Source organism: Sphaerodactylus townsendi, linkage group LG07 (assembly GCF_021028975.2).
Source record: "Sphaerodactylus townsendi isolate TG3544 linkage group LG07, MPM_Stown_v2.3, whole genome shotgun sequence".
Lineage (NCBI taxonomy): Eukaryota > Metazoa > Chordata > Lepidosauria > Squamata > Sphaerodactylidae > Sphaerodactylus > Sphaerodactylus townsendi.
Window position 1 is genome coordinate 26,486,375 of NC_059431.1, and position 71,631 is coordinate 26,558,005.

The 71,631-nt window shown below is 45.2% G+C and overlaps 1 protein-coding gene across 3 annotated transcripts; it reads left to right on the forward strand.

Moving 5' to 3' along the window:
• The first annotated feature begins 30,191 nt into the window (after window positions 1-30,191).
• Window positions 30,192-53,587, forward strand: ISL1 (ISL LIM homeobox 1). 3 transcript variants are annotated; one of them, XR_007245128.1, is made up of 7 exons: window positions 30,192-30,591; window positions 31,700-31,889; window positions 35,831-36,090; window positions 40,601-40,887; window positions 43,898-44,065; window positions 45,706-45,827; window positions 52,342-52,555. XR_007245128.1 is itself a non-coding variant. In XM_048504197.1 (6 exons), exons 1-6 carry the CDS (start codon window positions 30,564-30,566, stop codon window positions 52,456-52,458), a joined length of 1,050 nt encoding a protein of 349 aa, XP_048360154.1. In that variant the 5' UTR covers window positions 30,192-30,563; the 3' UTR covers window positions 52,459-53,587. The 3 variants fall into 3 exon arrangements, 2 of the variants coding, with proteins under 2 accessions (XP_048360154.1, XP_048360155.1); XM_048504197.1 differs by lacking the exon at window positions 45,706-45,827 and having other exon boundaries at window positions 52,342-53,587; XM_048504198.1 differs by lacking the exon at window positions 45,706-45,827 and having other exon boundaries at window positions 40,604-40,887; window positions 52,342-53,587.
• The last annotated feature ends 18,044 nt before the right edge of the window (window positions 53,588-71,631 follow it).

Here is a 71,631-nt window from a genome sequence, read left to right on the forward strand (position 1 = left end):
AAGCAGGCTTCATGTGGAGGACTGGAGAATCAAACCCGATACTCCAGATTAAAGTTCTATGCATTACATCAGACTGCATTCCATGGCAGCCCTAGGAATTGACAATAAGAGAGGCAGCTGAGAAGGAGACCACCAACTAAAATTTCAGCAGGAGACCATTATACATTTGTACTGACATTCAATAGGACACCATGGCCAATGTAAGCAATTGGAAGAGTTGATGAGCTGACAGGCCAAATCAGTTTTGGATCTGGAGTGGATCTAAAAATTTTGCCCCAAGTGCAAAGTGCTGCCATGTCTGTGTTTCAGAGCACAGAAAACACTCTCTTGAGCTCAGAGGTATGCTGCATAGTGCTTTTAGCCTCAGCAGGTCCTTTCCGAGGGGCATCACAGCCCAATCTCTTGGAATCCACCATTATCTCTTCTCACAACCCAGAAAATCTGACTCACAGAAGGATGACTCACTGTGCAGTTACTCAGTTATTTTGAGAGATGCTACAGCATTAAGATTGTGAGTTGGGAAGTCCCGAATTCAAATGTCATTTCAGTCATTCTCAGGTGGTGGCTTTAGTGATTCACCACTGTCTGATTCTCAGGGCTCCTCCTTCTCCTCCCCCCAAAAATTGGTAATGTGGAAACAGGAATTCTGATTTATCTCCCAAGCTGTTGCACAATTTCTGAGATAATATACATGGCTACTTGGCAAATAAATACAAATATTACTCTCGCACTTATTTTTTTCTCCTTTCAAACATTCTACACTATGTATACTTTATGTGACAGTGATACAATCTCAGTTTTTTTCATAATTGTTGTCTTTTTGGAAGCTTTTAAAAGACAGCATTGTTAAAAATCTAAACACCTTTTCTTTTTTTAAAAAAATGATTTAAATGTCACTGTGCACTCATGCCGTACAGCTGGAAATAATAACTGTCTTCAATTACCTCATCTTCAATGCTTGCCAAAAAGTACATGCAATAACATGTTTAATTCATCATGTTTTGTTTGTACATTAATAAAAGGAAATTGCACAGACAGGAACTGCAAAGTGCTGCATCGCTCGAATAATGACTGCGCAACAGAGTTCCAGCGTTGGAGTTTCGTTGCTGCTTCCCAAAATACACAGTCTAAAAGTTAACAGACTGAATAATCACTGTTTGGCGGTCAGTGTTAGAGGATTAGCTTTGCAATATTGATGGCAAGACTCAATCACTTGAACATCTCCATTGGTTGCCATTGAATCCAACAAGATATACCCCTAGGGATAAAGATGCTTCTTGGGTGAATGGATACGTGCATTCCTTGAATAGAAATTTATTTATAGAAAAATGATTCCTCTTCTCCACATCTGGCTTCCAGAATATTATAAAACCAAGCCACATTATTATTATTACTATCGTTGTCATCATCATCATTATAATCATCATCACAATTATTATTAAATGTTGTTTGATATCACAGCTGCCAGTTTTTTAGCTGGTTGCTGGCCTTTCATTACAATTTGAGCCTCTATTATTGTTGTTGTTGTTGTTGTTGTTGTTGTTGTTGTTGTTGTTGTTGTTGTTGCTGTTGCTGTTGCTGTTGTAGATTTCACAGCTGCCAGATCTTTAGCTGGTTGTTGGCCTTCATTACAATTCGAGCCTCACCCAGAGGCCTAGGAAGTTGTAATGCATTGGCGTAGTATTCGTGCGGATCCCAGCAGGGCTGCCTTCTGAATTTGACAGATGTTAATTTTGTCAATTCGAAGATGTTTCAAGTGCTGCCCTAGTGTTTTTGGGATGGCGCCCAGCGTGCCAATTACCACTGGGACAACCTCAGCTGGTTTATTATTATTATCATCATCATCATCATCATCATCATCATCATCATCATCATCATCATCATCATCATCATCATCATCATTGTAGATTTCACAGCTGCCAGATCTTTAGCTGGTTGTTGGCATTCATTACAATTCGAGCCTCACTCAGGGGCCTATGAAGTTGTAATGTATTGGCGTAGTATTCATGCGGATCCCAGCAGGGCTGCCTTCTGAATTTGACAGATGTCAATTTTGTCAATTCGAAGATGTTTCAAGTGCTGCCCTAGTGTTTTCGGGATGGCGCCCAGCATGCCCATTACCACTGGAACGACCTCAGCTGGTTTGTGCCATAGACGCTGAAGTTCGATTTTCAAATCGTGGTATCTAGTGACCTTCTCGTGTTCTTTTTCAATGACCCTGCTGTCACTGGGTACTGCAATGTCGATGATGCTCACCTTCTTGTCCTCAATCACAGTGATGTCTGGTGTATTGTGTTTCAACACTTTGTCCATTTGGATTCAAAAGTCCCACAAAATCTTGACCTTCTCATTTTCCATTACTTCCTCTGGACAATGTTCCCACCAGTTCTTAGCTGTTCTTATATTGTAATTCTTGCATAAATTCTCGTGGATCATCTTGGCCACTGAGTTGTGCCTCTGTTTGTACTCAATCTTTCTGCCTGAGCAGTCTTTTTGCAGAAGCTGAGGACATGATCTACAATTTTGTCAGCTTCTTTGCACAATCTGCATTTCACATCATCCGAGGATTTTTCGATTCTGGCCTTGATTTAATTTGTTTTAATGGCTTGTTCTTGAGCTGCTAAAATCAGGAATTCGGTTTCCTTTTTCAGACTTCCAGTTGTTAACCACAGCCAGGTCTTTTCATTGTCCACCTTGTCCTTGATCTTCTCCAGAAATTGGTTGTGCAGAGCTTTGTTGTGCCAGCTTTTGGTCCAAATTTTAATCACATTTTTTCATATTTTTTCTGTATTCTTGTTTGATTTTCACCTCAATCAATGCCTGTTCTTGACTTTTATCATGTAATCAACCAGCGCATATTTCTCCTCTTCCACTGTTTGCTTTACTTGCAGTAAACTTCTGCCACCAGATCAGAAGAAAAAGGAGGAGGAGGAGGAGGAGGAGGAGGAGGAGGAGGAGGAGGAGAAGAAGAAGAAGAAGAAGAAGAAGAAGAAGAAGAAGAAGAAGAAGAAGAAGAAGAAGAAGAAGAAGAAGAAGAAGAAGAAGAATTTATATCCCCCCTTTCTCTCCTGAAAGGAGACTCAAAGGGGCTGATGATCTCCTTTCCCTTCCCCCCCCCCCCCACAACAAACACTTTGTGAGGCAGGTGGGGCTGAGAGCTTCGTAGAGCTGTGACTAGCCAAGGTCACCCAGCTGGCTTGTGTTGAAGTGCACAGGCTAATCTGAATTCCTCAGATAAACCTCCACAGCTCAAGTGGCAGAGTGGGGAATCAAACCCGGTTCCTCCAGATTAGAGTGCATCTGCTCTTAACCCCTATGCCGCTTATGGAAACCCCATCGGGCTTTCAAGGCAAGGGATGTTGGGAGGTGGCCTGTCTCTGAGTGGTCTGAGAGAATTCTGACAGAACTGTGACTGGTCTAAGGTCGTCCAACAGGTGTCATGTGAAAAATTCATTTAAAAATATGGTTGACATTTTGGGGTACATTGTTTGATTTGACTTTACAGATAGAGACTTTACAGTGCTATCTGTGGGTCAGTTTCCACAAGATGGAGTTTATGGGGTGAGAGAACCTCTCCCCAATCTGGAACTCTGTCACAGTCACAGTCATTCATTACTTTTGAATATGGTGGTTCCATTTAGCAATCAGGGCTAATATTAATTGATATTCCCACCCTCCATTAATGTGTTCAGTGTCCTTATATGAAGAATGTTTTATTCTCTGGATCGATTCACACATTACAAACCTCTTGTGGCTGCCAACAGGTTTTCATAAAAGGAGTGTCCTGCTGGGACTGTGTGGTGGGCAAATTACTGCTGCTTACTTCTAGGGGGATGGCCCAGTGCATCCACACATCACACACACACACACACACACCGCCCAGATGTGCTACTGCCTGCTAGCCGAAGACTGAACATCCTAGCCGAAGAATGAAATAGCAGCAGTGGCGTAGGAGGTTAAGAGCTCGTGTATCTAATCTGGAGGAACCGGGTTTGATTCCCCGCTCTGCCGCCTGAGTTGTGGAGGCTTATCTGGGGAATTCAGATTAGCCTGTGCACTCCCACACATGCCAGCTGGGTGACCTTGGGTTAGTCACAGCTTCTCGGAGCTCTCTCAGCCCCACCCACCTCACAGGGTGTTTGTTGTGAGGGGGGAAGGGCAAGGAGATTGTAAGCCCCTTTGAGTCTCCTACAGAAGAGAAAGGGGGGATATAAATCCAAACTCTTCTTCTTCTTCTCATTCACTGCTGTTATGGGATATTGCATGTTTCTACATTCTGGAACATCTAATATCTTGTGATTTTTGTTTATAGCTTGGGGTTTTTTTTATACTGTGGTTTCTGATTGTAAGCTGTCTTGAGCAAGACTCTGAAGAGATAGCACAGAAATATTCCAAATACATAAAAAAATAAAATCTCAGGTAAAGAAAAGATAAATAGGAGTGCTTGTGTCTTATTGTGCAATTCAGTCTGTCACATCACTAACCCCCCCCACACACAAAAAAGGGTTTCTATGAGGAGATTCTGTGTTAATGCCAGTGTTTGTGCCTTGAATTTCATGTGACTAATGTGAAGGTCATACTGCTTAACTGTTGCAAATTTTTGCCTACAAAACCTTTGACATAGTAAAATGAAATATAAACCCACAACGCTCTAAAATTCCTTCAGTCAGTGGATCGTGTTTCATGCTACATGAAGTTTCACATCTTGAAAGCATGTCATTCCCAAACCAATTGTTAGCCAAGAGGGAAGGGAAGGGAGAAAGTGGCAGAAAATTGAATAATCGATTATAAAGACACTTGTAAAAGCACTGCTTGATGTGCAGTTATGCAGGGTCTAAGTCAGCAGCACGTATGATGCTTTCAGAAAGAAACTGGCCAACGTTTTGATTGGATACAGGATACCTTAAAATCCCTTGAAATCCGATTGCACATAAATCCTGGTGTCTTTTGTTGTAAAGCTCTGAAGTACAGCATTTGATATCAGTTGTTTGATACTAAAACTGATTCATTCATTTACAATATTTATACCTCAAACGAATCATTGTTATTACCGAATTGGTACAAACAAAAAATATAACGTGAAATTGCATAAAAGCGAATAATAAACGCCAGCGTAAAAATCAACAATAAAAACAACCAATTGGAAGTATTTCTAAAAATAACATTGAATCAATAACAGTCAACTGAATATAAACTGGGGAAAGGATTGGAAAAAGAAGAGAGGTCTTGTTAAACTGCTGCTGCTTCTGAACAAGAAATTGCTATAAAGAATTCTTGTAATTATAGTTTGGTGAGGGTGCTGAGAAATCACTGTGACCTGAAACAGTTATAGAGAGGAGATCTGGATTGGGTCACCCCTGGAGAGGCAGACGGGGTTAACTCTTCCCCCCACACATACACACCATGCTGTTTTTCCATACAAATCCTCTCCACCCCCCACCCGCAGTTGCCGTCAGCCATGGTAAGAAGAAAATACTAATGGCATCTCTTTGGAGCAAATGACAACTTTCTGGAACCATTATTTCGGGAAAGCATCCCTGATCAAAATCCCTCTTCAAGGCTGTTGCAGTCATGTAATGTGTGGTTGCACCTCTGAATTCAGCCTCCACAGAATCTGAGTCTTCCTTAATAACTTCCTATAGTACATGTGGCCAGCATTCCAAAAGCTATTTTCGATTGACTTAAAATGACCCAGGAGGCTTAAAATGACCCAGGAGATTTTAATCTTTTTTCCTGTAATCCCACTCTCCCATGTCATACCATTAAAAGATGCTCTTTGCAAATCCCATTCTTTTGAAAAAATATTTTTTCCATGCAGCATGGAGGGATGGGTTCCTCCTGAAACATGTCAAAAGCACCCTTGGCCATGTGGAGCTAACTATAATTCCCAGCAGATCCTCATGCTGCAATCAAAACAAACTCTTCCTGTGCTCTTCTTGCTCTTCAAAAAGCTGTTTTAAGACAATAGGGCCATTTCATTGGCTATCCTAGATCTCTTCTAAACAGGGGAGCTACATCCAAATACGTTATTGTGATAGTGGCAACGAAGCTTTGGTCATAAATACAGCAGACAATAACAAGGACCATGAAAAAAAAGGAATCCTTCACTTTTCTGATTGGATAGGTAGGTGAACAAGGGGAGATCGGAAGTGTGGATGTGTACACACGGGCATGATTTTTGAATCTCTCTTTAGTTTCTGCTCTTCCATTACTTGCCCTGTCTCATCAGAGCCATCATAATATTCCCCCACACAATGAATAGATCAGATGATCAAATCTCTCTTGTCTTAACAGCTCTGGTTGTTTGGCTGAACTCTCTCTCTCTCTCTCTCTCTCTCTCTCTTTCTCTCTCTCTCGGGAAGAATTCAGTAGAAAGAAGGACACACAAACCTGAAAAAGGATTTCTTTGTGAGGGGAAAGGGAAAACTGGTTTTTTTCTGGACTAACTTCTGGGCTGGAGAGAAGCATATGTGACTTAATGGGTGGAGTCAGTGAGTTCAGTACCTCCTGTAAAAGTGGGACTACAGTGGAAAATATCATATACAGTCCAGGAACAGGCATAAATGAAGAGGCATTGGGAGGAAATAGGAAGCCAAAGTCCCGTTCTGGATTGGAATACCACAGACATCATATAATCCTGGTGGATGCTTGTAGTCAATCAAGAAAACTCAGATATTGTCTCCAATCTCCCTGTATGCCCTTGTAACTAAAATGTTTTCTACCTTGTAACAGTGAAACTAATAAAGGTTGTCATTGCAATAACAAAAGAAGCCAGAACAAAGTGAAAAAAATCCCTTATAAACTGTTTAGATGAGGAATTTGTTTCATTTTCACATTAAATATGACCCTTATGAAACACCCCATTTTTGTAATTGGCCCTTTCCACACAAACATTTTAAAATATTTTGAGACAGGAACTAAAATGCTTCCTCTGACAAGTTCCACATTGTTTTGTTTCCCCTTTGGTTCTGAAAACATTTTATTTCCTGCTCCAAAACGTTTTCAGTGAACTCCCTGTAAAAACGTCTCTTCAAGTTGAAACATTTTCAAAATGGCTTCAGTGGGCTGGCTCTGTTGCCCAGGATTTCCTCCTCAGTTCAATTTTGTGAGTTCACCTTCTACGTTCCCCTTTGCCAGTGTCTCCTCATTTCTGTGAGTTTCTCCTAATTTGTGATTTGGGGGGCGGGGGGGGGGAATCATCGAGGCATTGTTATGGAGAATCACAGCATGAAGCTGTAAAGCCTGGAAACATCAATTTTTCAACTTTCAAAAAAGGGGAAAAAACATAATGGGGGGCCAGGAATTGTTTCAACATCATGCTAAAGGGGAGGGGAACTGAAAACATTTTTGAAACAATTTAGGAGATTTGTGCAGTAAGGGCCATTATTGTCATTGATTATGAAAGAAACATTCAAAACGACCACACTTTCACTTAGGTCTGCATCCGATATTTGTTCCTTTAGTATAACACAGGAGGCAAATTGGATCAAAGAAGGTCATCTGTTCTGCTACAGACCACATCAGAACAATACCCACCATCAATGGTAGTCTTTTTCACTTTCTCCAATACTGTTTAAATATCAAAGATCTTTTTGTACTCACCTGCCTTGGGTTGATTGTGTTTGATTACATTTTTGTTCTGCTCCTCTATTGGGGATGCCAACCTCAGAATAACAGCTCATCTCCAGGTTAGAGAGGTCAGTTGTCCTCAGTGATGTGGTCCCAATGGGGCGGGGGGGGGCGTGACAGCCTGGGCGCAGGGGTGCGGCCAGGGCATTCCAGGGCGTTCCAGGGCAGGCAGTGCTGCGGCAAAGGCGCAGGGCACGCGCGTGCCCTGGATGCAGTTCCCCCTTGCTCCACCCCTGGTTGCCCTGGATAACATGGATGCTTTGGAGGGTGGACTCTGTGACATTGTACCCCATTGAGGTCCCAGTCTTCCCCAGGCTCCAAGAGTTTCCCCATATGGATCTGAAAACCCTACCCCCCACCCCCACCAAGAACCAGGGAAGACCTGATAACCTACCATTCTTAATATGGGTTGTTTTTCTTGTTATTAGTGGTTTTGCACAAATTTCAGTTGGGAAAACTGAGGAACAAGTATTATTATAAACAAATAAAAAGTGGTGTGGATTTTATTCTTCCATTCCAGACTGCACATACTTCTCTTTTTAATAGTATGAGATAATGGTGAAACAGTATCATATTGAACTATAAGCATATAAATGACATATTTCTTTTTTACAGTCCCAACTCTGCTTTAGCACAGCTTTTAGAAATCATATTTGGAAAGAAATTATTGCTTCGTTTTGCTATTAGCGGTTGTGAGGGTTATGCCATTAATTTTTGCAAAAACAAGTGGATAGCAGTCTGCATCTGTAAATACATTTGATTTTTTTCATTTTTATTTCAAAATTCAGCAGCAGCATTTTAGTAAAGTACCACTAGAATTTATTTTGTTTTCTTTCAAGACCAGGGGCTTAGTACCACTGGGCCAACAAAAATAGTGTCTGCTAAATGTTATATTGAACATGTTCTCTGTCAAAGGCCGAGTGGATTAAAACACATTGATGCAGTCTGAAACACCCACAGTCTATTGAAAATAAAAGTAGCTTGAAAGCCAATATTCTAAAGATGGCAGTTTAACACACAGCTTATATATATATACACCCGCCTTCCCCATAATCAAGGAGAGAATGAAGCAAGTCATTTTGGGTTCCCATTGTGGGGAAGATGTATAATGAAGTAAATAAATTAAACTAAGTATTTTACTTTGGTTTCAGTATGAAGTGGGAAGTACATGGAAATATTCTTGATAGTAAACGTTTACGTTGGGTATGACACATAAGTTCCCTTCTGTTCTCATTCTTTCTATGATTCCTTCTGTTAATGGAAAGTCTTTTTCTTCTTGAAGAAGATTTGGCGGGGGGGGGGGGGCAGGATTGGATAAACAAAAGGAGTCTTCCATGAGCAAAAGGAATCTTCCATGAGTTGAAGGAGACTTCTGGGAGCTTTCCAGAAGAAAATTTCTGTGGGTCAGGGGAGTCCTTCATATGTGAAAGGTGTCTTCTGTGATCAGGAAATATCCATGAGCAGAAAGAATGTTCCATGAATGGAAATAATTCTCTATGAATGGAAGGAACTTTTTCTTGAGAGCCAGAAAGGTGTGGTGGTTGAGAGTGGTGGATTCTAATCTGGAGATCCCGGTTTGATTCCCTACTCCACCACATGAGTGAATCAAGTTTGTTTTCCCACTCCTATACATGAAGCCTGCTGGATGACCTCAGGCTAGTCACAGTTCTTTCAGAACTCTCTCAGCCACATTTACCTCACAATGTGTCTATTGTGCAGAGGAAGAGAAGTTTGTCAGCCACTTTGAGACTTGTTACAATTGAGAAAAGTGAGGCATAAATCCAAACTCTTCTTCTTCCTCTTCCTCCGCCTCTTCTTCTTCCTGAGCAGAAGAATTATTTTGACTCCAATTTGCTGATTTCACCCACATTACACAACAACAAACAGTCAACTTGTTCTTTCAGTTACACTATCACAGATGTTAGGGATAGCTAACTTAGCAGCCCCTGAACTTCATCTGTCAGATATAAATGTTCCAGCCTGAGATACAGTACAGGTGGCACATTCCAAACAGATACAGAGATGCAATGCAGTTTCAATTATTTAAGGAGCTACAACTTAATTATTTCCAAATGGTATCCAAAGAAGAGCTGAGGCTGCTTGTATCACTTACCTGAGCTCTTAGAGAGGTAGCAAGGAATATTTGGCTGCTCACACAGTGCCCTTAGCACTGACATTTCTTTGCCCATAAAATGTTGCAGCCTTTCCCATACTTGATGCCTACGAGATATTCCATTCCTTGGATAGTGTTCTAAATAATGAATTTATCTTGTCCAAAAGAATAAACATTAATTATTGCTTACAGACATGCTGAAATGCTTAGCAGTTGGTTCGCACCAATGGTGAACAGAACCTGATTTTTTAAAAATACAGTGCCAACACTTCACATTGTCATTTAATTAAATGATCTGTCCTAAATACAAAGACTTTCCACTTCTTCAAAAAAAGGGGGGGGGGATTTATTTTCTATATCCTCACTTATTTTCATCCTAATATAATAGTATTCTATTTCTATTACAATTGAGTTTACACCCTGCTGTCTAATGCATAAAGCCTGTGGTTAACAAATTATCTTGAACATTTTGTCAGGTAGATGATAAATGGTTTCCAAGTGTTAAGATGCCCATCTGGATCTTGTCCTCTTATTCTGTTTGCTAATTTGTCCATTTCAGCTAAATCTATCAATTTCTCCATTCATTCTTCTTTTGTTGGTAGTTTGGTAGTTGTTGGTAGTTTGTTGGTAGTTTTCCTGTTTTGAGCAATCACCAATCTTGCTTCTGAAATCATGTACATCATATGACTTCATGATTTCTAAACATTATCTATCATACGCAACAGAAACAGTTCTGGTTTTAAAGCTATGTTACGTTTAAGAATCTTCTTTATTTCTTCTATATATCTTTCTACACGACCACCATACATTAAAAAATGAACCAATTGCCTGGGAACATTTCCAAAGTTTAGGAGAGGTTCCTTTCCTTTTTTTGTTTTTTTTTGTTTTTGCTAATTTGTTTGGTGTAATAGGAGTTCTATAAAAGTTTTAATAAAAATTCTCTCTTAAATTTGTAGCTAACGTAAATTTGATACTTTTAGTCCACTTTCTTTCTCTGACCTTTAACAAAATATTTTGTCCCAGGTTCTTGGCCCATTTAATCATATTGTTTTTAATCACTTCCGTTTCTGTTTCTAATTTTAATAATCGGTTATAACTGTTAGAAATTAAGTTATTTTCTAAACTTTCAAAATGCTCTTTTCTTAAATCCATTCCAAATCTCTTTGAATGTATAAAAACCAATTACATTTTCTTCCTTCTTTCTGTATTTCTTTTTATGTTGAACATTGATAGTTAAGTCTATCTATTTATTAGAATTTGGTGTATTCCTTCCTAACTTTAAAGTAGAGCACAATTATCTGTTTGCACGCACATGTTATTGTGCAGGCTGAATATGTTCTACAAACCTCTACTCTACCTTCCTTGTTTCCCTGTCATTCAGAATTTATCTAAATATTCCTTAGTGACAGCATTGGCACCTGATCAGAAAAACAAGTGTGAGTCTGTGCAGCACCTTTAGGACCAGCAAAGTTTTATTCTTGGTGTACACTTTCATATGATGCACCCTTCTTCATATACCTGATCAGTTTATTTCATTTTCATTTTCATTTTAACCTTTAATGGCATACAGATCAGTTTATTTATTAAAGTATTTATTCAAAGCATTCAAAACACTTTTATACCCACCTTAGGACCTCCAAAGTGTTGAACAATCAAAAATATTAAAATGAATTTCTGAAGTGCATAGTCTAAAAACAATTTTTTAAAAAATAGCTAAACAGAAATACATATCAATTAAGCAAAGCACACAAAAGACGTACACAGTACAGAAATCAGTGAGGGAATGCCAAATAAAATGGATCCGTATTCACCTGCTCATGGAAGACAGTGATAGAGGAAATCAGATGAATCTCCCTGGAGAGGGAATCACACAGTTTTTGGTGCCACCGCTGAGAAAGCCCTTTCTTAGGTAGCTAGCCAACGGACAGCCCCATCCAAAGGGCTGGGTCCAAGTGAGGGATTGTACAGTTTCTGAAGGCTGAACATTTCCTCAGTGTATTCCAGCATGGTATAATGGTTAAGAATAGTGGACTAATCTGGTGAACCAGGTTTGTTTCCCCAGTCTTCCACATGAAGCCTGCTGGACGACTTTGGTCTCAGTTTCTTGGACCTCTCACAGCCTCAAAAGGTACCTATTGTGTGAACAGGAAGGGAAAGTGATTGTAAGCTGCTTTGAGACTCCTTAGGTTGAGAAAAGTGTGGTACAAGTCCAAATTCTTCTTTCTCCTCTGAATTTCACTCTGGCTTCTACAAGACAGCTCCGAAAGCACTGAATTTACAGACTGCTGGTCTCTTTTTTTAAGAACTGTTCTACCTTGATGAAAGGGCATGTTTTGAAATAAAAGCATAATCCTGTGACAATTCTTTCCAGCTCTACTCGAAAATAAAGCCAAAGTACAATAGAAAATGATTTGGTGTGCAGCTGAATGTATAATTTGCAAGTAAGTCTTTCAACAACATTGTAAATTGCAAACACAGAGGAAACTTTTATATGACCAGAGGTATTGTATGTGTTTATTTTTTGAATCCCTAGAACCCTAAATTGAAATGGGTTTGGGCCAAGCTGCCAACCAAAAGCAATGCTGAAGGTACAAGACAGAACCAAGTGTTTCTTGCCAGTGGGAAAAAATATAAAGAATTTTAATTTCAACTTAATTAGACTTTCCATTTGAGCATTAAACATTTGCCAGTCACTACGGAGCACACAAACAGTGTGTTCTTGGCAGGAAATGAGTTCACTTGAATCCTGCTGTTTTTTAGCTGAAAGTAAACATTTGCTAAGAAAAGCTCTGTGGATGTAAATGAAAATGAAGAAGTTCTTAAACACATATGCAAGTAAAGTGATTAAGATTCTCTATCCATATCTATCACTGTATGATTAAAACAATGTATGAATTGATTTCCTGAAAAATAAAGCGCTGGCTCTCAGAATCAGGCACATTGTTTGATTTCTTAGTGATTTATTATTCAAGCTATGATAACCAATAAGGAGCAAATCAATATATTGAATCCTCAGCATTGCCAAATCTGGGGATACTTAAAATGAAACAAGACAGATCTTTGTGCAAACCTGGAAAAAAACCAGATTATGCACACACAAAAAGCTTTTAAGAAAATATATTGTAGGTTTAACAAACCCCACCCCCCTCCAATAATAGAAGCAGCACTTACAAGTTTAAGAAATTAAATGGCCACTGAGGAGATTGCTAAGCAACCACAACATACTGACAGCCTTCAAGTCTTGGCTTATGTCAGTAACTGGCAGGTGGAGGGGCCAGGGCCCTTTCCTGAGCTATTTTGATGAGTGGCCTTTGATGAAGGACTTATCAGGGCAAGGCCAGGCAGCAATATAACTTGCATGATTGACCTGGGCCCTGCTGCTTGGTGCAGTTAGACTAGGATCTAGGAGACCCAGGTTTGAATCCCCCCCCTTTCTACACCTGTAAAAGAAGTCATGAGCAGAAAAAAAATATTTCCAAATGCTTAACAATAAAAAAAATAACATTATAAAACCATTCAGAAAAAAGTCATTAAAATTATATTGGTGTTAATGTTCTCACATGCACAAAACCTGTTCATGGGTTAATGGTTTATGTAGTTCTTAGGGAAGAAGTGCACATCTTTCATTCACAAGGTAATCCCCCCCCCAATGGCGTAGTGGTTAAGAGCAGGTGCATTCTAATCTAGAGAAACTGGGTTTGATTCCCCACTCAAGGAGGAGGAGGAGGAGTTTGGATTTATATCCCCCTTTCTCTCCTGTAGAAGAGCTCAAAAGGGCCTGCAAACTCTTTTCCCTTCCTCTCCCCACAACAGACACCTTGTGAAGTAAGTGGGGCAAAGAGAGTCCTGAACGAATGCAGCCCGAGGTCATACAGTCTGGAAACCACACAACGCCCCAGTTCTGAATGACTAGCCCGAGGTCACCCAGCAGGAAAATAGGAGTGCTGAGCAAATCTACCCGATAAGACTCCACCACTCAGAGAACTGTGACTGGCCCAAGGTCACCCAGCAGGCTTCATGTGTAGGAATGGGTAATCAAACCCACTTCTCCAGAATAGAGTTTGCACTCTACTTGTATGTTAGCACAGTTGTTTTTTCTTTGCCCAGTGTTCAAACAGCCAAGTTGATTCATAAGCTAGTTGAGCGTATCATGCAGCTCCTAAAGCACAGTTTGTAAATGAATTGATATACCTAAAGGTCCACAAATAAGACTACCAGAATGAAGAATAGCTTAAAGCAGCTTTAGTATAAGCAGCAACTAAAGCACCTCTTACAGCAGCATTCAATCCTCTCTCTAAAAACAAAGGTCATGTGACTTTAGAACAACTCTACAAATAAGCAGTCCTTCAACACTGCAAAAGGGGATGCCTTTAAGTTGTAGATTCTGTCATTAATCTAATGACAATGGCGGCCGACAACACTTCTGTGAAGCAGTTGGATTTAGGTCAATGTGACTGATGCATTGATCTTGTGACATTGTCATTAAGCCCCATTCAGTCATTCTTTTTTTTAAATATTGGGATCTTTTGGACCCCGCGCAGAATTTCAAACAGCAGCGCCAACTCCTTTTGATATGAATATTAAAAATCCTTCCTGCAGATGGGAACCTGCCAGTCATTAGTCTAACAATATTATCCTCAACTGTGAGGGGCTGCCCAGAAGATGGCATCATGCAGCTTGTGCGGAGTGCAGCAGTCCATCTCTTGATTGGGGTGAACCGCTGGGAATTCCCCCCCCCCCTTCAAACTTAGAGCTGCACTGACTTCTTGCTCTGCTCTGGATACAGCTCAGTTGACCGGTTTTCACCTATAATTCACTTGGGCTCAACATCCTTTCTTCCTTATGTCCTTTGAGTCTTCTGACCTAGTGTCCTATTAAGTACGTCTTCTGTGACTGCCAGGTTGAGACATCAAGGACATACAGATCATCCTGAGATAAACTGGGAAGATAAAACCAACCTTGGAAAAAGCACTATAATGGCCCTTAACTGAAGGGTGGAGCCTATTAGGTAAAAGGACGTAGAATACCAAAGGCAGTGAGTACAACTGGATACAAATACAGGGAGCCTAGATTTTTCCTAATGGTTTGGATATGCCTCCAATTTTTTAATGTAAATACAGGGAGCCTGGATTTTTCCTAATGGTTTGGATATACCTCCAATATTTTTTAATACAAGTACAGGGAGCCTGGATTTTTCCTAATGGATTGGACATATCTCCAAATCAAAATAACAAATTAAGATAAAGTTTTTTGAAAACTGGGGAAACAAAGTGTGTCAAGGAACAAATGGAATTTTGGGTTTATTACTCTAACAGGAAAAGAACTAGGTGTTAGGGTCCACAAAAGAGTTTGTGGTTAAGAGCATAGTCAGAGCTCTAGCTAAAATTCTAGAAGACTAGCATTTGTTAAATTTATATCTTTTGTACCTTCCTCCAAGGAGATCAAAGCAATCTTTTGCACTCTGAGGTGAATATCAAACTGCAAGCTAGTGAATTACTGAAGACTACCCAGCTAGTTTACGGATGAGCAAAGATTTGAACTTTTGCTGACAGTTCAGTCTTGCAATACAGTACAAATCTAAAGGGAAGTCTGTTCCTCTTCACAACAGGCAGAATAGATGAAGTGATACTATTATGTTAGAGGAAGGCGGCTGTTTGTTTGTCTCAAGATGTGTCCCAGATCTTCAGTCTTTGCAAATTGTCTTCCAGAAATCCTGATTACACTTACACCATAGTATCATTGGGGAGGGGGACAGATGTCCCACACCCCATAAATCTATTTGGGGACTGAATGGGCTTCATGTCATAGCTTCAGGTTGCAAATCAAAATACTGTGCTGAAAGTGAAACCATATATTTAATTTCACAATAGCTTTCATAAAATCTCAAATGCATGGAGAAAAGGGATACCATTTATCATGGTACTTGTAACCCTTGTCCTAATCATTTGAAAGGCTGCACACTGCTGTGGTCATTTCAGGTACTTACACTGGACTGCAAATCGGTCCCTTTTAGAGTCCTTCCCATCAACATCATCCGTGAAGGACATTACTGACCAGAATATTCTGTGGCTCAGCTCCTTCTTCCATTTATCACTTCAGTCCATTTCCCCTCACCCTCGTTCCATTCACCCTTTCCTTGGCTTCCTGCTCACTCTTCACCTTCTCTCCTTCACTTTACCCATAGTTTCCTTCACTCTCATCCCTTCGGTAAATCAGTCATTGTGACCTGCGGTTCATTACAGTGTTGTGTTCAGATTGCTAACCAGCTATGGTCCTGTCTAGCTGACTCTTGGGAAGGTGTAATCTGCCAATATAATCAGCCACACTGAAGAGCTCCCACTATGAAAAACAATATTTAATTGGCAACTGCAGAAGGAGGAGAATTTGAATAAATACCGTGACACTGAATGGATGGAGGAGCAAGTCCTTGATCTTGGAATTTGTACTTTTGCTGTTGGATCAAATAACATTTAGGAGGGATTTTTACATTGGAAAAAGGTGCCCACACCTTTTCCCAACGTAAAAAGCCCTCCTTAATGTTATTATCACCCCATCTAGTAGTGCAGTCTGAATCCAAATCAAGACACTTTCCTCTGGTTGCTATTTGACAAAGATTAAAACAGATGGAAGATCCAATAAGAAATCTTTAGAATCTTTTATAGTTTCGCTCTAAGAGTTATTATATGGCATTGAGAGGCTGTGATGGATCTAGCAGCAGGCAGAGACAGGAGAGCCAGAATGTAAAGCACAGAGCCTGAGTGAAAGAGTGACAGACTGGGAGTAGGTGGAGTTTTAGAAGCACTTGGGGTTAAACTCTAGCTCTTTCCTCACAGACACTTTAAAATGTTTTGAGGCAGGAAATAAAATGTTTCCTTCGTGGAGTGCTGCATTATTTTGTACCCCAAAATGTTTTATTTGCAGCCTCAAAATGTTTTAAATGAATGCCCTTTTAAAGCAATTCTTTAGCTGAAATGTTTTCAAAATGGCTTCATTTTCCCTGTGTGGTCTCTTTAAGACATTTCCCGAGCCTCTCTTCCTTCCCTGAACTTGCCCCTCACCTGTTTTTCCTGCAGAGTTTTCCTGTTTTTCCTGGAGGTTTCTTTATTTAAGGGGTCTGATAATTGAAGATGGACTGCAGAAGATGCAGAGAATTTCAGCACTCCGTTGAGAAGCGAAGGAGGAGGAGGAGGAGGAGGAGGAGGAGAAGGAGAAGGAGAAGGAGAAGGAGAAGGAGAAGAAGAAGAAGAAGAAGAAGAAGAAGAAGAAGAAGAAGAAGAAGAAGAAGAAGAAGAAGAAGAAGAAGAAGAAGAAGAAGAAGAAGAAGAAGAAGAAGAAGAAGAAGAAGAAGAAGAAGAAGAAGAAGAGTTGGATTTATATTCCCCCCTTTCTCTCCTGTCAGGAGACTCAAATGGGCTGACAATCTCCTTTCCCTTCCCCCCCCCCACAACAAACAGCTGTGAGGTAGGTGGGGCTGAGAGAGCTCGGGTAGGTGGGGCTGAGAGAGCTGTGACTAGCCCAAGGTCACTCAGTTGGCATGTTCTAGAGTGCACAGGCTAATTTGAATTTCCCAGATAAACCTCCACAGCTCAAGCGGCAGAGCTGGGAATCAAACCCGGTTCCTCCAGATTAGAGAGCACCTGCTCTTAACCAATATGCCACTGCTGCTCTGTGCAATGTTTTCAAACAGAAAAAGAGAAAAAAAGACAGAAATCACAAAATGGTGGCCAGAAATCATTTGTGGAGGGGCGACTGAAGACATAAATTAGGAGGAATGAAAACATTTTACAAATATTTTTTTTTTGGGGGGGGGGGGGTTGTGCAGAAAGGACCAGAGTTCCAGAGAGAGCAGACATTTTTAATGTCTGAGAGAACTACGCTTTCTGCCCCTCTTCTATGACTTCCACAAACACCCTGCACTTTTTCTGCTCTCTTTTCTAAGCCCTGTTTTTTTTCTCTCTCCTTTCCAATTTCTCCTCTGTTTTTCTCTGTCATTACAGCACTTCAACTAAGAACAAGGGAGGACTCACATCATGAAAGGTAATATCAAGTGGCTATGAGTTGACCATCAGATTTGAAACTCCTGTGAATTTTTGGACAAATTGGAAGAACTGCTGTTTTCATTTTGTTTTTCCAGCAGAGCTACATGAACCATGCTGGAAACTGAGACCATACAGATGTCAAGTTGGGTGCTGTGTGGTTTCCGGGCCGTATGGCCGTGTTCTAGCAGCATTCTCTCCTGACGTTTCACCTGCATCTGTGGCTGGCATCTTCAGAGGATCTGAATGTCAGTTGCTTCCAATTATGGCAACTGTCCTTAAGGAGTATTCAGAAATCTTCAGTTTGTGTTGTCTCATATAGTACAGCCACAGTTTGACAAATATATAACAGTACGTGGACTGCAGAACTGTACAAACCTTTGCATACCTCATGAATCTTTGCCCATGCCAGATAAATGGGCACATGAGTTCTAAAAATTGGTTATGCAATGTGCGCCTAATTAGTCCCATACTCAGAACAGAGTTATTTTAGTATTAGAGCTCCCTTAACTCCCCTGCCTCATTGATTCAACACACTTCTCATCTTGGTATATTTTTAGTCATATCCGCTTGAATGGGACTGGCATCCAGAGAATTCGTAGAATTATAATTCACAATTATGAAACCTTTTCAGGTTCATGAATTTCATTTTGTAAAGTTCATTGATTGCATTTGGATATACATAGAAAACACGAGAATTACTTGATGCACAGATAAAGAAAAGTCAAGTGTACATTGCACGTGGATTGTACTTCAGTCATAAACAGGGCTTATGGGTCACCCTAGCCTACATGCTGTGCTGCATGTCTGTTAATCATTCCATGTTTGTGCATCAAGTCCTTACATTGAATTAAAATTATACGGGTGGATACAGCCATTTCAGCCCCTTCTTGCCATTCCCAGTCGGACCTGTGCTGACAAAGTTCATATTCAAAGTAGCACATCAACATGAACCTGAACCCGTGTATCACCACATGGGCCTTCTGTATGTAAGTAGGAGTAAGACACTCAAGCCAATTGCTGTCAAATCTACTTTATTAACACTCATGATTACTGTAGCTCTGTGCAGGAATTACCAATTTGGGTTCTGTTTGAAGAAGCATACTTTTCCAGAGTAGCCCTTAGTACTCTCCAAGGCGAAGCAGCTGCCTTAAGTTACAACTCTGGAAAACAGATGGGTCTGTCCTGTACCATAAGGACAACCCCATAAGCAGATTCTCTTATGCAAGCCCCTTTGAAATGAGTTGGAGCAGGGGAGGAATACCTCTTGGCCTCATTCTTAAGACACTGTTTTTTTTAGCTCTGGCAGCTAGCAAATGTCAGAAGCCAGAGGAGTAGATGAACGATCTTTCCAGCACTGAAGGCAGAGTATAATTCCCTTGACCCTTGCATGGTTAAGAATATTAGAAATAATTGGTTGGAGTTGCAAAATAATTGCTGAAACATTAGGCAAAACTTTTAAAAATATGAACTGTGCTTGATTTGTTCAGTTTCTTTATTTAGAATTAATATGTTGCTCCTCCCCTTTCATGTACTTTCATTAAAACATTAAAATATTTAAAAGAGTTTCCAGTAAATTACATTTGTAATGTATAATGTATACCATGCATACAAGTTGTGAAATTCAGTTTTCTTGGTGTGAAATTTAAATTGTGGGTTACAAAATTATTTTTAATGGGTGGTGCAGCATTGGAGGGGGGGTGCAAGCACACATACATGTCCAGGTGTGTGTATATGTGTGCGTGCACTAGCACAAGGGCATGTGTGTTTGTGCTTATGTAACATTCTGCAGGATTTGTTTTGTATACCAGCCTTTTGGGGGGAAGGGTGACATATCAATAAGAAATGGGAACATAACATCCACTGGAGTTCGAACTGATAGCTTTTCCATCATAGGAAGAAAATAGAAACCCTGTGGTTTGACTTTTATTACTGTTCAATTATTTAAGCCTTTTGGCAAAGCATTATGCTCAAAGTTCTTCCAGTGCAGATGGGCCATTACAAAAAGTTTGTTTATTTTTAGACTTCCTGGACATTCTCTGCAAGGGCTGAAGCTGAGAGAAACTTTGCCTTCTGTGGAGAAATGTGTTTTACTTTGGAAATCTGGACAGTACAAAATCTTCACCTTGAGTTTCAAAAAGTTTCTATCTCCCTTAGCAGAGGACAGGTTGGAGGGAAGGGGGGAGGTCAACCGCTCTCCAGATTCACCCTGTCATCCACACTTTACCCCCCAGCAAGCTAGGTACTCATTTTACTTAACTTGAAAGCAGGGGCTGAGCAAGGGGGAAATACTCGAGCTATGTGCTTTTGTCTGAGATGCTTCACCAAAAGTTGAATTCATTTTTTTTCTAAACTGGTGGGCCTGTGAGAAATGGTGGTACAGAGTGGTAAGCTGTAGTATTGCAATCAAAGTTCTGCTCAAGACATGAGTTTGATCCTGACAGAAGATGGCTTCAAGTTGCTAGCTGAAAGTTGACTCCATCTTCCATCCTTCAGAGATTGGAAAAACAAGTACTCAGCTTGCTGGGTAAAATTTAGGTGACTGGGGAAGGCAATTGCAAACCACCCCGTAAACACAGTTTGCCTAGTAAATGTGACGAGACGTCACCCCATGGTGGGCCTGCATAATGGGTCAGTAATGGCCTGGTGTGTGCACAGGGGACTACCCTTACCTTTATTTGAGAGATAAGGGTGCAACTGGACACAGCAATCACTCTTGTTCATGCTTACTTTTTTCCTTCATGATGTCAAACAGGTTTTGGTACTATCTAATAAAAGACGCTACCTCCTTACACTTATTTTAATATCGCTCATGAATATGTCAATGAGTGGGTCACAAGGCTGATGACCAATCAACTAAAAATGTTGAAATCATTCAGGGGTTTCAGTAAAATGTGAAAGACCCTTGGGAGCTTTCTACTTATTTGCAACCCTGGGATAACACGCCCAAAAGGAAGTAATCTCTCCCTAGCTCCAGATATGGATACAGACGCATTATCTATCTCCTAGCAGGAGAATCACGTTGGCACTTCCTGAAACATGCAGTGCCATTCACATTGGGAAAGATGCATGACCTACAATGCAATCACCTTTAAACTAGCAGAGCTTTGGGAAAAATTGGCTCTCACTTGTATGTGATGATCCTGCCATGGATGGTGCTAATAGCACATACAAAATCTGTTGACAGAACCACCTTTTTTAAAAAGTGCTGTGTTGAAGAGAATGTGTGAGTGGGGTCCCTTTGTCTCCTGTAGTAAACAGACCAATAAAGGTATACACATCTTTACTATATGAAATATGGAATCAAAGAACTAGTACTCCTCACTGATTCCATTTTGTTGTGAGTCAACTGTAAAATAGGCAGAATTCAGGTCCCTCCTCCCCTCGTGATGCATAGCTCAGCTAGCCCTCAGCCTCAGCCATGGCCTGAAGTTGGGTAAGCAAGAAAGAGAATAGCCTCAGAGCTAAGCATTTCCTTGTGGGAAAGAGCTTCCCATATCCCAATGCCTCTCTTGACCCTTTGCAGTGCCCTTCCCATTTGCTTCATGACAACCAAATATATTCACCTCAGTCACAGATGGGGGTGTGTGGGGAGAGAATGCAATGAAATGGAAATGTTTCTTCAATATAGCTGTCTTCTTTCTTGTTCCTGTATAGAGTTTCCAATGCTTTTTATTTTGCTGCACAACAAAAGGGGAAAGTTGAAAGCAATGACTAAACCAAACAGTCATCTCTCACTCACCCGTTGGGTTGTGACCTAACATTCGATGAGTCCTTTTGACTGATAAAATATTTGTTTTAATTTCCACACATGGCACCATTTTCTTTAGAGTGCTGAGAAGCAAAGGGGGGGAAAGGGAGTACAAGAACTTGGATGGCCCAGATGCATACTGGGAGGAATGAAGAATGGAGTCAGCAGAATGAGGACTCAGAGCAGACTGTACCATTTCATGACTGTAAGGGAGAAAATGTCATTTCTGAAATAACTCCCTAGAAAGTAAGATTATGAGGTAGAAAGATGCAAGCCCATTGGCTCCTTGCTGTTAGTGCTCTCTACCTGGAGTTCTTTTTTCTGTGTAGAGCAGTGATGGCGAACCTTTTCGAGACTGAGTGCCCAAATTGCAACCCAAAACCCACTTATTTATCACAAAGTGCCGATGGGGCAATTGAATCTGAATAACCCCCTCAAGCAGGGGCTAGCCTGCTGTAGCCTCCAGCAAGTCCCACATGCGCTGCTCTGCACCTCTCTAGCATCTCTGCCACCTCCCCCCCCCCCCCCGGGCAGCAGCCACCTAAAGCACAGGCACCAGGCCCTCCAGCCTCCTTGCTCGCTGAGGTACACACACATCAAGTCCAGCGGCCCAGGCCAGCCTAGATGTGGGGGGGGGGGATTTCCCCCTCCAAAAAATGACAAACTCTGTGCGCGCGTGCCCACAAAGAGGGCTCTGAGTGCCACCTCTGGCACCCGTGCCACCACTGGTGTAGAGGAACGTAAAATGTGTGATTTTGTTAACTGAAGTTACACTGTTCAACCACTATGCCTTCTGCCACTTGTGTAGACCACACCACATGGATGTCAAGAAGGATGAAATGTGTACAAATTTAAACACAATAATCACAATAGTCATAACACCTATCAATTTGTCTCCAAAAGAAATGGGAGGGGGCTTCTATGGAATACAGTATGCAATATATGTTGTATTCCATACAAGATCCCTCACACTTTATTCGTTTTGGGGGGGGGGGGGGGGGCCAGTTGCTATGAGGTTTCCATGAATTGTGTATCCTCCCAGATCACTGTGATCACCAAACATCCTTAAGGTTTGTGTTTTTTGTCCTATTTGCATTGAAAACAGGAGAGTGGATCCATCTGTTTGCTGGCCCATGAGTTCAGATACGTAAGAGTTCAACTCTCTGGGACGATCTCTAGGAGGGACTATTATTTCACATACATTTTCACTGTAAAGCAGACTGGTACTCAAGAAGAATGAAGGGAAGCCATATAAGAGAACAACCAGTTGCAACCCACCTAAGAGTGACACAAACACTGTGAAGGGTTTTACTGTTTGTTGCATTTTTATCCTACACTTCCTCAAAAGAGCTCTGTGGCTTTCCCTCATAAGGTCAGGACGAAAGAGCACGGCTGCCTCAGGGCCATCAGGACTGGGGACTTGAAATTTGGTCTCCTAGTCCAGTGGTGGCGAACCTTTGGCACTCCAGAGGTTATGGACTACAATTCCCATCAGCCCCTGCCAGCCCCTGCCAAATTGGTCATGCTGGCAGGGGCTGATAACTGGAACAAGTCCTACCAGTCCCTAGTCTGACAATGTGACTTCTACTCCTTCCTGGCTCACAAATGCAGGTGTCTCCAGAACAGCCCTGGTAGGAGCAGACCAAAGGTCCACCTGGTCACACGAACAGTTTTCTGTAGGGTCATTATTTGATTTCTATCCAGGGTGCTGATTTTTAATGTACCTGTTCATGATTTAGATGTTGTAGTTTTAATATTCCTGAACTGTTGTTATCATGTCGTGTTTGTTGTGAGCCACACTGAGCTCTGATAGACAGGGGAAGGGTGGGATATGAATGTAAACAAGAAATGACACATAGTTTCCCACAGTGGTTAATATGAGGGGGGAGGCTGTGGCTCAGTGAGGGGTCCCAGGTTCCATCTTTGGCATCTCCAGTTGAAGGACCAGGTTGTAGCGAAAGACCCTGAAGAGCTGCTGCCAGTCTGAGTAGACAATACTGACCTTGGTGATCTGAAGCACAGGTGTCAAACTTGCGTCCCTCCAGATGTTATGGACTACAGTTCCCATCATCCCCTGCCAGCATGATGCTGGCAGGGGATGATATGGAGGGACGCAAGTTTGACACCTGTGTGTGTGTGTGTGTGTGTGTGTGTGTGTGTGTGTGTGTGTGTGTGTGTGTGTGTGTGTGTGTGTGTGTGTGTGTGTGTTCCTGTGTTTGACTGTTCTGGGACAGCCCTGTCATGAGCAAGTGTTCTCCTGTAGTGTTGCCTTTTTCCAGCAACTGTGGACTAACCCATGGAGCTACCTTATACTGAGTGAGGCCATTGGTCTGCCACGGTCTTCATTGTCTACTCTGGCTGGCAGCAGTTCTCTGAGGTCTCAGGTGGGGTTCTTTCGAAATAACCACTTTTTTTGCCATCAACTCGCAAGCTGGCTTATGTCAACCCCATAGAGCTTTCAAGGCAAGAGACTTTTGGAGGTGGTCTGCTATTGCCTGCCTCCATGTCACGGCCCTGGTATTCCTTGGAGATCTTCTCCCATCCAAATACTTTCCAGAGTTGAGGCTGAGAGTGTGTGACTGGCCCAAAGTCACCCAGCAAGTTTCCATGGCAGAGTGGGATTCGAACATGGGTTTCCCAAGTCCTAGTCCCACACCTTAACCACTACACCACGCTGGCTCTCTAAGTACCCACTGCCTCCTCCTTTTAAAACTGAAAATGCTGGCAACTGAACATGAGAGGACCATCTGTATGAAAAGCAGATACTCCAACACTGAGCCACTACTTCTTATCTTATAATTATGCCTTCAGAAGAGATGTCTGAATCAGGTGAAGGAGGTTCTTGGGGGATAGGAACAAGCAAGTGCAAGTCTGGAATACTAGAGGGTCGTCCCATACAGAGTGCTGCGTGCAAGGGTTACAGTCACTGCCTTGCTTCCTCCCCCCACCCCACCCCACCCCACCCTATTTCTCAGTTATTCCAGGAGCATCAAAGAGCCCATTTTAGCTACAGTTTTTGCCCCGCAGTGAGTGCTGAGCTAGATGTCAGGCCCTTCAGAGCTAGTCCCACAGCGAGGCTAGAGGCTATATAACATGCGTGCATACTGTTCACATCAGCACCAATGTACCCAAGTTGACTCAAAATTCAGTCCAATTGGATTCAGTGGGGCTTGTGGCCAGATGCCCTTTCTTAGGAGTCAGTCCGATTGACCTCGAAGGGACTTGATTCGGAGTAATCGTGAAGTCCATGGGGTTGCAGAAATTTGCCGGCATTCTAACTAGCCCAGCCTCTCGGGATGCGGGCAGGTGAGAGGTCACACACCTGGGAGACTGGAGCCCCAGCGTTTCCTGCACTCCCACGACCAACCGGTGTCCACGTGGAGACGTTCTAGCAATTCTGGTAAACGTTGCACCCCTTGCGAAAATCTTTCTGGGGGCTTCCGTTGGCAATACCAGGCTGGGCGCAGACTCGATAGCAACCTTCTGTACTAAGGGCAGGGCAGGGCAGGGCAGGCCTCCCAGAACTGTAGCACCAGGGGCGCATAATGTCCTAAGATGTCTTGCAAGACGGTGAAACAAAGAAATAATAGAATAACGGAGTCTGGATGGGAATTTAGGAAGGAAGGAAGGAAGGAAGGAAAGGAGGGAGGGAGGGAGGAAGAAAGGAAGGAAGGAAGGAAGGAAGGAAGGAAGGAAGGAAGGAAGGAAGGAAGGAAGGAAGGAAGGAAGGAAGGAAGGAAGGAAGGAAGGAAGGAAGGAAGGAAGGAAGGAAGGATTCTGTTGCATTTGGTCCCCCGACGAACTCTTCCCAATTAAATACATTCAAATAACATACCTCGCAAGTAAAACTTAACCATCATGTTATTTTTAAAAAGAACAAAAAGAGAAAGAAAGCCCCCCTCCCCTTTCCTGTGCTCCCATCGGAAACTTGTTCACATGGAAGTGAATTCCTGCCGCTCAGCTGAGGATTCCAGACTTATTTTAAAGGCAACTTAGATTTAGGAAGCGCAGACTTCAGATTGTGGTCGATAATGAGCCAGAGGGTCACCTTTTGAAATGAAATAAGCGTTGATGCTTTGGTTTTACCAAACATTAACCAGGAGTTAAAGACAGTCTCTGGAAAGTCCCCTTTCTTCAGAATTGCTTCCATTTCTTTTGTTTCGCGTTCCAGATACTCTTGCTGGCCTTTCTACTCTCAGGATATAAAAGTTTTCTCCCCATCAGCCGGTGCACTGCAGTCGATTTCAGCGGCACTTGGTCCCTAAATATTCTGTGTATATTATATAATATTTCCATGTATATTTTTCCAACAGCCGTAATAACAGCCATCCTATTCGTAGGTCTAACTGTCAACAGTTAGGGATGCTTCTCCAAGTTGCTGCAGTCTTCAGGTAGAGAGAAAGAGACGGTGGGCTCCAAAGGGTTAATCTCCCCGGTCTCCCCTCCCCCACCCCCACCCCCCATCGCAGAGAATCGCACCAAGCCCGCCCCGCGCCGCCACCGCACATCGACACCGGGAGTGAGCCAAGCCATTGGTTCATTTTCTGCAACGGGATAAAGCCGCAATGTTCCATTCTCTTTACTCCGGAGTAGCTGGGTGGGCTTCAGTGGGACTACTTCGGAGTAAACGGCTCTTCTCCTCCCGAGTCTAGCAATCTATGATTTGTCCTCTTTTGAAAGAAAGAAAGAAAGAAAGAAAGAAAGAAAGAAAGAAAGAAAGAAAGAAAGAAAGAAAGAAAGAAAGAAAGAAAGAAAAGAAAGAAAGAAAGAAAGAAAGAAAGAAAGAAAGAAAGAAAGAAATTGTTTCCACCGTGTGTCCAAAATGTACACCTTAATCTTTCTCCCGATGTCTTCTACCCTTTGGCTCCGAATTCATTTTTACCTGATTCGCTCCCGCGGCCGTCTCCTGTTCCAACTCCCGTTTCGACGGCACCTCCTGGCTGGCAGACGGACAAATCGGTAGCGATGAAGGGAACCCAAATCCCACCCTTGAGCCGAGCCCTCCTTCTTCTTCCTCGCCCTGGTTTGGTGGGGCGGGGACAGGTTCTCGCACATCAAGCTTAAATTTTATTCCCCTCTCCCAGAAGTATTTAAACAAAAAATGAAAGGTTGGAGGGTGGCGGGGGTGGGGGGTGACGGGGAGGCGAATTAGAAGCAGACACTGTAATTTCCGAACAACGGGATAGGCTGGGAAAATCAGTAATAGTCTCCTACTTTGTGTACTCTGTTCGAGGTTGGTTAAGCCAAAAAGAATGCAGACATTTGTGTGTGTGTGTGGGGGGGGTGTAGCTCGCAAGGGACCTGCAGAGCAATGGCCCATCTATTCAAATCTTGAACCCCCGCCGTTTTTTATGCTGCGATTGGGCGTCTTATAAAAGTTATACGAGTTTCCCCCTTTCTTTTGCTGCTTATAAAACCCGCTCATTCATGTGGCCCACGAGGGAACCTCATTAGTCTAGGGCGCTTAATTATGTTTGTAGAAATGGAAAAATTAAAGGTCTCCAGAACGGGGCTGGAGGTGGGGGGGTGGGGGCGTCTTTTGACACCACACCGAGAGGCGAGCGTTCCGCTTTTGGACACAAGGGGTCGCTGTTGTGAACGAGTGGCTGCTGTCGCCTCCGCTTCGCAGCCTAGCAGAACAAATCTGCCTTTTTTTAAAAAAAAAAGAGAGAGAGAAAGAGAGGGGGGGGATATATACGTAGGATATATGCATCGAGTATACGCCAAATGAATTATTATATACAGGGCAACCCCATCTTAAAGGGAGGATTTCCAGACTATTAGCATCAGTCGGTCTGCCGCTATTGGTTTCAGTGGCACGGAACTTCATGGTCCCTAAATATTCTGCGTATGTCACTCTACCGTTCTGAATAATATAGTTATTAGATGTTCTATAAAAGCATTAGGATTTGGTAAATAGGAGGACAAACGGACAGACAGACGGACAATACATTACCGATCTGGGAACAGAAGTCTGGAAGGAAGGAGAGATTTGTTGAAAAGTGGAGGATCAGACTGCATCATGTCAGGCACATTTGCATCCAGAGAGCTGAAAGAATGCTAATTTTTTTTTCCGCCTGCGAAATTATGCAATATTTAAATCGATGGTATCTTGACCCAATTACGTCTTCTCGGTGGGACTGCAGGGGAGAAAGCCAAACGCAACAACGGGAAGAAAAACCCTTCTTTCAGCTCTATCCGACAGGCGTAACGTTCCCCCAGCATCCAGTCGTTTTGGTTATGGAATTTCTCTTTGTACGTCTTATTAGTCAAGGGGCGATAAGCAATTTGTGGGGGGATGCATTGCTGGGTTACGCTCTCACAGTCAAAACAACCTCTCTCTTTCTCTCACTGGTCTATTCCCCCACCCACCCCCCAGCTGATATAGGATTGCTATCATCAGCAATTATTCGTGGTAATCACTTATAGATTTACAGATCTAAACACTACAGGGGAGTTTCTTTCTTTCTTTCTTTCTTTCTTTCTTTCTTTCTTTCTTTCTTTCTAGATCTGGTGAAATTCAGAATGATCCCTTCACAATTGCCCGTTGCTACCATATAAGCAGCAGCGTGAAATATACCAGCCCGGTTTGTTTACACCGTCCACATTGCCTCCTGACCTTATCTCTGGGTCCTTCCAAGATAGTCAACGGACTTATCTCTGACAGGAACGTTAAATTCCTTATTTTATTATAAGTAAACTGAAGGGCGTATTGACTTCTCCTTCTTGTACTGCGCAAATGAAAACAACTTTTTTTAAAAAAAAGTCTAAGGGTATTTCCCCTTTAGTTCGGGAGTACCCGAAACTAACAGCGGAACTTCAAAGCAATAACTCCACGTTTTCACATTTTGTTATATAAAGGGGGGAGGGTCTGATAAATATGCTTTGGGTCGCTTTTCACAAATGTTTAAAGAAACACAGAAATCCCCTCCACACCTGGATGTCTCCAGTATGATTTCTTTCAGAGGGTCGCCGTGTGAGTCTGCAGTGGAAGAGTTAGATTTTGAGTTCCAGGGTGTAAACTTTCGGAAGTCAAAACTCCATCTTTCAGACATAGGATGGTTTGTTTTCCTTAGAGGCGATCTGGAGCATCAGTTTATTGCAAGACATCACCCACCGAGCAGATATTCTGAACAAGCCCGGCGGACAAGAATCGCTCCTGAGCGGGAGAATTTCTCACACTGGATGGTCCTGTCGTTTCCTCTTTTTGAGATGTATCAGATAAAGGGCCGGTATTGTCTTACGATTCTAAAATGCAAGGCGGTGTCATGGAAGAGAATGGGACCTTCTGTCTAAACTTCGCTTATAGACTCAGCTGTGTGCATTATAGCCGTATCGTCCTGACGCTAGAGAAAGTTGTAAACAATTCGAGCCAGACCGAGACACGAATAGTCCCTGGAATTGCCAACCAGACAAATGAGCAAGACCCAGGTCCGTCCAAGTTCTACATCTTGTTGAAGTAGGATTGTATACTGCCTCTAAAGAAATACTGTACGTGCAGTTCAATGCATGTGAGAGTTAGTAGTAGTCTGATAAGACGATGTAAAATTTGACTTAGTTTTAAACCCATCTAGTTTGATTCCGGTGACTGGGGTATCTGAATGTTCCAGGCCTTCCAGCGCTTCTCCTGAGCGAGCAAAGTTATAGAGGCTGAATGGAGGGGCGATCTTTTCATGGCGGGGTCGTCCTAATAGCAGAAGTACCCGTAGAAACCCCCACACCGTAATCATTCCAAGAGGTCTGAGGGGTTGAAAAACATACCACTGAGTTCCAACCCACTGGTTTCTAAGCAAGTCCCTCCAGTTTCTGTAGGACATTCTTAGGGGAACGCGGTTACAGATCTAAACACTGCAGGGGCTATAGACTATCGCTGGTGGCTAAACTCATGTTTTCCTGACCATCAGTGAAAAAAAATATTAAAGATGGGGGGTGGGGTGGAAGTCCCTGATAGACAGCAGCCGTCTGAATATTTCTGGCAACTGGGAGACTCCCTAACGCTTACAAAAATCATCTCGAATAATTAAAAAAGAAAAGTACAGCGGGTAAATATCCAAGCGGCTAAGCCTTTATTGCCCCCTTTTCGGAGCATAATACAGATTGCATTTCTCTTAATCCCTCCCCCCCCCCTTCTCGGTTCTCCTCCCCTCCCTTCCCTTCCCCTCCCCTCCCCGGCGATGTGAAGAGTCGCCTGATCCATTTCTCCAGGTCGTGGCTGGGAGGGAGATTTCGGGGGGGGGGGGTTGAGTGAGGAGGGGAAGAAACCCTCGAAGGATGTCTCCCTTTTCGGGGGGCGGGGGGGGGGAGGAGGAGGAGAAGCAGAGAGAAAACGAGAATGCTACCCAACGGCAGCCTGCCGTCTAATCCAATGAAGAGGGGCGGAGCATTGGAGCCCAGGGTGCCAGGTGGGGGCCAAAAAATGGCCAAGATCGGAGCGGGGGGGAATCAAAGGAGGAGCGGGGAAGTCGCCCCTGATGCGACGCCCTCCCCCTTCCCCGGGTCCTGCCGGCCGGGCGCAGGTCCGCCCCCCTCCCCTCGCGAAATATGATAATCAGAACAGCTGCTCCTGTGTTCCCGCCGGCCAATCAGAGGCGAGCGGGTTTGACGTCCCCGCGGCCGACGCCGACCAATGGCGAGGCGGCGGAGTTGGAGCAGAGAAGTTTGAGTAAGAGATAAGCAAGAGGCTGGCGGCCGCGGCGCGCCGAGTCCCACACCGAGGCGCGCCTGCCTGCTCGGCTGCCGGGCGGCTCCGGGCGCGTGGCTCCGCTGCCCAAGCATCGCCGGCCCGGCAAGAAGCCGCCCTAGCCCACGTGACGGCCCCAAGCTGGACCGCTGCCCCGGTCAAGCGGACCCAGACCCCGACCCTCGACGGCAGCAGCAGCAGCAGCAACTCTCCCTGGAAGGAGCAGCAGCCGCCGCCGCCGCCGCCGCCGCCGCCTGCGGTTGATTGTCATTTTGTTCTTCTTTCTCCTGGGGAGAAGCGCCTTCGCAACCCTGCACCATTGCACTGTGGACAATATCGCCTCCTCTTGCGGACATGGGAGACATGGGAGACCCGCCGAAAAGTAAGGACGGCCGGGCGCGTTTGGGATCCCGAATTGCAGCATGTGCTTTTCACACACACACGCACGCACGCCAGCTTGGCTGCTGGAGGCCGCGCAGGTCGACGGCTGTGGCGCACGCCCACCCTGCTCCCGAGAGTTGGCTGACTGGGGGGTCCGGCGGGGGTTGCTTTGGGGTAAAAGTCGTGGAGAAAGGGAAAGACTTGGAGGGGGCTGAAGGCGTGCGGGGGGGGTAGGGCAATTGGGAGGAGGGGGATCTCCCCGACAGGGGAACCCGACACAGGCTGAGATCCTGGCAACATTTGCGAGAAGGCTGCCCCCTGGCAAGCCCGGAGTTTCTGCCAGTCTTGGGGTGGCATCCCTGCGTGGTAGTGGCATCGCTGTCCACTGACACCGGTGGGCTGTGAAGAGAGGCTTGGAAAAGGAGAATTGCCGTGGGAATCAGCGGGCTTGCCTTCCCAGCAAACCGGCTTCGGATCCAGGAGTGCGCGGCCTTCGTCGTTCCGGGTCACCCGGGCGGTGGAAAGCCTGTTGGGCGGCCAGCCCTTCGGCCAAAGCGCCTGAAGTTGCCAAAATGAATGAAGCTGACAGCTCGAGAGGCTGAAAGGAAGCAGGGGCTTCAGGAAAAGGCCCGGCGCTCACCTTCTCCTCCTTTCCCTGGCCTTTTCTGTCCAAAGCCTGGAGTTAGAAAATAAATAACGCACAAGTCTCCCCCCCCCCCTTAAAAAACCCCTACAGAAAATCCAAAAGGGGGGAGGGTTAGATGGCGCGGCCGGCCTGCGAAATGTGCACGCTCCGGTTGATGCCCATCTGCATTTGAATTTGCGTTCCGCCTCCTCGCTAAACGAGGGAAGCCTTTGATGGCACACGCCAATTACCATCCCCAAGGCTGCGCTCTCTGCCTTTCACACGCGCACCCCCCATCCCCTTTTCTCTCCTCTTCTCCCCCCCAGCCCCCCTCACCCCGAAATAACAACGCCGCGACAACAACAACAAGGCGCTCCCGAAGAGAAGCCGCCCCGCGCGGGTGATCGACACTAATAAAGTGTGTTTATCGCCGTAGGAGAGCGAAACGCTTCGTCAATCATGTCTGTGCTGCTTTGCCTTGCAGAGAAACGCCTGATTTCCCTCTGCGTCGGTTGCGGCAACCAGATCCACGACCAGTACATCCTGCGCGTTTCCCCGGACCTGGAATGGCACGCGGCGTGCTTGAAGTGCGCGGAATGCAACCAGTATTTGGACGAGACCTGCACGTGCTTTGTTAGGGATGGGAAAACCTACTGCAAAAGAGACTACATCAGGTAGGCGCCTCGCCTTTCTCTCCTCCTCCCCCTCTCCTTGGAGTTAGACTATTAATAATAATAATAATAATAATAATCCGGCGGCTAATGGTGGGAAAGGCCGGCCAGGCTTGGATTGTGATGGCCAGGGGAGAATCTCGCCTTATTAATGATAGCAATAATATTCATCGTTAGTGTTGCATTTTCTTTGGCTCCCCTTTTGCTGAAACGGCATCCGAACCGGCGTGGATTTAGGCGAGAGGCTCCCTAGAAAACCCGTTTTAGGGTGTAGATAAGGGGCTAAAGGTGTCTGGGCGAGTTTTGCATCCATATCCCTCTGCCGGAAAGCAGTCCAATCCTGTGCGCCTTTACGCAGCGTCCTAATCATCTCGGATTGCTCTTTAGCAGTAGATTGCTCTTGGGTAGCAGTTCCAGGGAGATCAGGGAGATTTATACTTGGGTCCTGGACACCAGTGACTGGGAAGTAAATCTCCCTTCTGCTCCCCCGCAATTTCAGTGAAACCGGCTTCTGAGGAAGGCTGGAGCCGAGACCTTCGCTCAAGGGGCTGTTTTCAGTTGTTTCCACGGAGGTGTTCTAGGAAAAACCCTTTTCCGATATCAGGGCGCTGTTCAGACGCCTGTCGCTGGCTATATGCCCCCACCCCCACCCCGCGGCCTAAAGGCAAATCACTCGGGGCAGAAAAGCCACTAGAAATCACGAGCTCTGCCTCACCAGTGAACATCTTAAAATCCGGAGTCAGAAAGGGTAGCAATATTTTAAAGACCTGTCAGCTAGTGGCCAGGTTACTGGAGGAAAAGAATTGTAGTGGGGGGGGGGGTAACGTGTGTGTGTGTTTGGGGGGGAGTTTAAAAAGGGATTTGCGTAGAGGCTGGATCGCAGCCGCCTTTCTTTCTACCCCCATCCCCATTTAACTGTACTTAACGTCGGCATAATTGGAATAAAGTGGGTAGCCGGGTGGCCTGCTCACTTTGCAACCTCCCGGCTGGGAGCATGTGATTTCATTTTTAAAAGCTATATTACAGCAGATTGAGGAGATGGGGGGCGGGAGTGATTGCTCGGGTTAAAACAGGCCTTCCCCCCAGCCCTAGAATTAAATATACGAGACTGCGAAAAAGGGTCGACCTTGCTTCTCCCCTTCCTTAAGCTCCTTTGAAGAAGGTTAGGATGTTTATTATTATTATTATTATTATTATTATTATTATTATTATTATTATTATTATTATTATTATTATTATTATTATTATTATTATTGAAGAATATTATTTATTCCGCCTCTGCTTCCAGTAAGAGGGTCCGCTCAAAACACGAGATTTTTTTTTAAAAAAAGTCTGACATTTAATCTTTTTAAATATTAACCCTTTGGGCGCTCTGGGACTGCTTCTCCTTTCTTATCTTATCTGCCTTGATGAATTGGACAGAGGAGATCAAATTGGCCCTCATCTCTTGGCGAGCAATCGGACCGCTGAGATAATGGGACGGCTTCCTTCCGAGCAGGAAAATCCGGGAGCTGATAAAAATAGCACCGTTTGCCGCTCCTGACATTCTAGCAAGCAACCCCCCCCCCCTCCATTTTTTTTTAACCGAGGGGGAAGTGGAAAGAGGCGCCTGTATTTTCTTCTGTTGGGAGGGGGAGAGAGGACCTCAGTTGGTGCCACAGGCTACTGTGTAGCGTGGAGGTGAACTTTGGCGGAGGGGGGGAAAGGTTGAGCAAACTCGCCCGCGGGGGGACCCGATCCGCGATCCCTACAAAGGAAGAGCGGGAAACCATTCTACGCGATCGCCCCGAGGCATGTTTGTGTGCTTTTGGGGGGGGGCAAGGCTGCCCTAAATCGGATCTCTGTCTCAGACACACACACACACCCGAGTCTTTATGAACCACCCCAATGTCTCCCCAGCGCGGTTTTCTTCCGAAAGCCTATTCTGGGGAAACGAATGGGGCTTTCGCCTGGCGGGGACAAAAGCCGGTCCCTCCGAAAACGCGAGCAGGGCCCGGGCCGGGTCGAGTCCCGGGAAAGTCTTACAGGGAGCGAAGAAGGAGATTTTTTCGTTCCTTGCAGCCTGCCTTTGTCCTAGAGAACCGGCTGCGCCAGGCGTCCCGCCGGCCTGCCTTTCCGAGCCGCGGGATCTCTCTCGCACAGCCGATCTTTCCGAATCAAGTCCTCCTTTGGTCGGGAAGATCACTTCGAAAGAGCGAAGAGCGCTGGGGGAAGGGGAGAGCATTCTCAAAAAAATATAATGGGTGCGAGTTTTTGGAGGCGCCCTGCGGTATTGCTTGTTTTATTGACACCCCGCCCACCCCCACCCCAAGTCCTTTCAGCTTGGTGATGGTCTTCTTACTCGTGAGTAAATCCGAGTGACTCCAATGGCGTTTATTTTCGAAAACGTTTGCTTAAGATTCCTGCACTGGGGCCGCGATTCTGGCATGGCTGACTTAAAAGTAAACCTTATTATTGATTGTCAGTGGCTCCGGTGTAAACACGTTAGGTTGTCGCCTGGTTTCATGATTCGACCCACTGATATCAGTAGAACTTCTTGGGCCGCAAGAATAGTGTTCGGGTCGGGCTAGGGGTGAATTCCTTGGCCTTGACGTCGCTTGCGGTGTGCTGGGAGGTTTGCAGATTAAACTGGTAGTTTATAGGATCTTATCCATTTCCTCTTTCTTTATTTCTCCCTGCTCTCTTTTCAAACTACGCATAAATGTGATCTCTGTGGGTCCATATCTAGATGGCGGAACCGAACAGGGACCCCAAACCGTGGCCGGAGCCTCCCCATCCTTGGTAGAGAAAGTTCATGAAAGGCACGACCCGGTCTGTCTCGGTTTCGGTCGCTGCCCTGAACTTCTGAGCGGTTCCCAGCACACAACTTTTTGCCTGCTACTGAATTATGAGAAGCAATTTTCAGATTCCGCTGTGTTCTTTCTGAAAAAAATCGGTGCTTTGAAAGAAAGTTGCCCCTTTCATTCCCTGATCCGTCCCTAATGAACAATCCCGTTGATAACAGCAGGATTACTCTAGAGGAAATGGGGTTCGTCCAGCAGTTAAAGTGGCTCTGGAAGCGGGTGATAACACACTTCGCCAAGCGGAACTGATAAAACCAGCGGCGCTTTCTTTGTGAGTCCGCGTGGAAGACAAATTCTTCTCTGCACGGGGCTTGTTTACCTGCGCCCTATGCCCGCTTATCTGTGGCTATGCCATAAGTAAACACGCCCGGGGTCGGGTTGAAAGGCACAGATACCAAGCACGGTTTGCCCTCCTGGAGGGAAGGGAGCTCATATGTTCCACATCAGGCGCAGAATAGTGTCACTGGTGGGACTGTTTGCAAGGAAGGATACGGCGGCATCCTTTTCACAGCAGAATAAATATATTTTCAGAGGTAGGGGCGGAATGACTATTTGCGCTTGAGGATGCTGGTACTTGGTCACCCCGGCTTGTTCTGTGCTGTTAAGAAAGGCAGCTCGGTGGGTTTCCAGAAGTGTTGCGGAAATCCTGGTCCCACCATCCGGCCCACGGGGCAAGATTCTGTCTCTCCTCCTTTTCCTTTGCCTCTGGCAAGAAAGAGGAAGGGGAGAGAACAGGGGAATGGGGCGGGGGGGGGCAGAATGAAGGGAACCTTTTCTTAAAAATTAACCAAACGTATGGCTGGATTCTCCCTCACTTCCACTCCCCCCCCCCCAAAAAAAAGCGCGCGCACACACACACACCGCTTCTTCTCTGGGGTGGGTTCCAGGAGGCAAAACGGATCAGGGAGTCTTGGAATCCCTTCGGATGCAAGAGGGTTTCCCACCTTCTGGTTTCTCCCGGCCTTGGTTGGGTTAGCCGAGGGGCCGCTTCAGTGGCGGGTGGCAGGCAGAAGGCGCGCCGGTCGAGCTTCGAAGGGGCGTCCCCGGTGACCTCTCCGTCTTTCTCTTTCTCTCTCTGCTCTCCCGGCGGGGCCGGCTCAGGCTGTACGGCATCAAGTGCGCCAAGTGCAACATCGGCTTCAGCAAGAACGACTTCGTGATGCGGGCCCGCTCCAAGGTCTACCACATCGAGTGTTTCCGCTGCGTGGCCTGCAGCCGCCAGCTCATCCCGGGCGACGAGTTCGCGCTGCGGGACGACGGCCTCTTCTGCCGGGCCGACCACGACGTGGTGGAGAGAGCCAGCCTGGGCGCCGGAGACCCCCTCAGCCCCCTGCACCCCGCCCGGCCGCTGCAGATGGCAGGTACTCCGCGGCCCTCGAGGGGCGCTTCGGCGGGCTGGGCGTGGGTGTGGGTGGCAGGGCCAGGGGGCGCCCGGCGCTGGACAGGGGGAGGCTGGGATTCAGGAAGGGGAGCAGTCCCCACGGGGTGGCCCGTGAGAATGTGTCTAGGTGAGCGCTGGAAATGCACACGTCGTGTGATCTATTTAACAGCCACTCATGTACCTTTGGAAAGCTCTTTTGGCAATTTTTGCGGCCCCCCCCCCCCTCCAAATGTAAGCACTTTTTTCCATCTTGCTTTCTGGGAAAGGCTAGTAAACCACGTGTTTCCCACGAAACCCACTAGATTAAAAAATGGACATGAAAGTTGCTGAATTGGGCCCTCTTGTTTAGGAGGCCAAAGCTGCACCTATAGAGATGGCATGCATCTGCGATTGCTTCTTCTGTTTAAATTACTGGGATTTATGCAGGTTTGTCTGCAAGTAAGCTTCACAGTCAAAAAAAGGCCTTACATGAATTGTGGTTTCAAAAGTCCTTAATTTTGGGTGGCCTCTCTAATTTATTTGGATGTTAGTCCAATAGATTTCAGTGAGAATGCTCCTTCTGTCTAAGCAGTGCTAAGGATCTCAGCCTCCAAAGCACACATTTTGCGTATTTATACTTGACACTCTGACCCTAAAACCTTATGTGGAACCCTAGACATATTTACTCTGAAGGAAATCGCACAGACTCCAAGAGGTCTTAACTTCCAGTAAATGTAGTCCTATAGACTTGGATGAAAGCTCCACTAAAATCAGAGGAAGTTAGTTAAGGCATTTTGGTTGAAGCTGCTAAATTATATTGACTGCAATAGTAAGGTGTAAAATGTCCCATGTAGCCTAGTGTATTTATCAGTGTGTTTACTTCTGAGTAAGTATGCTTGCCATTGAACTCTATAGAAATGTGTTCAGGATTGGGAAGACTGTCAAAATCATGCCACCTTGTCACCCTGGTGGAGTCTTCTCCCAGGACCGACTCAGATGTGTATTTTGAGATTGTTGAGCTGCAAGCTACCTGGAAAATTTGCATTACCTGAAATATACCAAGAGTTTGCTGTGGTAAAAAGGAACATAGATGATGGGTGCCTGTGTTTAATGCCTTAATGACCTCTGGTGAGGATACCTGGAGGCTTAAAAGAAATAGACAGGTTCTCATGTTTTGTGGGTGTGACTACCTACACAGGGCTAAAAGTGCTATACCTTGAGCTACAGGTCTGGGCCATATGTTTACTCATAGAGTGGGAAAGAAGAGTGGGGAGTAGAAAGATTAGAGGTACCTTTGTCCAGTTGTGGTATCTTAGATTTCTTGGAACAAGCCTGCTGCATGTTGATATGGATGTACAGGGAATGTTTAGGATGTCACAGTGTGTAGAACTATAGAGTATGTCATCAGCATGGCCTCAAGGGAGGGGGGAGATCCTCTTTTGAACACAGGGAAGTTGGAAATAGAACAAGGAAAATTGGGCGGAGGGGATGGAGAGGTAAGGGAAGGAAGCTGCTCACCAGTGGAATCGGCTACCAAGGGAGGGGTGAGCTCCTCCACTCTGGCAGTCTTCAAGCAGCGGCTGGACTCAGGGATGCTTTAGGCTGGTCTTAACTAACTTCCTCTGATTTTAGTGGAGCTTTCATCCAAGTCTAAAGCATCCCTGTACGGTATCTCATGACTCTATGAGTCGTCCTTTCTCCTGGAGAGCCCACCCTAAACTCTGTCAGTTTCCATGACATTTTCAGAATTTTGGCATAGCTTGAATTAAGCATGGGGAGGGGAGGGGGGTAGCTGCTGATTTCCAAAAGGAGAGAGACTAATAACTACAGGCCAGCCCTTCAAGCTGTAATTTAAAACTGTCAACAAGCTAATCTTCTGTAATTGGCCTTCAAAGGGATTCTTCCTTCTCCCCATGGCCTTTCTGTGATTTGGATGAGAATTTCAGCACCAGGAACTTTGGGCATCTTTTTCCCTCTCTCCAAAGTGCAATTTTTTTCTCATTTATTTTGTTGCATTTTCAACTAATTTCACTCTTTTCCCTGCATTAATTTCCTCTTATCTCATGACTGTAAACAAAACACAACAGGTTTAGAGGGCTTCATGTCCAGTCCCTGTGTGCTGTTTGGCCTGCCTGTCATTTCTGCCTCCCCTTCCCCTCAAAAAAATCTGCGTTAGAAGAGAGAAGGGGTAACATCACAGCTGCTCTGAGATTCCCAAACTGAAGTCCAAAATCTTCCCTGCTGGTTCAAAATGATAGGTTTAAGGATGAAGGACTCCCAAACACCCACACACTAGGAAGCAAGGCCCACTCAATCCTTCAGCAAGCTAACTTCTCCTTTCTCCAGTACCAACTACAATCAACTGTAGACACAGAAGGGGATAAATTCCACAGTCGAGTGGGGTTTCTTGTAGTAGACGAGGTTAGGATCACACAGTAAAATATCAATGTGCGGAGCTGCTTTTACTTGTAGACACAGCAGCAAACTAATAAGGGAAATGGTGTGATTAGGAAAGTGGAAAGGGAGACTTGGGAGAACAGGGTGTTAATTGTCATGCCCCCCTCCTTTTACTATACAACCCCACACCATGGTGCTAGCCAGATTCTCTCAGAAATAAAACCCAGCTGAGTTTGAGAAAATTATTAAAAAATGATAATTTAAAGAAATTGGACACAGGCAACCCCTTTTGCTCTAATACTAGTCCTTAGAGCCCCCAAAGAAAATCTTTAGACAGCAGGGTGAGCATTTTCAAGGGAGAAACAGCACAATGTCCAAGAATAATGGTGATCACTAATTTAGATGCCTCCCAAATGAAATAGGTGAACTGATGGGGATCCTCAGCTATGCTGTCAACAGGCGCTTCTGTGCTCAGAGCTCGCTTTCAGCTGGCACCTTAGAAACCAACAAGATTGCTTCGGGTATAAACAGTCTGGAAAGCCCAGACTGAAATTCTTGTTGTTGATTGGTGGTCTGGAATCTGGATCTTCGACTGCAGACCTGCTCAGGTCTGAAACTATCTGATGTGCTCAGAGATGGGAACTTCTTTACTTATGAGGGATGCCACTGGCAGAAGCTCTGGTCTCCAGACCCTGCTTAGCGACCTTCATGGGACATCTGGCTGGCCACTCCAGAAAACAGCTTGATGGACTAAATAAACTTTTGTTCTAGAGCTTGCACTGTCATTTATTTGAGCCAAAGTACAGCTAGATCACAGACCAACCCCCAGTCCCTAGACTCCAGGAAGTAACTCTCCCATTACTATGAAAAGAAACTTTCTTTTATGTAAAATTGTCCTATATATCCCGTTGCACACTTACTGGAGAGTCATTCTCATTCAACATAGTTGGGCTTACTTCTGAGAAACCCGTTTGTAGTGTTGCTTCACAATCGGTATCTGCAGTATTTTGGGGGTGGAGGGAGAAACTAGAGAGGAGAAAAGAAAGAGAGAAAGAGGTTGGGATTTCAGCAACTCCTGTTTTTGTTTTGCTGGTTGTGTTTACAAAAGAACTACAAAAGATCCCCCCCTCCCCCATCTCTTCTCCTGGCCTATGCATGTTCTAAAAATAACCTCTTTCTTGGTGATGTTTTTAAATCAAAACCCTTGTAGCTTGAAAATTGGATTATGAGAGAGGGGAGGGACACATAGAGAAGGACATTATGGTGAAAAGATTAGATGAGCTGAATTTACAACCGTGAGTGAGCAAATCTGAAGGAGAGCTTCTGCCCTGAGTAGACGGTGGGTTTGCTGGTGATTCTTTGGTTTGCATTGAGCCCTTTCATCTGGGTGGTGAAAGTGACAGGGAGAGGATGCTCGCTGTAGGTTGTGTTGAGCTTTTGATGCTCGCTACACGTTGGGCTGTGGAAGGACCCCCTTCCAGCTGTTAGAGGCAGGCTGTGGCATCATCCAAGGGGAATGAGGGGTGCTGGCAGCTCCCACCTTATTTCCAAACCACTGGGGGCGGGGCAGGGGGGTGATTCCTCAGGAAGTGAGGGTTGCTGAGGGTGGAGGGAGAGTGGCTGGATCAGTGGGGGACACCTGCCTTTCATGTAAAAAGTCCCAGGTGCAGCCCCCCCTCAATTTCCATCTACAGAAAGTACCAGGTGATAAGTAAAGTGTAGGCCACTCGGAGAGGCAATGCCAAACCACCTTGCAAAACATAGTTTGCCTAGTAAACGTGGTAATGTCACATCACCCCGGGTCAGTAAGGGCTGGTGCTTGCACAGGGGACTTTCTTTACCTTTCAAAGCGAAAGACCTCTGCCTGAAACCCACAAGAGGTATTTACTCATGGTCTGGCCCGTGGTAAGGTTGGTGTCCAACCCCAGGTCCCAGAGTCCTGCATGGGCAAATCAGTCTGATAGATGGTTTGCTGAAAGCGCTCCTGAGTGGAGAACATATGATTTGGGATGGAAGTATGGCGACGGGAGGGGGGGCACTCTTCTCTTCTGGCCCTTCCCCGCCACTGACAGGGCTCCTGTCCCTTCCGCCTCTCCCCTCCCCTTCCTTTACAGCAGAACCTATCTCTGCCAGGCAGCCGGCTCTCAGGCCGCACGTCCACAAGCAGCCGGAGAAGACCACCCGCGTCCGGACGGTCCTCAACGAGAAGCAGCTGCACACCTTGCGGACCTGCTACGCCGCCAACCCCCGACCCGACGCCCTCATGAAGGAGCAACTGGTGGAGATGACCGGCCTCAGCCCCCGCGTCATCCGCGTCTGGTTCCAGAACAAGCGCTGCAAGGACAAGAAGAGGTCCATCCTCCTCAAGCAGCTGCAGCAGCAGCAGCCCAACGACAAGACCGTAAGTGGTGCCGTGGCTCCTTCTGGCCCTTAGGGGGCGCGCTTTCCGGGCAGAGCGCTTCCCAGTGTATTTGAATCGCCTTCTCGGAGCGCCTCTGCCTTGGACTCTTTGCGCATGCCCAGACTCTCTCCCCCCGCCCCTTTTGCCTGCCGGCCCTTTTGAGGTTTCGGGGGAATGTTCTCCTTTCAAGTGGGCGTTTGACGGATTTGTTGGCATTGATGCCAAGAACGCCTGGGACTGAGTGCCAATCAAGGGTGCTTTCGGTTCAGGCAGAGGGGAGGGTGCCACCCAGGAAGCCGCTCCTGCGCTTTTCACCGCTGTCAAGCAAGGGCTCGAATGGCCGGGCAAGGCTTCACCTGTGGCATCTTTGCTCTTCTTGACAGCCGTGAAAAGCGCACTGTAACCCTGCCAAGGAGAGAAAGGGGAGGAGAAAAATCCTACGACCTAGTGAAGGAAAAGTGAGGCGAAGGCAGCTCCTAGGACTTGGCAGGGCTGCAGTGGACTAGAGAGAAAAAAAATCATCGGGTGGAGTTCTAATTCTTTGCTAAAGAAATGAGGCTTTTATTCGAGAGAAGCCTTTTTTTTTTGAAGAACAGGGGGGCTCTTCCAGAATCTGGGGGTTTTGTGCCTTTCATCTCCTCCGGGGGAGGAGGACAGATGGAATATACAACAGGGTGGCTTTTAAAACGTCTCTCTCCTAAAGTCACACTACAATAAAGCTTGAGTGGTTTAAGAAGGAGACGGAGGTCAAGTGAGTTTTAGGAGTGCCCCAAAATCCACGGCGCTTCTCTCATCTTGGATAATAATCTGAGAACGCTGGTGGCCAGATGCGAACTCTAACGGGGTACAGACTTTTAAAAGGGGGAAGCTGATCACGGATCCAGAATTTAACCCAGAATCCGATGTATGTTTACTTGAAAGTGAATCCCCCCCCTCCCCGCAGGGTTCGATAGAATTTCATTCCTTGTCTCTAAAGCCTTGATTTAGCAATCTAGAGAAACCCCCTTCTTCTACTTTCCTGCAGCCCGATCTTTACACAGAAGTCAGTCAGTCCCCTGAATGTTGTGGAATTGCCACGCAAGAGATCACTCATTATGCACTCTTTCCCCTGGACTTGGGTGACTCGGGAAAAACTCCAGTTAGTATCAGAGAGGCGCCAAGATGCCCGATTTTGCTCCAAATGATGCCCGGGTGAGCCAATTGAGTTACCAAATATGGACAGAATTTACTCCCTAAATTGCAGCCACTTCGGGGTAAATGCCAGGGGGCACAGTGAGAATTTGCGTAAAAGGCGCCTAGGGGAAGAAGCTACCAACAAGAAATTACAACATAGAGCAAAAGATGAACTGCAGTTCATCAGGAGCTGCCGTTTCCCTGCATCCACCTTTCTTCTCTGCAGTCATCTGGCAAACAGTTTGCAAGGCTTAGTACATAAATCTGAGAAAGGAAGGAAACCACTTCGCCATTTATTAAGGCCGGGCCTTCCTACCTGGTTAAGTGGAATGTAAAACGTTTGGAATGTTAATACACCTCGCTTTAGAGTGAGTGAGTTGCGTAAGTGTGGGAGCTATTTGGGGCACACACCGCTCCAAAATACGGGAAAACTCTTGTGTTTGGAGAAATGGATTTTAACGCTTCCTTAGTCTGTCCAGAACAGGGAGAACCACGGCCCACCGCCCACCAAACCTTACATACTTTGTGTTGATCGAAGGCAGATCCCAAACGCATTCGACGTTTCGGCTTCACAGGCTCCCTTTCTCTTCGTTACATCCCCGGAAGTTTGGGTACCATAAGTCTAAAGGACCCCAACCCTAACTACGCTTACTTGGTTTTGTAAGCTGTGAGTCTTAGACCCCTTCCACACATGCAGAATTATGCACTTTCAATCCACTTTCAATGCACTTTGCAGCTATGCGGAATAGCAAAGTCCACTTTCAAACAATTGTGAAAGTGGATTGAAAGTGTATTATTCTGCATGTGCAGAATGAGGCTTAGATTGGAGAACATGTGAGCGTTTGTCACCCCTATAACAGGAAACCAATCTACAATGCTCAGACTATTTACTGCAAGAAGAGGCCCATTGTTTCGCCCAAATCTGGAGAAAACCATTTCCTATTATTTGCCTTTACGACCTTATTCCAATTTCTATTGTCGACCCCTGGGGGGAGAAGAGTCATCATAAGGATCATAAGGATCATAAACATATATATTATTTTAATTTCCTTTTAAGGGAACTCGTTCAATTCTGTCCCGGGCGTAATAACTGTTGCTAGGAAGGCGTCCAGTGCATTTTAAGGAACGGAGATTGGGATCAGGGGTCTTGCTTCCATAAGACGCCACGACCACCCCACTCTCGCAAATTCCATTCAGTCTTCTTCTCAGCAGCATTTACAGCATCCCAGGAAACCACACTCAGAATCCACCTACCCTGGAATAAGTCCTTGTTTTTTGTCCCTCTTCTAAAGTATTGTTGAAGGCTTTCAAGGCCGGATTCAACTGGTGGTTGTGGGTTTTCCTGGTTGTGTGGCCATGGTCTGGTATGTAGATCTTGTTCCTAATGTTTCGCCTGCATCTGTGGCTGGCATCTTCAGAGGTGTATCACAGAGGGACGTCTGTTACACACTGTGTCTTCCGTAACAGACTTCTCTCTGTGATACACCTCTGAAGATGCCAGCCACAGATGCAGGCGAAACGTTAGGAACAAGATCTACCAGACCACGGCCACACAGCCCGGAAAACCACCACAACCTCTTCTTAGGGTTTAAAGCATGGAGGAGGTGGGCATGGTCATTCAAGGACCAGATCCGGGCATACTCACCGAGTCTGACACTTTTTTGTTCAGACACCCGGCGGGGGGCGGGGGTGGGTGGGGTTGGCCTGGTAGCGTGTGTGGGGTTTAGGAGTTGGGCGACTGGGCACCAGGGCGAGTGAGACAGAGCAAAGCCCGTGGAGCAGGCAGGGTTTGGAGCCCGGGCATTCACCGTTTGCGCTGCCTCCTCCTCGTTTGCAGAACATCCAGGGCATGACCGGCACTCCGATGGTGGCTGCGAGCCCGGAGAGGCACGACGGGGGCTTGCAGGCCAACCCGGTGGAGGTGCAGAGCTACCAGCCCCCCTGGAAAGTCCTCAGCGACTTCGCCTTGCAGAGCGACATCGATCAACCGGCTTTTCAGCAACTGGTAAGTGACTGCTGGCCGCGGGCGAGGCAGGGCTCTCCGGGGTGGCAGAGCAGAGATGGGGTCGAAGACCTGCTGGCACCACCCGCCCCACCCCCCCGTTCTTTCACCACGTGGTGCTTCCAGGAAAAGTATTTTGGGGGCGGGGACTGACGTGGTGACATGACAGGGTGGCGGAGGGTGGATCTGCGCTTGGGGACAGCCCTCCCCCCATATAGGCCCACGCCAATTCCTTGCCCCAATTGATTTCCCTGTCGGAATGTAGAAGGAGAGCAGGCGTGACACAGGATGATAGATCTGGATAGGAGACACAGGAACCTCCTAAGCAATAAGTAAACAAACAAATGCCCGCTGCTTTATTTATTTGATTTCCCGAATTTATTTGATTCATTTGATTTCCTGAATTTAAATTAGCAAATCAGCACCAAAAGGTTCTTGTACAAAAAAAATTACTGTTGTACAAAAAAAAATACTGCTTTTTTGTTTGAAACGGGAGAAAATTGGGAGACAAGGTTATGTCAATAAATAAGCTAGTTGAATTAATGTTTACAAACCCTTTGATCCGCTGAAATTATGTACTATAAAAACTCCAGACTCAAGAGACACCCCCACCCCCACCCCAGTTTTAACCTTGGAGGGATGGAATGGCCTCTATGAAATGCTTCCTCTATCTCTAAATTCAAAGAATCCCCCCTTGAAATGATTTTTAAAAATCCAGATACACATCTGTACAGATTTGAGGAACAGTCTTAAGCAGCCCTACTGTGTATTACACAATGGTGCTTAAACAGCCCTACAAGTGTATTATACAATGGGGCTTACCTCTTGAGACTGCAGCCTTAATTGATCACAATCCATAGAAAGATCCTCTCAGAATGCTATAACTGGGTGACAACCCTATTTATTGTGAATCATTTGTATAACTCTGCCAGACTTAAAAAGTATAATTCTTGGCTGCAATCTTGTATGTGACCCACAAGGCCTATCTGTCACCAAGCATAGTAAGATTTAAGCAGGCTATGTAGGTGTAAGTTTGCAGCACATTTTGTTGGAGTGCAAAATGCTTCTAAATTCTCTATAGATTTTATTTTTATCCTCTTGTCTACCCCGTGAAAGAGGTCAGATAAAGATCCACCAAAGATTCTCCCAGTTTACTTCATGACCAAGCTGAAGTCAGTGGAGTTTTGGCTTCCCGTAGCCAAGTCCTGCAACTTGAGTGCTACGTTTATGCCTCACAACTTTGTCTCTGACAAAGGTCTCTGTCCAGAGGGTAAAAAGTTTTTTTTTAAAAATGCATCCCTAAATATACACAAATGTATCTATTATTACAAAAACCTGTCCCTATTTGTCATCCAATGCAAACATTTTGTATGTATGGATTACTTTGATATATTGTAATGTCGGCCTTTGGATAGTGTTCACATGTATAATTTAGCCATATTTTTTGTTATCATGTACCTTTCAATACATATTTCTAAACAACCATTGCTAAATAGCATTTTTTATTTTCAGAAAATGTGATTTATGTAGTTACATGCAAGAGCTACGTGGTATTTGAAGGGCTGGCTTTCCCCAAAAAAAGCTAACAGGAATTTACCAATCAATTCTGTTCTTAACTCCCTTATGCCTACATCATTTGGCAGCTCATATGGGACCATATCATCTGCAATACTTAGGCCCAACCAAGTGATTTAAGGACAGATGTGCAACCTTAACTCAATTTCCTGGCCTAAGTGTGTTTAAACCAGATCTTTAAAATAATAAGGTATGTTATGAATGGTTTTTCAGTGATTAACATTCTTAATAGCAATGATAGAACCTCAAATGAAAGTTGTTTCCAGAATATTGCAGGATAAAAGAGGTGTAGAAATATCTTCATTTGGGTAATGTTGGCTGTGATGCTTCGAAAGGAACATGATTAATCTAGTTTAATTTAAAATTGGTATTGTGATTACATATTGTCACTTGATACTTGGGTCCTCAGAACTGTAGTCTTTCTAAACATGATAATTAGGAGGAAAAACCTACCGACTTCCAATTAAACTTGTTTACAGAGCCATCCCAAGATATTTTGGTGTATTATGAAGAAAATTCAAATGGTGCCTTCATGGTGGTAAATCCAGTTTGGTGTAGTGGTTAAGAGCAGTGGACTCTAATCTGGAGAACTGGGTTTGACACCCCACTCTTCCATATGAGCGGCAGACTCTCATCTGGTGAACTGGATTTGTTTCCCTGCGGCTGCACATGAAGTCTGCTAGGTGACCTTGGGCTAGTCACAGTTATCTCAGAACACTCTCTGGGACGCCCGGGACAAGGTTGTGAGGAAAGGAAGGGAAAGGAGTTTATAAGCCATTTTGAGGCTCATTTGAGAGAATGGTGGGGTTTTAACCCAAACTCTTCTTCTTCTGCAACATTTTTGACCTTCAATGATAACTCCAAGTAGCTTGTGGTGGATGCCTTTACCTTGCCTAATGGCAGGCCTAATGGCACTGCCTGTTTGAGAATGGTCTTTTAGTTGTCTAGCTTTATCCTAGGGCATGTGTGGCTTTCAGATAAAATGATCATCCTCCAGGGTCTTTCAATACAGCTTTGGACAACATAGGCAATGGATAGGTTTTGGATAGGAGAGAAAATGAGTCTAAGGAAGATCTGACAGAATGTTTTAGAATGATAGCGGAAAGTTCTGCCACGTCAGCAGACTTATAGCAACCTGGTAGAGTTTTCAAGGAGAGAAACATGTGCTAGTGGTTTGCATTGATGGTAGTATCCTGTCCAAGTACTAACTGGGGTCAACCCTGATTAGCAGCCAAGATCTGATGAGATTGGGTTGGCCATTCAGGTCAGGCCAAGGATATATGCCATGGATATATATATATTTTTTACAAAGAATGATAACGAAGGCAAGAGTGAGATGCACATTTCATGTGCAATGTTGTTTTAGATCAGGGGTCTGCAACCTGTGGCTCCCCAGATGCTCATGAACTACATAGCCAGTTGGCCAGGCTGGCAGGGGCTGATGGGAATTGTAGTTCATGAACATCTGGAGAGCCACTGGCTGCAGACCCCTGTTCTAGATGAATTGTAGTTGAATTTGGTGGGGAGGTTTATCAAGGGGCAAAAACCTAATTCCATCTAACCGGGCTGTGGAAACAAGTGACTAATTGTGCAGTCCTACAGAGAGTGACTCCAGTCGAAGCCCATTCATTTCAGTGGGATTAGACTGGAGTAACCATAGGATTCTAGTGTGGGTTGATTGGGACAGAGGCCCAAGGAAGCCCTGTAGGATCAGAGAGGTGGCTGTGATCCCTTGCACTGCTGCAGAGAATGCTGGTACACAGATTGGTTTCAGTATTGGAAGGGATGAATGCCCTTTTTGAATCTGGCACTCCAGATGCTGTAAGGCATGACATGTCTTGGGGTGGCCCTGGTGCCCAAAGGCTCAATGTTTTTATCTTCTCACTAGGCAGCATTTGACCTGACATAGACTAGAAATTGTTTTGTTTCTAGGTTGATTTTTAAGAAGGCAATTTAGAAGTAGGCTGCTCTTAGATACATTGCTTTTCCTGTGGTCTCTGACAATGTTTGCAATTTTTTTAAAAAACAGGCTCTGTTTACAAGAGTAGGAGAAAAGAAATATGGGAAGGGACCTCCCAGAGTCCCTTTTGACTCTCAGAAACTGTAGTCTGTTTCCAGTCTTCTTCTAATCTAGAATGAATTGTCAGTGGTTGCTTTTCAGAACTCACCTGCCTGTAAGAATTTTGCAGCTCAGTTTGATAGAGGGGACGGCTTTGCTGTGTGCACAAAGATGCACACTTTGAGGATCCCTTGTCATTGAAATGTTTAGGAAAGCCTATTCATAGCTGGAAATGCACACAAACACACTCAGGGGCATGGCATGGAAAGAAGTTCTTTTGGTCGTAATGGAACTTAAAATTCAAGTGTATACTTAGCTTTGGTATGCTAGGCTTATCGACGGTTGCAACCCACCTGAGACCATCCTCAGTGATGGCCAAAGATGCCTGGCCTTGTAAAGCAAAGACCACAACAAAGATCATATTTAACTGTGATCTGGGTTACAAACAACATGAGGAAACTCGTGAACAATTGGGGGGGGGGGGATCTCAATGTTTGCAACCCACCTGAGCCAATGTTGCATGCAGCAAAAGAAGTCTCCTGGCTTAATGGCAGAGCATATGCTCTGCATGCAGAAAGACCCCAGCCCCTTCAGTTAAATGAATCAGCAGGTGATAGACCCTGGAGAGTGGCTGCAAACCAAGGTTGTCAGTACTGGCCATGGTACTCTGTATAAGGCCGCATAATGTATGGACATTTGCATTTAATGTATTGATTTTTATTGACGTTATTTCTAGTCTGCCTTTCTGACTGGTAATGCAGTACACATGTATAAATGTAATGCTATATACATTTATTCAGAAGTAAATCTGATAGGGTTTACTCTATACAAGTGAGCAAAAAAAGTCATGGTCTTAATCTGTACAATGAAACATATTACACCAAATAACATTGGCATCAGTGGGATAAAATTCCAAGTACGGTATTCAGGACCAAGACATTCATTTGGAAGAATGTCTGAGAGCAAGCAAGGCCCTGGTTAGTATTTGGATCAGAGACTATAAGTGGGCAAGAGTCATCTTTCTACAAACCTGAAAAATACTGTGGGTTTGCAGAAATATATGAAATCTAAAACTACATGGGTGTTTAAGAAAAAAATGATGAAAGGAATACCTACAGCTTTTAGAAATGGAGGCCCTTAGTGGCTGTTGCTGGACAACCACAGTATTCAGGCAGGGGGATGGGCAGAACACCTTTTCGGGGCTGTTTTGGTCTTTAAGGGAGGATTTCCGAAGCTAGGCCTGGCAGCAGCCATTGGGTGACTTGACACTATCTGACTCACATGATTCACATGATTCACATGGTCTGGCTACTTGCTACTGTTCCACTGTAGACAACCACACAGTTCAACAGTTAGAGCTTCAGAGTCTGGGAGACCAAATCACCAGTCTGCCTTGGAATCTCACTATACTCTGTCCCACTGATGATCTCCAGAGATTTGTGAATTGATTTGCCATTTCCTGGACCGTCAATGTTCTGGAGTGCTCCACTTGAGTCCTAGTGCTTACTAGTGCTGTCCCCAAGGCACTAGGACCCAAGCATTCCAGAACCAAGACAGTCCAGAAAATGGCAGATCAATTCACTAATCTCCAGAGATCTTGTGGCGGGACAGAGTATAGGGGATGTGCTAGTCACATATTTTCAGCCTAACCTATTTTATGGAGTTGTTGGAGAATAAAGAGGGGGAGAGGAGAATTATATTAGCTGCTTTAGTCCTCATTGTGGAGAAAGGCAAGATATACACGAAGTCAATAAACAATAAATACAGCTTAAGATGGGAGGTTATTAAAGTATAGGTTGGGGAATGGCTGAATAGGAGAGAATGAGGCAGTGAAAGCCAGTATGGTATAGTGGTTATGAGCCATAGACTATAATCTGGAGAGCCAGGTGTGCTTCCTCACTTCTCCACATAAAGCCTTCTGGATTACCTTAGGCTAATCACAGTTCAATCAGAATTCTCTCAGCCCCGTCTACCTTACAGGGCATCAGTTGTGGGGAGAGGAAGGGAAGCAGTTTGGAAGCTGCTTTGAGACTCCTTATGGGTGAGAAAAGCAGGGTACAAATCCAAACTTCTCCTCCTCCTCAACAGAAGGGAAAGGGGAAAGAGTGTGGGGAGGGAGGGCCCCACCTGACTGAGTCATCGTTTTCTTAGGTAGAGACCATGGGACCTGCGTAGGGCAACTTGAATACAGGACAGTTGAATGTATATTGATTGTTGGGTTGGAAGCAGAGAACAAAACAGGAAAATGGGCGAGGCTACAAGGGACTTTCAAGGAAGGAAAAGGGAAAATAGTGTGTGTGGAGGGAATTATAACCCTCCCCTGCAACTCCTTGTGGGTTCCTGCACATAATTTATCATACGTCTAATTCACAGTGGGTTGGATTAAACATGCTTCTCTAGTGGTGAAAATCCAAAGTGATACATTTCAGATTAAGAGGCGTTCTTCTGTAATCACCTTGAAGGATGTTAGTCAGGCATGGATTTTCAGAAGCAAGTCCTCATTGAGTTTGGTCACTTTTTTTTTACATCAAGTCAAAGCTGACTTATGCTGACCGCATGGAGTTGTCAAAAGCAAGAGACACTCAGAGGTAGTTTGCCATCGCCCGCATCTGCTGGGACTTCCTTTGGGATCTCCCATCCAGATACTAACCAGGGCCGCCCCTGCTTAGCATCTGAGACTTGACGCGATTGGGTTAGTCTGAACAATCCAGATCAGAACAATCACACTAAGCCCCCATAAACTAATTTAGGATTACTTCCTTGGAGGAGTTGTCATTGGTCCTGGCCTAGACAATGGTGAATGTTGAGGGCACCTGGCTCAGGGTTCCAAAGACCTATCCTCAACTAAACAAAATAGTGGCTTTGGGTGTAATCTTGATGTTTTCTTCTGCCTGTATTTTATCAGCATCAGAATGGATACTGTAACTCATATAGGATGGGGCTGGGAAGCATTGTCAAGTCACAGCTCACATTTGATTTATGGTGACCCAGTAGGGTTTTCAAGGCAAGAGTGGTCCATTGGCTTCTCCAGAATAGCAACCCAGGTATTCCTTGGATGATTCCTGTCAAATACTAGCCCTGCTCAGCTTCCAAGATCTGTCAAGGTCAGACTAGCCTGCGCTCAGGGTTTCTCATATTAGTTATCACCAATTAGATCAGTGGGCTTTTGATTGGGGACAGATTCCAACCATCCCTTTTCTTGCACTAACTAAACGTTGGGGAGTCGGGGTTTCATCCTGAAGCTCTTTTTAGAGCCGAACGTGTGAATATGAATGTTTTATACTGAATCAGAAGTTTTGCCAGTGAAGACTAGTGTTGTGTACTCTGGCTCTCCAAAGTAGCAGAAGATCTGTCCAAGTCCTGCCATCTTCTAGATCCTTTCACCTGGAGATGCCAGATACAGAACATATGTAAGCATAAATAGATAATAATACATTTTGATATGGAAGGTTCCAAGACTTTGTTACTGGTTAATTGTGGGAATTTTCACCATAATTAGGCCAATGCACTTCAGGGGGTATATCTTCCAGGGGAAATCTACTTCTACCTGTGATCAGTTCTCAATGGATGGGGATGAATGCGTTGGAGAGTTCTGTTCTTTAACTATTCTCTGCTGTGATTTATTGAGCCACACATTGCAAATACTACTGAGCTTAACCAACACACTTGAATACAGCAAACGTTTTAAATATAAGCTAAACTTTGCTGTTAAGATTCTAGACTTGGTCATGACGGACATGTGCCCATGATGAAGGCATCTTAGGCCAGCTAGTATTCTCTCAGTCTCTATCTGTGATGTGGTACTTGCCTACCTTGCAGGACTGTTGTGAAGATCACTAATATAATATATGTGAAGTGCTTTGAATACTCCAAATGTATTTTGTATTACTAGCCAAAAAAATCACACTCTACAAAATCCAGGGATGTTCTCCTTCAAAATGCTTTGATTTTGAAGATGCTGAATGTATCCACTGTTGCATCTCCAGGCACCTGCTGCTACAGAACTTAGTGGATTGATGATGCCCAGGGTCTGAATTAGTCCCATGTGCTCAGAGAGATTGCAGGCTCGTGTTTCTCATACAGAAACTCCCACTGCTTCATGACAAATCAGTCTTGAAATGGAGAGCAAATGAGGCATCCCACCAAAAATACCTGAGTAGCTCTTAAAAAAAACCAGTGGAAATAGTAGCTATAGGAAAAAATAGTTTGTGACTGTCAACTCTTCTGTAGCACTGCTTTCCTGATGACTGTGAACCCCATGGAGCTGTTCTTTGATCACCCAGGGAAATGTGTTTGAATAATAACTTTGTTCTCTAGGTAAATGGTAAGGGTCCAGTTCCTTGGATTCTCCTTTAGGAGTTCTTTGGATCTCATCTAATGTCGAGTCTCCCCCACCTCCCCCTAAAATTAATAGCACCCCCCTCGTGTCTTTTGCATGATGTAATTATTTAAAATGTTCACAACCTACAATTGTAACCAAAACTTAATAAAGATGATCTAGTAATGCATCTAGGCAAATGGTAGTGATAAAGGACTCTGTATTCATTTAATTTTTGAGAGCCAAAGAACAATGAAATAATTTCCTTTTCTTTCTTTTAAACATTCTGTGTTTCTTTCTCTCTCTTTAAAAAAAAATGTTTGGCAGGTTAATTTTTCAGAAGGAGGCCCAGGCTCCAATTCCACCGGAAGTGAGGTAGCATCCATGTCCTCTCAACTCCCGGATACACCCAACAGCATGGTAGCCAGTCCTATTGAGGCATGAGGAACATTCCTTGCGATGTTGCGGTCCTTGAATCTGTTCGCCCCCTGCTGGAGAGAGTGGGAAAGCTACCACGTTTGGGGACTCGAGAAATGTTTAGAGAAAAAGAGAAAGAATGAAAAAAATATTTAATACAACCTTGTTCATGAACCTAAGCAAAGAAAACTCCATAAACAGTCTGAGGAGTTTTTGTTTTTTTGTTTTCCTTTTGCAATGATAAGGTAGCAACACTGTGAAGACAATCATGGGATCTTACTAGAATAATATTCAAAGAGCAAAGGAAAATGCTTTTTTAAAAAAAATCTAAGCGAAAGGATCGGAGGAGGATCAAGGAAACCAAACAGACGTTTGAAAAACGTAGAAAGGATCCGGTCTTGAAGATCTCCAACCTTCTCCTTCAGTGACTCCACATCCTGGAGAGAAAAAAACTCGCCTCTATCCTTAACCCTCTCGGTGCTGTGTGTCAGCCGGCCTTTTCCCTTGCCAAACCCCCTCTAAAATATATTTAAAAACAAACATTCTGGAAAGGAGTTCTGATAGGTTGCTTCCCCGACATCAAGAAAGGACAATCTGTAGCCCCTCCAGACTGAACGAGCCATTGAAAGAAGGAGGAACTGCGAGTGGTTTGCAAATTTCTTTTTTTCCCCCGTTTAACCCCAGTCGACTTTAACCAGGGAGGGGTGTGTGGTCTCCGATAGCATGTACTGTAGCTTCTCCCCCTCTCCTCCTCCTCCTTTTTTGGGGGGGTTAGGTCTGTTGAGATCCCTCCCGAAGCCTCCAGTGACGTTCCTGGAGGTTTCTAAAAAGAGGGAACCTGGGGGGGGGTGTTTTTAATCCCAGTTTCAAACTTCACTTGCAACAAGGTATACCTCTTTTTGCCCCCCCCCCAACCCCCCCCATGGAAATTGTGTCTCTCGGGGTTGTGTTTTTGACTGGCTGTCCGATCAACAACACACTCCCTCCCTTCCCCCAAAGATGTGTATAGTTCTGGTTTTCTTTTCTTTTCTTTTTTTAAAAAGAAAAAAAATGGACTGTTTCTATTTCTCGCTCTCTGAAACCGACGAGCGAAAAAAAATTACTTTTGTTTGCTCTCTCGCATTGCAAAAATTATAAAATTATTTATTATTTATTATCCGAAGACTTGCTACTTTGTCATGTCCTGATTTGCTTTTTTTTATGTTAGGGGGGGGGGGGGTGTCTGTGTCTGTGTCCGTTTGTTTTCCCGTTTGGATTTGCTGAAGATTGACAGGGAAAAGGGAAGTTCTCCTCCGCAAAGACCGGCCTTTCTTGCTCAGAAAAACTTCCCAGGAAATTTGGGTCCGGAGGAAAAGACTGCTTTTGACCGAGATGTTTACAATTGATGTCCAATTATGTGTGGGGGTTTTTATTTTGCTTTCTGGAGGTTGGTCCTTTGGGGAAAAAAAACCCTCCCTCTTCAGTATTATGCGAAATAAAAGCGCAGTTACATACTGTGATGATTATCTTCAGGACTATTTCACTAATTAAACGTTTGGTATACAGAAACAATAAAGGAATTCCGAAGAATAATCCAAGCGCCCTCTTTGATATATATATATATAATATACTACAATATTATATATATGGAGTGTAGTGACAAGTTAGCTGCAAAATACTTGTAATAAAATATTGCCTGAGATAAGGAGGGTGCAGTATTTTATTATACGTATTAGCCATCCGCTTGTAAAGTTCAGTTTTCTGACTTCTTTCCAGGGTTAAATGTGGTAACTCCGGCTGGCTGACATTATGGGACGTTTCTCTGGAAGTGAGGCTCATTGAATAGACCTGAGCCGGATTCTGAGTAGACCAGCTTAGTTATTCTCTTTACTCTCTGATTCTTTGAACAAGGCTGTTGCAGTTTCACCTGGCAGTCATGAAGTCCTAAGAAACCCTCTGAAATCCCCAAACCAGAGATACACTCAACGGGGCGGGCGCTCTCTTTTCCACCGGCCCCCCAAACAGGGGTGGGGTGGACGCTATAAATACCTGCTTGTCTATGCTCGCTCGGTGGCAAACCTCTGTGACGCCTGTTAGGAGAAAAGATTTGTGCCGAGGATTTGAGTCACCTGGTGCAATCCCCGGGGTGCAGTCCCTTGGGAGCTAGCCCATTGGATAACACGGGCTTACTTTCGAGTAGACCTGCTTATGGCCCGCGTGCCCCCATCTCAGTATTTGCTAGTTTTTGCATAGAGAGATACAGATGTGGCAAGGAGATACACACTTTACTCTTTCCCTACCCAAGTCTCCTTGTTGCTCAAGTGACCTCTGTTTTTATTTGGGGAAAGAGGAGAGGAAGAAAAGGAGGGGGGGGGGTATTTTGTTTAGCAAGTGAAGGATGACTGCTATTCATCAGCGTCTGTTGTCAAGAGTGTTGGGAATGACGGGGGGGGGGGGAGATTCTGGCTGGAGGCGATTTGCCGATCAGAGCTTGTTGTTTTTCTTTCGACTTCCGTTTTCTTTTAGGGGGGAGGAGGGGGCAACTGCATCGGTCCAAAGGTGCGATCCGTACATCCGGTAAGGGGGTGCAATTCAGGGCTCTAACTGTGCATCTGAATTCCATCCACGGTGCCGATCCTAAAAAGTCTTTTCCCGAGAGTAAACCCCCCATGAAGTCGACCTGGCTCGGATTTCTGGGAGACTAGCATCGGAGACCACCGTCAGGTCACGCTGCCTGTGCCGCTTGACTTGAACCCTGACCCCCACCCCTGTTAAGCCGAAGTATACCAGGCAAAGATCGGGGGTCGCCATTATGAATAGTTAACGACCGTTTGCATTGGAGATTGAACCCGATTAGTCGGGTGTGGTGGATAGTGAAAACTATATCCGCACGCACGTGGGAGTTTAACTCGGGACCGTGAAGTTTGTGAACCCCAAGAACCACAGAAGGTTCACCCTGAGCCCGCAGAACTTACAAGTCCGGGCAAGAGAAAGGATCAAGGGGAATTCTTTCCCCTCCTGCAGGAGAATCTGTAGGTTAATCCCCAAGAGCTTTCCCACGGTCTCCCATCGACACATCCATAAACAGCCAGGGGAGTTTTTGGGCATCCCAGCCGGTGGATCAGAGTTGTGGGTCCCATTTCATCCACTGACTTGTCCTCTAACAGTAACAGGCTTTTCTTTTTGGGAATCTTCGGCGTTTGTGGGCTGCTTTTCATCCCTTTTGGGGCCAAAAATAGGATATTATAGAAGATGTTTGAAGAAAGAGAGGCGTTGAGCAGCTACAGGGCGTGAATCGAGGCGGTTGGCCCCGGGGGGGGGGTCCATTTCCTGGGGCAGACTGGGTCAAGGAACCCACAACCAGGGGCAAAAAAAAAAGAAGCGTTTTCATTGGGCGAGAGGTGGGATTTTAGTTTCTCAGAGGTGTGTTTCTCGGGAGAGGGTGTTGCTCTCCGGAGGTTTTTTGAAGTGTGACAGTAGAGTTTTCAGATTTCTTTCGGTTTTCTCTCTTAAGCCACTTAAACGGACTTTTAAAACGGGCAGGCTAAAAGCAGATTTTCAGGCGTGCGCATGCATGCAAGTGCTGCTACGCCAACCGTGATCCCAAGAGGCTTGAGGGTCGCATTGAGTGGCTTCTGGGGGCGGGTTGCGTTTCTTAAAAAATAATGCCGGACAGAAGTGTGTTGATTTGTTTGCTAGTGCCGCCAAAGCGCCCACCCCCACCCCACCCCGCCCCGCCGGTTAATCCCGCCGATCAAGTTGCAAACAAAACCAGTTCAGACTCTGGGGCCGTGCATTTACTTGGGAGTCAATATCATTGAACTCTGCGGTACTTACTTCTGAGTAAACATGACTGGGATGGGGCTGAAGGAGGCGAAACAAACCAAGGTTAAAAAAAGTTATTTTAGCCTCTCTCCCCTCCCACCATGCTTGACTAGAAACTGGGTTCATGATAGAAAAGTGAACTTTAAAGACAATTGTTTCAAAAAGTATGGAAATCTGCATTTAAAAAATCGGGTATCACAAGGGTCACTAGTGTATTATAGGACGATATGTGAGGTTAGGGAAAAATGCTTTCCTAATATATTCCTAAAGACGCACAGGTAATAAATAGGTACTTGATCTGGCCACTGGCTCTGGTGTCTTTCCCCGTACAAAACCTTTGCAGCTGTCCAGTAGTAAACCGGCAATGGGCACGATCCACTCAAAGTGACGCAGCTTCGGGGCTGCCATGCATATAGTCGCCCAGTCCCATTCCAATAAAAGGCATTACTTCCGAGTAAACATGGAGGGTTGCACGTCCAGTTGGTTCCATGCCTATTTTATACTCGCAAGTAAGTCGAACTAATTTCTAAATGAGCCTATTCCCATGTACAGGATTGCAACTTTTAACACGTGATCCTGAATGCGTTTTCTCGGGTGGAAATTCTGCCATGGGGGCCCGGTGTCTTACTTCCAAGTGAGACCTCACCTCACCTCTGAGCTTCATTCCTAATCAAGCCTGGCCGGAAAGCAGGTATTAGGGATCGCGAAGGGGATGGCCCTAACATGAACTGCCCTAACATGTCATTCTTGATTTGTGACTTTGCTGCGTGCAAGAAAGGGGAGTGTCTCGAGAAGATGCCCTGGACCAGGGGTAGGGAACCTGCGGCTCTCCAGATGTTCAGGAACTACAATTCCCATCAGCCCCTACCAGCCTGGCCAATTGGCCATGCTGACAGAGGCTGATGGGAATTGCAGTTCCTGAACATCTGGAGAGCCGCAGGTTCCCTACCCCTGCCCTGGACCATAACTCAGCAGGAACGAACTGTTCTGTAGGGTCCTCGCTGTTGGGAATAAGAGCTCCTAGTAGTTGGAGATTATCCCTATTCGTGGTTAGCAGAGTGCCCGGGTGGCTTAAACAGCACAGCAGAAGCCTTGCCAGGTGTGCATTCGTGTGATGGATCCCAATGTGCGGTAAACTTACACAAAAGAAAGTTGGAGTCAGTTGGAGTTTCTAATCTAATAAAAAGAGTATTTATTAGGGAACTCAATTATGGATAGAAAGGTAGGCAGATAGGTTCACTATGCTATCCTAATCTAGCTGGATGGGGATGGATGCATGGAGCACCCATCCACCCTCTAGGCATAGTTGAAAGAAGAGGAGTGGAGAAGAAGCCGGGAGGAAGGAAGTCCCTGAGAGTATCAGTCTAATATCAAAGGGATAGCGCCAACATGGGTAGAGTAAAGGTGTCAATTCCTAGGTCCCTATCTAGCCACTGGCTATCTATAGTAAAAAAAAAACCCTGTAGGATGAGGCAGGAAACAGCGTAACAGCATAAAGTCCTTCTCTTCCAACACTCGGAGCATGTCACTCTTGGTCCCACTTACTCCAGAATAGCCCGAGTAAGCAGTTGAACTGGATGGGTCTAATCTGGAGTAAGAAGGGACGAAGCGATCTTCTCTCTTTTTCGGGTGTGCAAAATAGACTTCTCTCTTCAAATCGGTTAAGGCGACCTATTGGGACAGAAGCCCCTCAGCGTCACCTCAGATAGGGACTCTCAGTCCGACTGTATAGCTGGGCTCTTTCTGAAATCTACCGACCGAATCTCGTTGCCCCCAGAAGCAGTTTTCCATTCCAACTCTTGGAGGATTTGTTCCTTGCAAGAAATGGGAACGACCTCTCCTGTTGAGTGTATTGGGCTGTGGTGATCAGTCAGCATCCTAATTGGCTAAATCTCATTGGGACTGAATGGGATGCGTCAAGAAATTGGGGGAGCGCCCTGAAATGGAATTCGGATCATCTTGCCGAAACACCAAAGAATTTCTGGGATCTCCAGGATCTCCTGGAAGCTGCTCCGTTTTGGAACTGGTGTCAAACTAATTTGCAAAGGAGGCATTGTTTCCCCAGTTTCTTTGCTTTTGTGTGTGTGTTTGTGTGTTTAGCCCCCTCTTCTATATCTACATATGCGGGTAAACGGCTGAAGAGTGAAAATGGGGTGATAGTGTAAAATGAATACCGAGCATCTGGGAAGGTTCACTTTGACTTGTGTGTGTGGCAGGGCCTGGTTAATTGATGGCCTTTTTGTCCCCCGGAAAATTCCTTTGCTGGGTGGGGCACCGTTATTTCCGCTTCCTGTTTTAAATTGGGGGGAGTGTCACGTGAAGCATTTTAGAAGAGATGTAGTGCAATCCTGAACAAGAACCCATTGATTTAAATGGATTTAGAAGGATGTTCCTTCTCGGTTTAGGATTGCATTGCGAAAACATCTGCCTCAAACCTGAGACTTATTCAGTTTGCTAAAGGGAGCGTCAGGCACAGGAAGACACTCTCTCTTGCCAATCTAGTGCCACTTTCTGGTCTGTTATTATAATCCATTTGCAGCAGTTTCTGCAGCAACTAATCCACTACATCTCCGGTACCTGGGAAATCTTCCTCACCGGTGAAACTAGGCATATTTTCGGGCTCACTTATCCTGTTCAGAATTTCCTTCTTTCGAAATAAATCCTACAGAACCGACATCCAAGAAGTTGTGCGTATGATGGCAGACCGAATGCGGATTAATTACCCCATAGCTTCTTTTAGGGTCTCTTTTTTGCCTCTGATATTGTCAAAGGCGTCTCTCCCCCACCCCACCCCCCAAAATGGTGGAGGAGGTATTCTAATCTTTCCCTGCGTTTGTGAAATCAGACAGCAGTAATTTTTCCCTTGTATTGATTAATCCGAATTAAATTGGGTTGTTTTATGCATTGGCCGTCTGCTTTACCCAGCCCCCCCCCCCGCCCCCCAGTCTTGCTCTTTCATTAAACTGAGTGAACCGCGCATTATTTAATTCCAGCATTCCCACCGGTTAAATCGGTGTGTCTTATACCAGATTGGCCCAGCTTCATTGGAGAAAGGCGCGCAGGGAAAGGACCCACGCGTGTTCACTGAGCAAGCTTCCGCCACTGGGTTTTAGTGGAACTAACACCCCCCCCCCCCAACTAGGAGCACCCACCGAAGCAGCTGTATTCGGAAGCAAATCCGACTGAAAGCCAAGGTATTTGCTCCCAAGATAAAACCTAACCAAGCCCTGAAAAGCAGCGACGGAACCCTGGCCGCGGTTTCTTCCTCTTCGGTCAGGGGTCTGCAACCTAAGGCTCTCCAGATGCTCATGGACTACAATTACCATCAGCCCCTGTCAGCATGGCCAAGTGGCAGGGCTGATGGGAATTGTAGTCCATGAACATCTGGAGAGCCGTAGGTTGCAGATCCCTGGATGAGATTATCGGAACGGCCAGTCGAGTGTCACTTGCAGCTCGCGATCTCTGGAACTAGGGGGGGGGGCGGGGGGGAGGGGTTTGCCAATGTTAAAGAGGAGACTCCCCCCACCTCTTTGGGCCAGATTAGAATTCTGTGCTTAGTCTGCCAGTGAAAGGGAGGGGATGTTTAACTACCCCTGCAAAGAACTAGGGAGTCGGGAGGAGTTAATAGTTCCAGGGGAGAAATCTGTGGCTCCGTATTCGCCGCCAGTTCCCCAAGTTAAAAGACCTCAAGCCCGAGGTTAGAAGAGCCCTTGAGGACTCGGCTTTGGCAAACCGACGGGCTCAGGAAAGTGGCCGTGAAGGAATTTAGGAAAGTGCGCAGTTTTGTTTCGGCCCTAGATCAGGCTTGCTGGCCAGTGTAGCTAAGTGATTGCTTCGCACATTGTGTTGGGGTGGGGGGAAGCAGTTCTTTTCAATAAGCTGTGACAAGATGCCTTCCTCTTGTTCATTTTGTTTTTGCTTCTCCTGTCTATTTGCATCTCGGATCTTTCGTACTAGTGACTTTTTACAATGGTAACTGTTAATATTCAGAGACTGAATTTCGCTATGCGGGGCTTGTCTTCATGGAGAGGTGCGTAGGACAGCACACGTCGAGAAACGTTAGGGTCACCGTCCCGTATAAGGCCAAGCATTAACAGTCTCGCTAATTTAATTGACTGGTAATTGAAGTGAATCCTGCCGTGTCATTGAAATTAGCGGGACTTCACCTCGACTGGACCGTGTTCTTTTTATTGTGCTGAGTGATGCGGACCAAATAAGAGGCTGTCCTTCCAACAGTTTCTTAAGCTGTAGTCGCGTTTCTCCCTCTCAATTCGAAAAAGAAATTCAGCTACTCGCGACTGGCTACAAATCTAAAAGAAGTCCAGATGTGAATGTGGCATGAAGTCTCTCTCTCTCCCTTCCCGCCCAGAAGTTTCATTTTGGGATTAACACCCCCCCCCCCGCCCCCCAGTTTGTTTTTTGTTGGAATCTGTAAAGATTTTCATCTCAGGCGCAGGGGACGATTGAAAGGAACACGATCCTTAGCCACGTGTTTACTCGCAAGGAAGACCGTGGAGATCAACGCGACTTGCTTCCTGGGAAGTATTCTTTGTAGGACTAGAGCCCTTGGCCGAAAAGAAAGAAAGAGGGACAAGAAGGAGGAAAGGAAGGAGGAATATCTGACAATCCCGTGCAAGGAGTCTTGGACGTGTCCTCAAGTGACAACAGAACCTGGTGTGTGTGTGTGTGTGGGGGGGGGGGGGCGCCGTGGACTCTGGCCGGAGATCCGGTTTTAGCGATTGTTGTTCTCTTGATAACAAAGCCAAGCCGCTGGGATGGATGTTTGAGTTCAGGCGCCACAAACATAAACCCTACCGGGAACAATGTCCCGGAGGGGGGGGGGGGGGGGAATCTCTCTTCACCTCCGGAGGACTCTCAGGCCTGTAGACGGGCGAGGGGAGGGGAGCAGTAAGCCTGCAAAGAGGGGAGCGGAACAAGACGAAGGTTTCTGCGCTGGGCCGCTTCATCCCACCCACCCTGGTCAGGTTAACCTGGGCAAGGTGAGCTTGAAGGCTGGAGATAAGCGCTTGTTTTGTTTGCACAAGCCCGGCACGTTTGCAGAGGAATTCCCTCTGGAAAAGAGAGAGAGAGAGAGGGTCATGTATCGCTTGATGTTTGTTGGTTCCTTCGGCAGGGAAGATGAGCCTTCATGCTCTGCTCGGGAGTATTTTGGGCACCGGTTGTAGCCAAAGTCCCCCGACCGCCTCTATTGCTATCGTCTTTCAGTATTTGGGTTTTCCTAACGGGGCAGAGCACTGGGGGTTGGAACCCGAGAGCTTCCATTCTGGGACCGCAGCGCTCGTTAACAGATCCCAACCTTTGCTTCCCTTGTTTGACTTAGTGTCGGGACCCAGATCCCACGGATCTGGATTTGGAAGGGAAGTGGTGGGGGGGGGGGAGGATGGGGGAGGAAAATGTTCGCGGTCCTCGGTTGCAAATGTTCTTGCAAATAAATTCCACTGAAGTTTGCGAGGCTTGCTTATGAGTGAGCCCGCCTAGGATCGCGCTGTCCGCCCCCTGTTTAAATCCGTCGAAACCCATCCGATCTAGCGTCCTGGTGCTCCCACCCCACCCCCCACCCCTGCGCTGACAACAAGAGACCTTCAGCAATTCAATTCAATTCAACCTTTAATGGCATATAGGAGACCTTTAGCATTGAAAGGCAGTGCTATCTATTCCCGTTTATTTCACTGAGCTTAGACTTGGGGTAACGCTGTCCGGGGCTCTCCTTGGTGGTATCGCCAGATTCCTTGACTCTTGATGGTATCGCCAGATTCCCTCAGTGGTTTATTTCAGCTGTCTGAAATCTGCCTTTCTGTCAAAATATTCCCAGTGTTTATTGAGGGGGGGGGAGCTTTACCCTTATCGTCACTAAAAAACACTCATGACCACATCAGTGAAGGAAGGGTCCCCCTCCCCAGCGTGAGGTTAGCCGTCATTTGTAGCTTCGCTGGTTCTAAAACTAACCCATAATCCGCGTGGTCTTTTCTTCTGGATTCGGCACACGAGCGAGGGGAAATTATTCTCTACATGCGCCCCCCCCCGGAGAAACCCACCAGCGAGACGGGCTGCTGCTGCCCCGCCCGGACTGTCAAACTCCGCCAAAGGATGCACCCTTCGCGGGTGGGTTTCTCCCTCTGGGCGCGCCTGCCTTGACTCTGCCGGGGCCGGTCTGGTGGGTGGGGTGGGGGGCCGCTGGCCCCGTCGGGTCCTCCCCCTCGGGTCCCTCTCCAGGGCGCCGACACCGGCGAGCCAGAGGAAGAAGGCGACCCCGGGGCGGGCTGGGGTTGGTCGAGCGCGAAGGCTGGTGCAAACAGTCCCGGCTTGACTTGTTGTGAGGTCCGCAGTCTAGACAGGGCCGGTGACTCGGCGGCTCCTTATCTCCCCCTGGGATCGGCTCGGAGAGGTTTGCTTCCCAGTCCCCCCCACGACCAGCTCTGGGCTCTGCCAGGCCAGGAGCCGCCACACCTCGCAGACAGGACAACAAACGCACCCCTTGGAGGCTGCGGGGGCCGGCTGGGTTGTTTTAATGGCTCCAAACAGACATCGATCCCCCCCCCTCCTTTTGATTCTTTCCTTCGCAGCCTCCTCTCTCCTTCCACCTCCCTAACAAGAGAGGGGTGGGTGGGTGGGTGGGCATTGATGGCCTGAGTCTAGTTCATTGGGGGCAGAGGCCCACCTGGCAACGGAGAGAGGACTCGAGGCTTTCCAGTCCCTTCCAGAACGGAGTGGGTCTCGATCCCGAAACTAGTTGGGCAGGTGATATTTCCCCCTCAGCACTTTTGGAATAAAGTCTTTGCCAGCGTGTAAACTGCAGTCAAAACAGGTCTGACTTAAGGCAAGTAGGGTTTTAAGGAAATATAACTTCGGAGGTGGTTTGCCATTGGCTGCCCCTGCGTAGTGACCCTAGATTTCCAGGTGGTCTCCCATCTAAATACTGTTCGAAGGCAACCCTGCTTGGCTTCTCAGATCTAAGCAAATGTCTTTAGTGACGCTGCTGGCGCTTGTTTCCCCCTATTGGACAGGACCATAAACTCAGCACATCTGGAAGAGCTGGGACGATTTACCAGCAAAGAGGCACTCTGAACTCCCAAGAGTTCGATACAGACCCCCCCAGCCACGCCCCAGCCACGCCCCATACTATCACCCATCTCTCTGTTCCCCGCCCTCTGAAAACACTGAATCGAGGCTTCTTCTTTCTCTCCCCTCGTTCTTTCCTGTGCCTTAAGTTTTTGCTGAGGACAAGAAAACTCGGCTCCTGCGTTTTGCATCGTTTAAGCTGCGATCGAAGCCATTCAATTAAGACCGAGGATGTCCGGTTAGACAAGACATCTTCTCTGGTAACTGGAAATTGCGCTCCGGCTGAGCGTCTTCTTCCTGAGGCTGAAAAAAGGGGGGGGGGGGGAGAAGAGAGATGAGATCGATAATCATATATTTGCTTTTCTCTCTCCCTCCCTTTTAAAAAAGTAGCAGTGTAGCATTTTAGCCAGGCAAGTCCTGGAGGCATCTGACCTTCCAAATTATCTGCTCAGAAGGTGCTAAATGTGAAGTTGCATGGTGACCCCCTTAGGCCAGTGGACGGCAGGGCCAGGGATGAGTGTCCTGGCAAAACACCAGTGGGTAAGTCTTGAGTATTGTTAAAGAGTGGCAAAAACTCATTTGTTGTATCTAAGAGGAAAGAAGTCCTCGACACTCCTATCTCAAGTCAACCAACTTTCCTACTCCAGTAATGGGTGATGGTTAGATCTCACCAGTTGGAGGACTAAATGGCTTCTTTTGGTTTACCTCAGTGGGTTTGGTACCTCAGGCTGGTTTTCTGGGGGATATATAAATGCAATAACCCCTGCAGAAGGGTCATATAAGCTGCCCATGCAAACCCCAATTGCCTGCCAGCCCACCTGTGCTTTATTTTGATCGATGAAGATGACCTGCATGGGTATTCATCTGCACCTTTGGTTCATAGGGTTGCCACAGCTTGGAGGAAAAAAAAGGCCTGTAATACAGGCTTAATGAGCTGTTGTTTAGCAGATGATGCTGTTCACTTCCCGGTCCATTTCCATGCAAGAAGGGCATTTTTTTCCCCCTCCAGGTTGTTGGCAACCTTATTGGGCCAGGGCTCAGGAGAACTCAGTTGATGGGAATCCCTAGACACTGTCACATCCTCTTAAAACCCTGCCCCCAAGGCAAGCCCCCTACCCCACAATGACAGCCCCCCAAACTATTCGTTTCATACAACATTGTCAGGGGAAATGAGTATTGTTGGAGGTGCCCATAGACTGAGCTTCAGAAAGTGGCAAGCAAATTATACTACAAAACCATCTAATTTTTAATTGAAAACAAACTCAGTACTTATTGAGCTTTGGATAGACTACCAGATTTTCATCAGAACAAAAAATGGAATCAACTGACACTTTCAATAATGAAGTGCTGTTAACGAGTATTTTTTGTAAAGGATATAAATTTCTGGGATGGGGTCAGGGTTGGGAATCCAGCCTAAAGGTAGAGCTATGCACTTGCTCCTGAAATCTCATGCTCTCTAGATCTTGAAGGTTGCTGGATAATTCGGGTAAGACTAGTGCTGAATGAGCTGTGGGGGAGGGGCCTCACAGAAGGAGTGTGAAATGCCCTGTGTGTTTTTGTTTTTGCACTATTCATGCTGACTTAGCTGTGAACTAGTGGCATTCAGTTCCTTAGGCATGGCAGGCCCAACATCCAATCCAAAATCAGGAGATGTTCATCATGCCCTGCAGAATGTAAAAATGGTTTGCACTGAACCAGGTAAATGAACAAGGATGTTATAGAAACAGGGCTAGAAAGGACCTCAAGAGTCATCTAGTCCAATTCCCTACACAATGCAGGAAATTCACAAGTCCTGTATGTTCATGTACCGCTGAACTAGGACAGCAACCAACCACAGGCAGGTTTAACTGATTAATTGGTGGAGACCAGTTCTAGCAGGTGATGCTGAAGATTAAGGCTAGATTCTTACTTTGAGGAAGGATATCAGTTAGGTTTAGTGTGTTACTGTGCTAAGTAATTTGTTAGCATGTGGATCTGGAAAGAATGAGTGCTGTGTAGGTTCCATCATTTTCTCTTCAAGAAATTAAGACTAGGTTCCATCATCTTCTGTTCTTAATTTCTTGATGAGAAGATGATGGAACCTACACAGCACTCATTCTTTCCGGATGCACATGCTAACAAATTACTTAGAACACAAGGAAGAAGGAGAATAAGTATCTCATCAACCATCTAGAATTTTGACCACGGTTATTCACTGGAAGATGTAAACACTGCAAACATTTTGACTTGTCCCTTGTAGGAATATATGGCTGTGAAGAAAGAACCACCAAAGTTTTAAGGAAGGGCAAGGGACGTTCCTGAGCTCCCAGAGAGAGATATACACTTGCCTTTATGCACTTCAGGTCTATGCATATCTTCTAATGAACATAGGTAAACTGAAGGGTTGTGGATGGGCAGAGCTAGCTACTAAAACCCCATTATCACTTACAAATGTTTTTGTGTGTGTTTGGAACATCTGTAAAGGGCTGTCTCCGAAATATTCAATTGCACAGCCAGTCCAGAAATATTCAATTGCACAGTCCAGTCCAGGACCCTCGAAGGAGGAAATTCAGTTGCCCTTGTTGAAGAAATGTTCAATTTATTCTGGGAAATGATCAATTGTATGGAGGAGCATGCCTCTGTTCCTACTGAGTTTGCAAAATCATATTATGTGAACTCTAGGCATGTTTGTCCTTTTCTTAAAATATGCTTTACTGACTTCAGTTAAATGCAGAGCTTTCCTTTCTATGTAAGAAATAAAATGGAATCCTTCTCAAACCTATTGAGAGAAAAATCTCTTGTCCTTCCTTAAAACTTGTAAGGATATTTGAGATGGTATAAATAGTTTTTCAACTCCCCCCCCCCCCCAGTTTCTTTAACAGTACCTCCGGTTCCCACTTTATTTCCTTTTCTCATGGGTAAAACTTGCTGTTTATTTTGATTTGTCACAAATACTAGGTGTTGTTTGAAAAGTGTTAAACTTAGCAGGCCCGTACAGATAAAGTGAGACAGGTCACTGGGCATGATAAAGAGTAAGATACGGTGGGAATTAACCTGAATCGTTTATGGAGGTTTTTCTTCCCCCTTTCTGCAGCCCATCAGTTAAGGAAACAGGGCTCAGTTTAAAAGTAAGATGACCTTTCAACATTAATCCATATTTGGAGGCCAAACATTCATTTGAAACATTTCATAATGAAGTCCAAACAAGACTACCCATTCTTGCAAAAAGTAGATGAAGCAGAGGAAATAAGGCTGCAGCATTCAGTGACCTACTTGTGTAAATTAGAGACCAACTTGATCGTACAGACAAACAGGACAGCTGTCCAGGGCAAAACAATTCCAGGGGTGACAAGCATGCCAGAAGACAACAGAAAATCCACTTTCTTGTACATCATGGTCCCCCCCCCCCCCCCCAAGCTGGTATCTTGAACTACAAGTTCTGTATTCCAAAATCCTCTGATACATCTGAGTGTATTCTGGGGCACTCTCCTAACTTGTGTAAAGAGACCCACTCATCCTTTGCCCAAGCAAGCCTGTAGGGTATCATAACTGGAACATCAATCCTGATTGTAGGAGAATAGCTAAATATACTTCCCCACATGCCACTTATTTGTTACAAAGTGCATTTTTCCAGGTCACTTTGCAGCAGCTAGTGGCAATCCACTGGCTGATGGCAAATCAGCCAAAGCCAAACGAGGCAGGCAAAAGTGACTGCCAAGAAGCCTTCTGGCCTGCAGGAGAAGACAAGGACACTAGTCCTTGATAGGGTTCATAAGCTGTTCCTCTCTTGGTAATTTGACTTCACAGCTAATGCCTGAAAGTCCACTTTACAATGGAACCTCGGTTTTCGTCGCCCTCGGAGTTTGTTGGTTTCGGTTTTTGCCAAGTCTTTGGGTGAAAAATTTGCCTTGGTTTTTGTTGATTTTCGCTGGCACGCGTATGCTAAATTTGCAGTGAAAACTGGCGACTCCCTGCCGCTCCATTACTTGCCAATGGGAGCCTCGGTTTTTGTTGGTTTCGGTTTTCACCAAGGTTCCCCGGACGAATTAACAACGAAAACCAAGGTTCCACTGTACAGCTATCATGTGGAGAAAATGGAGACCCGAAAATGACTTGATAACCCTCATTTACATACAATTTTTCAGCAGAGCTGAATTGAATATTCTCAATTTTTCCTAATGTGAAGAATTCTCCAGTTGTGTTATCCACAGTTTGAGTGGGAGATTTCAAAGTAAAATTCAAATTTGTGTGTTTGTGATTTTTAAAAAAGTGGTGGGCATCTTTTGAATGTTTTGATTTTGAAAGCCTACAGGCAGGAAAACTTTGAAGATGTCAGCTGTTAAACACTGTATGCCAGTTCATAACCTCTATCTGTTGGATGTAGCAATGTCTAATGTGCAAAGGAACTGAGATGAAGACTCAGCAGGGGGGTGGGCAAGTTGTCAGCTAGAGAGGGCTGTATGGTTAGTGACCCCTCTTTCATGTCACCTCTTGTCCCTCCTAATACACTCAAGTCTAGTATCCTGCTTCTTCTTGGAAGTTAGTTGCAGAGACTTGTCCTAGCTATACCTTTTTCAGGATAAAGATGACACCAGATTTGGGAGTTAATGTGCCATTTCCTGGATTGTCTTTGTTCTAGAATGCTTTGTTTGGGTCCTCGTGCCTACCTGGTTCTGTCCCCAAGGCACAAAGACCCAAGCAGAGCATTCTAGGACAAAGATGGTCAAGGAAATGGCAGATTAATTCTCAAATTATCTGGTGTCATCTTTATGCTGAAAAAGGTATAGCAAGGTAGCAGCATGTTGTCTTTCCCTCTTTCCTATCCTAAATCCTAATAAATATTTACCTTTTACCCTTTTAATCAGTGTGTTAGATGCTTCTCTGTGTGGTAAACTCCAATACTATCAGGTACCATAAGAGTGTTAAAAATTACCATGTCAGCTATCAAATATTATCTAAAGTTAAATATTATTGCATACAAGTAATCAAATACTGTCGTATACAATATGTCAACAGTTTTCAAATTTATCTTCAGGGTTCTTTGGAAGATTTTTTTTGGTATCTTCAACAAGAACAGCTAAAGAATATCTTGGCCACCACCACTGATCTTGTTTGTTTGTTTAGTTTTTTTTAGTTCCTTGCTTTTCTAAAAACTGTCCACAGTGGTTCACAATCGTGCCTTTTCCTCAATAAGGGTTCAAGGTGTCCATAAAAAGATTTAAAAATCACCAAATATAATGCTAATTTGCAAACATCCAATGGCCTTTTACTGACAGAAACCAGGGTTTGAAGGTTGGCAATACTGCTGTAGTTGCCTAGCAACAGCCACTGAAGACATTCATATTTTAAAGTTATAGGCACTGCTTTGATAATTTTGGAGGATTTAACACCCCCCCCCCACTGTTTGTTGTTGTTGTTTGGTTGGTTGTTTTTAGATTTCAGCTTTTTCTGCAAACCTGGAGCTTTTCTCAGGTTTGGGGAAAGATTTGCCTCATCTGTCGATGGTCCTTGTCTCTGGATTTAAGTATTCCTAAATTTGGCCTTGTTGAGAATTAGATATATTGATGACATCCAGATGACATTAAAGCCATCTAAAAACACCAGGAGACATTTGCAAAGAAAACTGTTGAGAAATTTGAAGAATAAATTTGATTCTGCTTCCTTTAAGACTTGATTCAGATATCTATCAGGTCATGTAGTGTGCTCACATCAGGCTGTAAAAGTGAGTTTGACTACTTCTCTGCATTGAAATCTCTTGCATGAACCAAGATAATGTTTCAGGTAAAGGCTTCTAGGACAATCTATTTGATGTGTTAGCTTTACACTTGCAAGTAGAGTTTGACCTCAAAGGAACTGAAACCTCTGGCACATACATTTACACACTTGAAAATAATGTAATTCATTATTTGCTAATAGTGGGAATGGTTCATTTTAGAAAATATTGTATTTTTAACCTTAAAAATACTCTTCTTACCTTTCTCCAAAATGACTGGTTAGCTAATGGCTACAACTTACCAGGTTCAAACTCTATCAGGTTCAAATGGTAGCTCAGTGTACACCTCCAACTGTCATGTATGATCTATTTTGCAGGACTGTTGTAAGGGAGGATCACTAAGATTAAGGATGAGCAAACATTAGCCAGATGCAGTCCCAAAAGCACCTACATGCAGACAAATTTGAATCATGACATGGAAAAAAATGCCTGTAGTTTTTCTCAGAGGCATTGCAGGGAAAAATGGCTCCCCCACACCTTCCGCGCCCTGTGGTACCTACCATGGTAGACTGCTGGCACAGGGGAGGAGGGGTGTGCCATGTGGGGGGGTGATTTTGTGCCCCCCATGCCACCTCTGCACTGACTCGGCTGGTCCAAGTTGGCGTGGGGGAGGAGGGGATGGCACCAACAGGTGAGGAGGTCAAAATTGCCCCTTCCCCTTCCCATCTTGACCCTGCCAGGCTGCTCTTTTAGCTGCTTTCAGTCGCTCAGCCTAGCAAGGCCGCTGCAGGGCACCCCTCAGCCTGCCCTGCCCCCCCCCCTTGACAGGATGGCATGCACCCGGGAACATGTGACCCCACCCCTGGTCTTTCTTATAAGGAAAATAAATCATGGTTAATATTTAATATTAATAATATCACTGTATTGCTGTCTAGTGCATTCTGCAGATACAAAAATAGCATCTTAATGTGATTTTTGAGGAAGTTCACTATCTTTTATCAGCTCTCCCAATCTGTGACCATCTGAGTTTATGTGCTCCATACTTGTGAAGGCCTCATAGCTAATCAAAGATGATTTTATGATAAGAGTTTGACCGGATAATTTCAGTGTCTGAGGCAGAGCTGGGAGAACATGGTGGTTCTTAAGAATGCAAAAATCAACTCTCACTCAGGCGTGGTCTGTGAATGATTCCCTGTAATGAAGAAAAATCTCTGTAAGTAAAAAAAAAAACCTGGAATAGTAAGGACAACCCAGGTTGAGAACTTTTCTCCCTGATCTGCTACTGCTTTCTTTGCATGGAGTTTTTACTTAGGCGAGCATTCAAATATGGAGCCTTCTTATCTGCAGTCTGAAGTGGTTTAATGTGCTCAGAATTCTGCTGGCCCAAATGTATGCAAAAACTTAACACTACCATTTATGTCACGGGTCAACCTTTTTGAGCTTCCAAGCGCCTTTGGAATTCTGAGGCAGGATGGTGGGCTCAACCACGAAATGGTTGCCACAGAAGGCATGCACACACACAAGGCCCAAATGCAGGGAATAAGAGTGTATTTTTTTAAAAAAAGAGAGAGAGCAGGACAAACACTATAATGACAGTTGCTGCTGAAACAATGTTATTTTAATATACATAGCCAATTAGAAGAGTGCCAATGGCCAGTCAGAAAGCAAGCTGGACTGGACCCCCACTTGTTCATGCCCCCTTTCTAAGAACACTTGGTAGGCACCAAGAAAGATGCTGGCGAGTATCTTGATATCAACAGGAACCATGCTGAGGATCTCTGGTTTGTGGTTTCAGGTAAAGAAAGACTTCTAAGTTGAAAAAAGGTAAACGTTAGAAAAATACACATTTTTGATGATGTTATGGAGTCTCTAAAACTTGCTATAGCTTAGGGCCTCAACATGTCTTATTCCATCCATGTGGCTGCAAGCGGGGAGGCCAAATCTAAGACTCAGAGTAAATGTAATGCTTGCAGGCAATGCAGCTGCATGTATTTGACATCTCACTTAAGCTGGGCTCTCAGTGATAACTGCAATACAATATCAGCATACCAGAGATCTGTGCGAAGGTTTCACACACAGTAGAATCCCGAACATCAAAATTCCATGCTCAGATTCTCAGTTTAAACAAGATGTTGGGTGCATCATACTGCTTCATGAGTTTTCTCATTCCATTAACATCACATTTGATGCCGAATCTAACCAATAAGAAACATTTTAAGCATCTAAAGAGGAATTCTGTAGAAATATTGGCTTGGTCCAATTCTGTACTTGGCGGAGACATTGCCTTTTGCAAGAAAACTTTCCCCAATTCAACATGGCAGAAAAATGCACTATCATAGAATCCAGCCCATTGTTATTACCTACCTTTTGAGTCAAACTGTTATGCGACCAAAAAGGGGGGCATAAATGGGGGGGGGGGGAGGTAGATGTCTATGTAAGCAGCTGAGCAAAATTTGGTCTTCGTTATGTCTGTGAAACCCACAGTTTGCGTTGCAAAACTGGCTTTTGATCCTCTTGGACAAATGTGTTCCCTTACATTTGCATAAAAATGTATGTCAAGTTTCTGCCTTCCCAAGATAAAATGCCATGTCATCAAACCTTGTGAGCCAATCAGCATGCCACTG

Coding starts and splice junctions, on each gene's coding strand:
- ISL1 (XM_048504197.1), top strand. CDS start 30,564: ATGGGAGACATGGGAGACCCGCCGAAAA. Junction 30,592..31,699: donor CATGGGAGACCCGCCGAAAA/GTAAGGACGGCC, acceptor TTTGCCTTGCAG/AGAAACGCCTGATTTCCCTC. Junction 36,091..40,600: donor CCGGCCGCTGCAGATGGCAG/GTACTCCGCGGC, acceptor CTTCCTTTACAG/CAGAACCTATCTCTGCCAGG.